This window comes from Talpa europaea (genome assembly GCF_964194135.1).
Source record: "Talpa europaea genome assembly, chromosome: 16".
In the NCBI taxonomy this organism is placed as follows: domain Eukaryota; kingdom Metazoa; phylum Chordata; class Mammalia; order Eulipotyphla; family Talpidae; genus Talpa; species Talpa europaea.
This window is the reverse complement of record NC_140084.1, coordinates 44,863,025-44,930,288: the sequence shown is the minus strand read 5'-3', so window position 1 is coordinate 44,930,288 and position 67,264 is coordinate 44,863,025. Positions and strand designations below refer to the sequence as shown.

Here is a 67,264-nt window from a genome sequence, read left to right as displayed (position 1 = left end):
TAAAAAATCTTTAAAAAAAAATCTTTAAAAAATAATTTTTGAAGGAGGAGACTTCTAGAGGGCACAATTTCTTTAGAACATATATGAATTAGACTCTTGGTAACAAATTTCTTCCTGAGGCACATCTAGTTATTTGCTGCTATCAGTCATAGATATGATTTGATAATAAAGCTTAACCTGAGGCCTGTTATTTATTTTGTGCTTATGATATGGTCTTTTTGCTATCTAACTTACAGGAGTATTCTGAATGTTATTATCTTTTAGGTGATATTTTATTTTTTTTTAAGATTTATTTTTATTTATTTATACAAGCACTGGGTACAGTCAGAGGTGTGGGAGGGTGAGAGAATTCACCAGAGCCAGAGCAGGGAACAGAACAGGCAGACTGATGAAGTACACTGCTGAGGGGAGCAGCGGGTGCGGCAGGAGAGGTCTGCGCGCCATGTGGGACCCTTGCCGGGGGCCGGGGATCGAACCGGTGCTGCAGAGGCTGCGAGCAGCTTCTCAGCCCAGTGCTCAACCGCTGTGCCACCAGGGAGGCCCTAGGTGATATTTTAAATACTGCTCTTTCTTCCTGGTTTATTCTAGGACACAATGAGTCAATTCCAATGGCAATTAAAAACTTTTGGTTCCTTAGTTCATTTGTTCAATAATTATTTGTGGAAGTTCTACCATATAGAAAGCAAGACACTTTAGAAAAAAATTATTTATGTACACAAAAGCTGGGGTGTATGCAAGAGGTGCCAGGGCGGGGGTGTGTGTGTGTTGGAGTGAGAGACAGAATGGGTTGCAGAACAGGCGGATCCACTGAAATACACTGCTGAGGGGAGCAGTGGGCAAGACAGGAGAGGTCTGCTGCGCCATGTGGATCAGCCCTCTGGCCAGGGATGAAACTCATTCTGCAGTGGCTGCTGATAGCTTCATAATATTGAGACTTAACACCTTGTGCCACTAGGGAGGCCCTGGAGTACAAGCAAGTAACTTTTTTACGAAGTTTACATTTTGGGCTCTCAGATGCTCCTTTGACAGAAAAAAGTCCCCTGCCCTCCTGTTCTCCATCCCCAATTAAAATGGTGCCCCACACTCTCCTCCTTCAGGTTGTGACTGTTAGTTCAGTGGCTCTCAAATTTTTTTTGGTGTAAGGACACCTTATACTCTTAAAAATTATGGAGAGGGCCTCCCCGGTGGCGCAGCGGTTGAGCGCTGGGTTACGAAGCTTCCCGCAGCCTCTGCAGCGCCGGTTCGATCCCCGGTTGCTCCCCGCCCACTGGAGGAGGGTCCCACATGGCACACAGACCTCTCCTGCCGCCCGCTGCTCCCCTCAGCAGTGTACTTCGGTCCTTCTGCCTGCTCTACTCCCCGCTCTGGCTCTGGTGAATTCTCTCACCCTCCTGTGCTTCTGACTGTACCCACTGCTTGTATAAATAAATAGATGAATAAATGAATAAATAAAAATAAGTCTTTAAAAAAAAAACTGGAAAAAAATTATGGAGAAAAACAATTAAAAAATAAAACATATTGAGGTCCCCAGAGTTGCTGTTGATGTGTATTGTATCTATCAGTATTCAAAATTAAACCAGGAAATTTAAGAAATATTTTTGCTGCATTTAAAATAGTAACAGAGGGCCTCCCCTGGTGGCGCAGCGGTTGAGCACTGGGCTGCGAAGCTGCCTGCAGCCTCTGCAACACCGGTTCGATCCCTGGCTGCCAGCTAGGGTCCCACATGGCGTGCAGACCTCTCCTGCCGCCCGCTGCTCCCCTCAGCAGTGTACTTCGGTCCTTCTGCCTGCTCTGCTCCCTGCTCTGGCTCTGGTGAATTCTCTCACCCTCCCGCGCTTCTGACTGTACCCAGTGCTTGTATAAATAAATAAATAAATCTTTAAAAATAAATAAATAAATAAATAAAATAGCAACAGGGCTTTGCTGGTGGCCTAGGGGTTAAGTCTCAGTGCTATCACCATATGACATGAGTTCGATCCCGGGCCAGGGAGCTGACCCACATAGCACAGCAGACTTCTCCTGTAATTCAGTAGATCCGCCTGTTCTGCTCCCCACTCTGTCTCTGGTGAATCCTCTCACCCCCCACCTCTGGCCTACACCCCAGTTCTTCTACACTAAAAAAAAAAAAAAAAAAAAAAGCCAATTTCGTGGTCACAGAAGTCATGTGTTTTTTTTTAAATATTTATTTATTTATGCATACAAGAGCTGGGGTACAGGCCAGAGAATGGGGGGTGAGAGGATTCGCCAGAGACAGAGTGGGGAGCAGAACAGGCAGGCTGACTGAAATACACTGCTGAGGGGAGCAGCGGGTGAGTCAGGAGAGGTCTGCTGCACCATGTGGGTAGCTCCCTGGCCGATCGGGGATCGAAAACTCTTGCTGCAGAGGCTTCGGATTGCTTCATATTGTGGTGCTTAACCTCTTGCGCCACCAGGGAGGCCCCGCAGTCATGAATTTTTAATAAGAAGGAATCATATTTTCCAAAACAAAGAAAATGTGGTGAGAAGAGGAGCGAATCCCGTTGATAGCTGGCTCAACAGTGGGTAACTCGATTCTCACACCTGTTTCTGTGTTGGGTGTGCTGAGTGTGCAAGCTGTCAGGAGAGAGTGAGAACGAAAAATGCAGGTGCGTGTCTGCGTGTTACTATGAGAATTGTGACCTCACTGATTGCTTGCAAGAGTCCTGGGAACGCCTTGGAGTCCTGCACTCTGTGAATCCCTCGCTCCCTTTGGGTGCTCTGGGACCTGAATGCCTTTGGGGTCAGGTGACCTAGTTACAGAGCCAGAGCAGGCCACTAGTTGTGATCCTTCTCAGGCTTGCTTTCTTCATTTCTGACTGATGACTGAAATAAAAGCACCTTCCTCTCCGGGTTCCTTTGGGCCACGGCGTCATTGCATTTAATCACCAATGTATCAATATATCGAGCAGGAAATTCCTCCTGAGGCCTGACTTGTGCTGGCCGGACATGCTGATGACTGCGCGGGCCCTGGCTCTGCCCACCCGGGGCTCCCAGGGAGTCCAGTGAGTCAGAGTGTACATGTGAGCAGTTGTGCTTAGCACCGAGCAAGTCTCCTGCAAGTGGGAGTTCTGCAGCCGGAGGAGGCAGAAAAAGGCACTCAGGGGGGTGGGAACTGCCTGGAGCAGTCAAGAGGCCCGGAGAGAGGCGCATGCAGTGTCCGGGTTATGGGGTCCATCCCGGGGCCCTAAAAACGCCCCAGCCCTGTAGCTGGAGCCCGAGGCGCCCGGCCCGGCCCGGCCCCCTCCTTCCCGAGGCCTCGCGCACGAAGTTCGTGTCTCCGGGCTGGCGGCGGGGAAGTCCCGCGGGGATCCGGCCGCCGTCTCTCCTGCTGCAGCCCCTTCTCTGTGCTCCGCCTCCGCCCGCGGGGCCGCCGCGCCCCTGGGCCGTCCAGCGACGGGGTGTCCGGAGGGCGCGGGCCGGGCGCGGGGCCTGCTCGGCCCCATCCGGGGGCCGCGCTCGGGGCCGGGTGAGTCAGCCCCCGGCGGCTCCCGCGTCATCCCGGCCGCTCGCTCCGCGCTATTTCGGGCGCGGGGCGCTATAAATAGAGGCTCGGCGAGCGGAGCCGCCGCCCCTGCGCCCCGGCCCCCCTGCGTCCCCAGCCCGCAGCCCTCGCCGGCCGCGCGTCACCGCAGCTAAGTTTAGAGGCGGGTGGGGACGCCGGCCGGGTCACCGCGGCCCCGGCCCGCCGCGCCCCGCCGCCCCCCGGCGGGACTGGGATGCGCCCCCGGGTCCACCCGCCCGGCCCCGAGCGGGGTCAGGCCGAGGGCGGCAGCGCGGGGCGGGGCCGGGGCCCCGGGGAGTCGCGGCCGGGGCTTGCGAGCTGGACGCGGGCCGGAGTGCGGAGCCCCGGGGATTCGAACTCGCCACTCTGGGAGTCGAAGTTTGAATCCGGAGCCTCCAAGTGCCAGTTTGGAACCGAGTTAGACATTCAACTTGGGAAGTGGCGACGCGAGGGCACCTCCTCGCCCCGCGTCCCAGCCTCAGCGCTACCCTCCCCGCGGGCGGCGGGGCCTTTGCAGAGCCGGGTTGGGGTGCGCGAAGGGGGCGGGGGCCGCCCCGGCGTGTGGCGCCGGGAACTTCAGACTGAGCAGCCCTGGGCGCCCCAGACCCTCTCGTGGTGCGCCGCCGCCCCCTGGCGGAACGGGCCTGTGTCGCAGGCTTGATGGCAATCTGGTTCCCTGTGGAGAAACTGAGTCCGCCTAGGTTGGCCGCCTCGAAATGCTCCTCCCTTGCGTTCAGAGACGCTTTTCCATTTGCGTCTTTGGCTGTGATCTCTGTACCCTCATCTGCCATATGAACTCTTGGGACCCAAGGGGAGGGTTATTGTGAGATCTTAGCTCCTAGTAAGTCCCCAGTCTAGGGCCTCCCTGGTGGCGCAGCGGTTGAGCGCTGGCTTGCGAAGCTGCCCGTGGCCTCTGCGGCGCTGGTTCAATCCCCGGCTGCTCCCCGGCCACCAGAGGAGGGTCCCACATGGCGCGCAGACCTCTCCTGCCGCCCGCTGCTCCCCTCAGCAGTGTCCTTCGGTCCTTCTGCCTGCTCTGCTCCCCGCTCTGGCTCTGGTGAATTCTCTCACCCTCCCGAGCTTCTGACTGTATCCAGTGCTTGTATGTATGTATGTATGTATAAATAAATAAATAAATAAATAAAATCCCCAGTCTATTTTGATAGTTCTCCAGTTAATGGTAATATTTATTATTATTAAAAAATTTATTTTATTTATGTATGCATACAAGAGCTGGGGTGCAGGCCAGTGGTGTGTGGGGGGTGAGAGGATCCACCAGAGACAGAGCGGGGAACAGAACAGGCAGACTGACAAAATACACTGCTGAGGGGAGCAGCGGGTGAAGCAGGAGAGGTCTGCTGCGCCGTGTGGGTAGCTCCCTGGCCAGGCATCGAACTCATGCTGCAGTGGCTGGTGATAGCTTGATAGCGCTGAGACTTAACCCATGTGCCACCAGGATGGCCCTAGATTTTTTTTTTTAATTGTTCTGACTTGCTTGACTGGACACCATTCTCTCAAACTCCATTTTGTGGAAAATGCCGGCATCTCTCTTTCCTTATGAATAGCACCCCATGGTGTGGACCCAATCATCTGCTGATAGGCATTGAGGCTACCCTCCCCCCCATTATAAACAAGGCTACTGGGAATATGGTGCAGTTCTTTTTGGCATTGATGGTTTCACACCCATCTAGTCAAAGATAATGTCCAAGAGTGGGATTGCGAGGGGCACAATCTTTCCATTTTGAGCAAAGGCAAATCCAGATGACTTTCCACGATGGTTGAGCTAGTTTACATTCCCACCAACATGTGATGGGTTCTTGTTTCCTCGCCTTCTCCAGCACTTGTTAGAGTTCTTTTTAATACGTGCCGTTCTCCTCAGGGGTGTGTGATGGTATCTGCTTGTGGTTTTAACTTGCCACCTCTCTTATTAAAATAAATGATGCGGGGCCTCTCTGGTGGCCTAAGGGTTAAGTCTCAGTGCTGTCATCGCTATGGCCTGAGTTCGATCCCCTGGCCAGGGAGTTGACCCATTTGGCGCAGCAGACCTCTCCTGTCTTGCTGCTGCTCCCCTCGGCAGTGTATTTCAGTGGATCCGCCTGTTCTGTTCCCCGCTCTGTCTCTGGTGAATCCTCTCACCTCCTGCACTTCTGGCCTGTACCCCAGTTCTTGTATGCATAAGTAAATAAAATAAACCTTTAAATAGAATAAATAATGAACATTTGCAATATGTCTACTGGTCTCTGGATCTCCAGTCTGAATTGTCTGTTCAGATCTGCTGCCCATTTATTGTGTTTTTTGTTTTTTCAATGGTTGAATTGTGTGAGTTTTTATATATCTTGACAACCAACTCCTGCTAGTACTATGTGAATATTTCCTACCATTCACTAGGACATCTTTTTAATCTTGTAATTTCTTTCTCTGTGTAGCCTTTTAACTTGTGGGCATCCCAGGTCACCCCTTGCTCTAGGGGTCAAGTCATATGTTTCTTCCTTATGGTCTGTCTCCCCAAAACTCCTTCAGATCCCCAGCGGTCTGGTCTGATTTGCTCACAGTGCCTGGCACGGTCTGTAAGGAATGAAGGAATGAATGAGTGAACCCCCACCCTCATAAGGCAGATCTTTCTGTTCCGATTGAATCCTCACAACTTTGGCACTTACAGATGGGGAAGCTGAGGCTCCCAGTGTAGGGCTGGGTGTCTGTGTCTTTGTTCCTTCACAGACCACACCGTCCTTCAGTCCCTTCTGGTGGCTAGGTCCTGTGACACAGCTGTGGCCACCACAGGTCGAGTCTTCCAGACTCAGTTCAGGACTCCATCAAGGGCTGTTTTGCTTATATATAGCACCTACCATGGGCCATATACAATTTAGGCACTTTATATGGTCATTTCTTCCCCTAAAGATTATACAGTTATTAAACCCATTTGAGACAAGTGAACTGATGGACACAGGGAAGCTGAGTTGCTGGCAAGGCCCACTGCCCAGCTTAGAAGTGAGCTGGGAAAAATTAGGCCCAGTTATGAGAATGCTTGGAGGTGGGTGGGGTGGCGGTAGACTTCTTATTAGCCACCAGAAGTCAGGGAGACCAGACCGATCTCGTCGAACTTTGCAAGAAAGATATCTAAGATCCCAGAATTTGAGATTCCAATTAAAAGGGTGACATAAAGCTCTTTTCAAATGAGCAAGACTCACAAAATTTCAATCTTCAGTGGTCTTGGACAGAATTAGAAGACAGTACACACTAGTGAGACGTAAAATGAACTCAGAAGGAGGGTTATAAAAAGAAGCAGAAATTATTATGGCTTGAATCTTGTTCCCCCCAAAAAGATAGGCTGATGTCATGAGCCCCAGTACTTCAGAAGGTGATGGGGAATAAAGTCTTTACAGAGATTGCCAGGTTAATGTGAGGTCTTTAGTGCCGGCCCTTATCCAGAACACAGACGTCCTTGTGAAATGGGGAATTGGACACAGAGGAAGCACTGTACTAGCCAAGAGTGCCTGAGCGTGCCAGCGGCTGGGAGCGGGTCCTGGAACAACGCCTTCCCTGCTGTCCTCACAGGAATGCGGCCCTGCCAGCACCTTGATTGAATTGTCAGCTTCCAGAACAGCGAGACAATACATTTCTGTTGTTTAAGCCTCTCAGCGTCTGTTCCTTTGTTATAGCATCTCTAGGAGAATAATACAGAAATGTATTCATGAATCAATCGTATAAATAAAGATTAATTCCAAAAAAATCTTCCACAGTGTTCCCTAAAGAAAGCCAGAATCCATGGAGAGAGACAACATGGGTATGAAAAAGATGTCAATATTTTTGTAATGAATTCATCAGCTCCACGCAATTCCAGTCTCAGTCCCACTAGGATTTTTCATGGAACTGGAAAACAGTTGCTAAAATCCATCTAGAAGAGAAAATGTACAAGAATGTTTTGAAACAAACAAACAAACAAACAAACAAACAAACAAAAGAATGTTTTGAAACAGAACAGGGGAGATTTGTCTGATAACAAAATATATCAGAATAAGCAGTATGGTGGGGAGGCAAGAAACAGTCGTGTAGAGACCCAGGAAACAATAGAAATGTCAGAAATTGACCTGTGTACATATGGGAATTTGGAACACGAAGGTGGGTTGTTACACGTAGAGAGAGCGTAAACAAAGCTAATACAAATACAAGCTAGGAGGAAATATTTGGAATATATATAGCCAAGAATTAGAATCGGAATTCATAAAGGACTTCCACAAATTAATAGTAATCAAAAAGGCATACAGCCCTATTTAAAAATAAATGAGCAAAGGATATGAGCAAGCAATTCACAGAAGACAAAATATATAAGACCAATAAACTCACAAAAATATGTTCTCTCTCTTTAGTAATCGGAGTTCCAAGTTAGAACAGTGTGATACTATCCTTTCAGGAAATGACTAATACTAACTCATCACCCGGGTCTCGGCGATGTCCATTCCTCCAGGAAGCCCTTCCCAGCCCTCGGGCTGTGAGGTCGCCCTGTCCCTATCCTGCCCCACCCCGCCCCCTGCCCTCGGTGCTCGGATAGAAACCCCGGAGGGCATCGCCCGTTCTGGGCCGTCACTGCGTGAGAAGGGGTCCCTCTGGCCCTTTGGGCTGTGAGGTCCGGGAGGGCAGCGCGGGGCTGTCGCTGGTTCCCGCTGACCGGCCCCGGCCCGGGAACAAGGGGGCACTTGGGGTCTATACAGGGCATGGATGAGTCATTGGGGAAACCGAGGCGAAGTCTGGCCCAACTGGGATTCAGACCCCAAACAAAAGAGACCTAGTTTGAGCCTCTCTTCTCCACGGAGCCCTGCCCGGAGTCAGGGCAGGCAAACCGTGCTCATTAATGGCCTTGGCACTGGCCCGGGTAGCAGGTAGAGAAGCAGGTGGCTAGACCCGCCGCTGTCTCCAACGCAAACCTCGGCGGTCCTCCAGGACCATAGAGCGCCGCGCGGAGACCGCCCCTCTCTATGCTCTACCCTGCTGGGAAACGGTGAGGGCGGGAGAGCTAGAGAGGCCGGAAGTGCGGCAGGTCTGGGGCCGCGCTGGCCGCGCTGGCGGTGGGCGCCTCGATTCCCCGACCGGTCGTCCCGGCGCCTGAGGGCCCAGGAGGCCGCTACCTGGCCGCGGCGCGGAGACCGCAGGGCTGGGGCGAGAGGGGCAGTTGACCGTGTGGCGATTGGCAGGCGCGGAAGCCAATCACGTTGCAGCGTCTCGAGCTGGAGCGAGAGGGGGGGCTTCCAGGTGCGCGCCCTGGGGGCTGAGTGGACGGAGGTTCGGGGACTGGGGACCCCGCTGGGCCGGCAAACCGAAGTTGGGGGGATGGAACCTGAGGACCGGTAAAGGGCGGGGCGAGCCGTAGGTGCAGGTGCGACTGGGGCGGGGCTTTATGGAACCAAGTGTGCTGGGTGTTTGCGAGGGACGCTGTGGAAGCACGGCATTTTGGGGGGCGGGGGGGGGGAGTGGATGTAAGAAAGGGGTTTCCTTTGAGAGGAATGGGGATGCAGACACCGAACTCATTCCCTGCCGCCACATTTTATTTTCAGGTCCCAGAAGAACCTCGGCATGGACAGAGATGGAGTTCCCCAGCCCGCAGGGCCACCCACAAGGAAGAAATTCATCATCCCCCTGGACGAGGATGAGGCCCCTCCTCCCGGGGTAGGGCTGGGAGATGGGGAGCCCACAATGTGGGTTAGGAAATGTTAGGCCAGGGTCACCTTGGGGTAACAGTGGCCGAGTTCCTTGTCTATAAAATGTCAGGGTGGTTCTCAGAAGGCTAAGGCTGCAAAGTGGCAGCCAGTGAGTGGCTGGGATGTAGTTGATGTGGCAGAACCTTGGTCTTTGCAAGAAAAGAATTTGTTGCTGACATTTAAGAATTAGAAGATTTTGCAATTAAAAAGAAGTCTGCACTTTTGCCATTTTCCCGTAAATTGGAGAGGCTCGGGCAGCACCGAGGTCTCGTCCCACAGGAATACAGTTGGCGGCTGCTGAGTAGTCACGCTTCCCTTGCCACCTTGCAGTCACCCGCAGACCGTATTATGTGGCAGAGTCCCAACAGGCTGACCCATGTAGCCTAGCTGTGTGGCAGGCTGTGCTATCTACATTTGCATAACTGCACTCAGTGACGTTGGCACAATGATGAAATCACCCAGAGATGCAGTTCTCAGACTTGTTCTTGTCATTAAGCATCACACGTCTATACCAGCTGCCACCAACTGGGTGTGGTGGGGAGAAGCCTTACCTTTGCTCGTGGGGTCAAGGGAGGACCTCTCTGAGGAGGTGAAATCTTGGCACAAATAGAGGGATAGGTGTAGGATGTGTAGGATGAGGTGTAGGATGATCTGGTGACATCTGGGAGGAGAGGGCAAAGGCCCTGAGGTCTGAGAGTGCCTGCATGCTTGAGCAAGACCAGTGGGAATGGAGAAAGCAGGGGTGGAGTAGAGGGTGAGTGGGAGGTGAGGTCCCTGAGGCAAGGGGCCAGAGACAGATTTTTCAAGAGTCTCCTGCTAAGGTGACTGCTCTGCTTACTCTGAGGCAGGAGCCAACTCAGGGCACTTGGGGTGAAGGACAGACTGGGAAGGTGATGGCTGTGGCCAGAGAGAGAGGGAGGGAGGGGCTGGCTGTACCAGGATAGGGATCCAAGAGGTGGGGAGAAGGGGCTCGATTCACATTTTGAATGTTTCCCTCCCTCTTATCTCTCCCCACAGGCCAAGCCCTTATTCAAATCCACACGCAGCCTTCCCACCACGGACAGCTTGCCGCAGCCAGCCCCTCAGAGCTATGCTGAGTACGCCATCTCGGGGCCTCCTGGAGGGGCTGTAGCCACCCGACCCACGGGGCCAGAACCCCTGGCAGAAGAGACCCCCAAACAGGCCCCCAAAGTGGGGGCAAAATCCACCAGCATCATTGTGAGCCCTCGGCAGGTGAGGTGGGGGTACAGGTAGAGAATGGGGACTTTGAGCCTTGTGATGGGAAAGAGTGTTTAGGGATGACTTGGCGGTGGGCAGGGGGTTCTGGCTGTCATGCTCTTGGCAGCACGTTTACTCCTCCGTTCATCCAGTCGCACATTCAGCTACTATGCGGGGGTTGCACAGGCCTGTGTCTCAGTCCTGTTGAGCTGCTGTAACAAACATCCCGTGGACTAGGTGTCTTACACACCAGAAATTTCTTTCTTAGTTACTTTTACTTTTTTTTTATTAGAAAGAAAAAGCAAAGAAGGGAAAATACAAAACATCAAAAACAAATCAAAACACCCACCACCATCCATTACACCCTTACTCCTACTCCCTAACCCCTTCGGCTCTGATAACCTCAGTTTCATTATCAATGTCCACACATTTGTTTGTGTTTCGTTTGCTTCATTTATGTTTTACTTCCTCATATTGCACATATACGTGAGATAATCTGTTATCTGACTTTCTTTTTCTTTTTTTTTTTTTTGAAGATTTATATATGCATACAACTGGGATATAGGCCAGAGGTACAGGGCAGGGGTGTGTGTGTGAGAGAATTCACCAGACACAGAGCAGGGAACAGAACAGGCAGACTGACTGAGATACACTGCTGAGGGGAGCAGCAGGGAGACAGGAGAGGTCTGCTGAGCCATGTGGGTCAGCTCCCTGGCCGGGGATCGAACTCATGCTACAGTGGCTGGGGTTAGCTTCATAGTGCTGTGTCTTAACCCCTTGTGCCACCAGGGAGGCCCCAATAAATAAATCTTTAAAAAAAAAAAAAAGAATGGGGAAGCAGCAGGCAAGACAGGAGCGGTCTGCTGTGCCATGTGGGTCAGCTCCCTGGCTGGCTGGGGATCGAACTTCTGCTGCAGAGGCTGCAGACAGCTTCACAGTGCTGAGACTTAACCCCTTGCACCACCGGGGGGGCCCCATCTTTCTAATTGCCCTTCCTATATTCCCCTCAATTTTTTTTTAAAGGTTTATTTTTATTTATACAAGAACTGGGATACAGGCCAGAGGTGTGTGTGGGGGGTGAGAGGATTCACCAGAAACAGAGTGGGGAGCAGAACAGGTAGACGAACCGAAGACACTGCTGAGGGGAGCAGCAGACAAGGCAGACGAGGTCTGCCGTGCCATGTGGGTATCTCCCTGGCCGACCAGAAATCAAACCCATGCTGCAGAGGTTGCAGACAGCTTCACAGCACTGTGCTCAACCCACTGCGCCACAGAGGAGGCCCTATATTCCCCTCAAGTTTTACTGTAAATGGCAACATTAATCTTTCCTTGTAGCTGGATTTCATCCCATGGTGTGGATGGGCCACATCTTCTTGACCCACTCAGTTCTCAGTGGGCACATAGGTTGCTTCCGTTTCTCTGTTGGCGTAAGTAATGCCGCAGCAAACATCTAGAGCTTCCGATTCTTCCAGGTAATGGTTTAGATTCTTAGGAGGGAGGCCCAGGAGTGGGAGTCCTGGTTGCATGGTGGTTCTTACTTTTCAGTATGTTAAGGAAGGTCCAGGCCACTTTTCAGAATGTCTGCATCGATTTACATTCCTTCCAGGGGCATTTCCGGGCTCCTCTTTCCCCATATCCTTGCTGAAGAAGTTTATTTCTCACAGTTCCTGAGGCTGGAAAATCCAAGACCAAGGCACCTGCACATTTGCAAATTTAGATCTAGTGAGAACTCACTTCCTGGCTCAGGGGCCTGTCTTCCGTGTGCGCCCACCTGGTGGAAGGGGGGCGCCTCGGGGCCTCTTGCACAAAGATACTCATCCCACCCACACGGGCCCTGCCCTCACAATGAATCCCCTCCCTGCCCCTCCCAGGGCCACCACATCTGGGTTAGGATTTCAACACACAAATTTTTAGGACACGTTCAATCCATCACACCCCAACTCTTCAGGCTGGGGATGAGACCACTAGTAAGGGGCTATTTCTTTTCTTTTCTTTTTTTTTTTTTTTTGAAGATTATCTATGCATACAAGAACTGGGGTACAGGCCAGAGGTGTGGGGGTGAGAGGATTCACCAGAGACAGAGTAGGGAGCAGAACAGGCGGATCCACTGAAATACACTGCTGAGGGGAGCAGCGGGGAGACAGGAGAGGTCTGCTGTGCCATGTGGGTAGCTCCCTGCCTGGGGACTGAACTCTTGTTGCAGTGGCTGGCAATTGCTTGATAGCGCTGTGTCTCCAACCCCTGCACCACCAGGGAGGCCCAAGGGGCTATTTCTTGTCCCCAGGTTCATTTGTTCATTGCAAAGCTGTTGAACTCAGGCCTGGGGTTGACCTCTGCCGAGCAGCGGAGTTGCCATGAGCTCTCAGGCGAGTGAACCCATCTGTGTCTTTGTAAAGGGAAGAAAGCCCAGTTTTTTTCCTTTGTCTGTGTAGGGAAAACCCAGCTCCTCCCACTGTGTGTGTGTGTCCCGTGTCATTTCCACTTCTGTCACCAGACATGTGGAGGGTTTTCTCCACACCAGGCAATTCTCTGTGACACCAGCCGGTGTCCTGCAGTTGTACTTGAACTGGGGTACAGGCCAGAGGTGTGGGGGTGAGAGGATTCACCAGAGACAGAGTGGGGAGCAGAACAGGCAGACAGACTGAAATCCACTGCTGAGGGGAGTAGCGGGGAGACAGGAGAGGTCTGCTGCGCCATGTGGGTAGCTCCCTGGATGGGGTTCGAACTCATGCTGCAGTGGCTGCGGATTGCTTCATAGTGCTGATGCTTAACTCCTTGCGCCACCAGGGAGGCCCTACTGTTGGGATTTTGTGGAGGCTGCCTCACGTAGGCATGGTCACGTCCTAACTCCATCCCCCATTCTTCCCTGGAGGATGGTGGGCAGGGCTGGAAAATTCCAAGCTCCTAATCATGAATTGGTCTTTCTGGTGACCAGCCCCCACCCAGGAGCCTGCCCAGCGTTGTCAGTGAACAGACGTTGCTCCTAGTGTGCTTATCAGGGGCTTACAAGGGAGCCCGGCGTCAGGATGGGGGGGTCAGACAGATGTCAGAACCAGGGGTGCTGCCGGTGCTCTCACCACATGGGAGGAGACGAGCGTCTCGGGCGCTCTGTGCCAGGAACCAGGAGGGTCTGTCTTCCATCCAGGCCTGGAGCGGGGAGGGCCTAGGTCACAGTCCTCCATGGGGAGGACATTCCAGCCTTCCCAGGCGCAGAGTGAAGCTCGAGAAGACCCAGGCGCAAGGCAGGAGGAGGGCGAAGGGGGTGAGAAGGGGTGGAGGCGACCCTGGGGTGGCGGTGGCTCCACAGTCAGCATTGTTCCCCTTTTTCCCTCCCCAGAGGGGCAACCCTGTGCTGAAGTTCGTGCGCAGCGTGCCCTGGGAGTTTGGGGACGTGCTTCCTGACTACGTGCTGGGCCAGAGCACCTGTGCCCTCTTCCTCAGGTAAGCTCAGGGGCCGCCCACGCACCAGCCAGGGCATCCCAAGAGACCCAGGAGTGGCATGCACCATGCTGTGGGCCTTTCTATGGGAGGAGGCCTGCTGGGGCCTGGTCCTGCTGGCTCAGGGCTGGGTCTGACCCTGTGTGGGAGGGGGTGGGCCTGGCTGGGGGAGTGCAGAGCAGAAGGGCTAGGCCTGGGTCTGAGGGAGGAGGGGCTTGGTCTCTCATATCCCAGGCATCTGGCACTAGAGTTGACATGAACCATGGAAACGTCACACTCCACCCACTTGAGTGAGCGCCCCCGCCACACTTGGGGGCCTGGCCCTCTCTAGACAGTCGAAGAGGGAACTTAGGAAACACCTAAGTTCTGTCCTTCCTGGGCATGAGAGCTGGCCGCTGCTAGAGAGGTGTTCCCAGGTGGAGATGCCGCCTCACCCCTCTCTAGCCAGCACCCTGTGAGGCCACAGCAGAGGCAAGGGAAGGGCCTTGCTTCCCGAGACCAAATTGCATAGCATTGCCTGCTCCACGCTCTCTAGGGTTCTCATTCTCGAAGCCCAAATCTCTTCTCTTCCTCAGCAAAGAAGCCAGGTCCACCCACCAGGGAGCCGGAGCCAGGCAGCCCTTGCGCTGGTGCCTGATGCGCCCCCTCCTTGACGGGTGACCTTGGGCAAGTCACTTAACCTCTCCGAGCCTCAGACCCTGGCTGGCCTGCGCACCTGTGCTGTCCACACTCTCTCTCTTCCAGAGAGTGATAAAGGGCTCGTGGGGCCTTGGGGAGACTGAGACCCCCTCCATCCCGGCTCTCCCCTGCGCCCCCACCCCCACAGCCTCCGCTACCACCACCTCCACCCAGACTACATCCATGAGCGGCTGCAGAGCCTGGGGAAGAACTTCAGCCTGCGGGTCCTGCTTGTGCAGGTGGACGTGGTAAGCAGGGAGGGGTCACTGCCCCTGTGCTCCTTGGCCCCGTCTGTGAAATGGCCTGGAGGGAGCCAAATGGGCTGGGGATTCCCTTCCCAGGAGAAACGCAGGTTGAAACAACAGTGGGGAACCATTTGTCACACAGGAGGCTAATACCCTGTGTTTGCAAAATTTCCCAACACTTCCTTCTCCACCCCCTCAGCTATTCCCGCCTTCTGCCACCTACATGTTTCTTGAATTGCCTTGCGTGTTTCATCCTCTCTCCTCCCTCTTCTGGGTCTCTGCCCCAGCCTCTTCCCTTGTCTCTTGGCCTCCGGCCTCTACCTTTCCCATCCCTGCAGCAGCCAGAGGGGCCTTCTAAGGCCCAGATCTGATGTCAAAACCCCTCCACAGCTCCCCAGTGCCCTCCACGGTCCATGAGGCCCTGTGCGACCATGGTCCGACCCCACCCAGCTTTCCAGACTCACCTCTTGGCTTCCATGTGACCATGCTTTCATTTCCCATCCTCCAGAGAATTGCAATTCCTCCAGCCCTCTTTTTCCTCCCATCCTTTGTTCATGCTGTTTCCTCTGTCTGGAATTTTCTGCTCTCTTTTGCTACCTTCACTTCTCATCCTCCTTCAGGTCCCAGCTCAATGTCTCCTCCTCCAGGAAGCTCTCCCTCCCCACTCCAAGAAGGGTAGACCCTCCTCTGGCTCCCTCACTTCAACCCTGCCACTCCGGGTCATCATTGTCTGGGGGTGGGTCTGTCTCTCTCATCAGACTGAGCCCTGGGAAGGCACCTGACAATCTAGGTCTCCATTCTGTGTAGGCTGGGCACCCACAGGGGTTTAGGGAGTATTGTTTAAGTGAAGAGCTCTTGGAGTTCTATACTAATATATTTTTAAGGCTATAATTCCTTGTTTTCGCCCCGATCTCTTATTCTGATTTTCTTCTCTACCCAGAAAGATCCTCAGCAGGCCCTCAAGGAACTGGCTAAGATGTGCATCCTGGCCGAGTGCACCCTTATCCTTGCCTGGAGGTGAGAGGGAGGTGTCTCCCATCCTAGCCCTTCCCTTCTCCCACAGACTCCCTAAGTGAGCCTGCTCCGGGCACAGCCTCTCTCTGCCTCAGTGTCTTCAGCTGTAAAGTAGGGTCGTAATATCTTATAGGGTAATGTAGCTCGAATTCCCTGGACCACGGTAGGCACTAAGGAGTTAGACATCCAATCTGGCTGACTAATTCATTCCCCATGGTTAGGTTTCTAGAGACCATTTAGATTGGCTTCCCAGCTGGGAAAAAAAAAGACATCCCTTCCTCACACCACAAACCACACATAAATCCTGATGAATTCTAGAGATGAGAAGAAAAACTGCAATGAAAGAGTTAAGAAGTCTAATGGGGAAAGATTTTTATTGTCCTGGGGTAGGAATAGACTTCCGCAGTAAGATGATCACACGATGAAGCTGCCTGACCTGCATTTTTCTTTTCTTTTTTTAAGATTGATTTACTTATGTATACAAGAGCTGGGGTGCAGGTCAGAGATATGGTGGGTGAAAGGACTCACCAGAGACAGAGTGGGGAGCAGGATAGGCGCATCTACTGAAATATACTGCTGAGGGGAGCAGCGGGGAGACAGGAGAGGTCTGCTGCGCCAGATGGGTCAGCTCCCTGGGTGGGGATCGAACTTGTGCTGCAGTGGCTGCAAATAGCTTCATAGTGGTGCGACTTAACCCCCTGCGCCACCAGGGAGGTCCACACATTTTTCCGTTGTTAAATGATGCCTGACTATAATGGTCAGATTTTCTTTTGCTGAAGAACAGGTGATGTGTTCATAAGGCGTTCACAAGTCAAAAGCAAAATAAAGATGCTATCCACACACAGCGTGTGTGTGTGTGTGTGTGTGTGTGTGTGTATACAATCACATGTCACTTAGGGAGACGTGAATGTCATAGAGTATAATTGCACAAATCTAGATAGTACCACCCACCACACACCTTGGCTAGGCGGGGTTACCCGTGGAGACCACTATACAGTATGCGGCCTTTTCAGATTGGCTTCTTTCACTTAGCGGTGTGCTTTAAGGTGGCTCCATGTCTTTTTGTGACTTGGTCATTCATTGTTTTAATAGTCCATTTTCTGGATCCACCATCCACTCTGGATGGACCAGGTCAGGACCCCCTAGTGGGTGATCACTTGGGAGTTTTCAGTCTTTTTCTTTTACCAGCAACATGTCTGCCTCTGCCCTGGACCCCAGGAATGGAGTTTTAGGCCCAAGGAAAAATGTATTTGTAATCTCTGTCCTCCTTAAGGGTGTGTATCTCTATACTCTTTGACAACTTGGAAACATATTTATTCATTACTTGTATGGTGAAGCAAAAGCAGGTGTAAAGATCACTTGTATTTTATGGGAAGCAGCACAGTGGATAGAGCCCTGGGGGTCAGATCCACATAGGCTGCTGTTTCCTTACCCTTCCAACCCTCTGGCTTTGTGATCTTGAGCACGTGCCTCAACTCCTCTGGTCTTCTGTATAATAGCTGCCTTATGGGATCTCTTGGGCAGTTTGGAGTCTTCTGCACATGGATTTAGGACAATGGCTAACGCAGAGCCAGGCCCGTACCCGGGGAATTCTGTGTCTTCCTACAAACTGGCACAGTTTGCAATCATTAAGTAAAGGAGGTCAGGGAGTGTCAGCTGATGTGGAAAGATATCCTGGTTATAGCGTAGAGGGCAAAAATCAAAGCAGATCATGGAGCTGGCCGTGGGGTGCTAACTTGGGGTGTCCAGAACACGACAGCCTCCATCCCTGCATGTCAGCTGCAGCGGGCAACAGTACCGAGGTCTGTCTCATGGGAAAAAGTAAACTTAGGAAGATGAGTCTATCTTTCAAGACTAGAAATTGTCATTTCATCAGCCAGCATGACTTACTAGCTGGATCTCAAAGGCTCAAAAAATGCCTCAATACAAATACTTTATTTATTTTGACTTCACTCATTATTCTCAAATTCCGAAGAGAAAAAAGGTCCACAGTTTCCAATGCCAATGAACTTGAGTTCCTTTGCCCTGCACCCCTTTTAATAAGTTAGTTGTTTCAGCTGCCTTTGAGACAGCTAATGACATGTCCAAAAAAATAGTGCCCGATGTGAAAATTACCAGCCATTAGTAAATCCTGTCATGTCTGTTAGATTCAATAATCAGTGCCCTTTGCTTTTCTTTTGAAGTTGAGCTGTATTTTTTGTGTTGAACTGGGGTATAGGCCAGAGATTTGGGGGGGTGAGAGGTTTCCCCAGAGACAGAGTGAGAAATAGAACAGGCAGATCTACTGAAATTCACTGCTGCGGGGAGCAGCGGGCGAGGTAGGAGAGGTCTGCTGCGCCATGTGGGTTGCTCTCTGGCCAGCAGGGCTGGAACTCATGCTGCAGTGGCTGCCGTCGATAGTTTGATAGCGCTGTCTTTACCTCCTGCGCCACCAGGGAGGCCCGAGTGTCAGCAATTATTGTTGCCGTAATGAAGTGAATGGAAATCGTGACCCCCTCACCCCGCTGACCGAATGCCCTCTCACCCCAGCCCCGAGGAGGCCGGGCACTACCTGGAGACCTACAAGGCCTATGAGCAGAAGCCAGCAGACCTCCTGATGGAGAAGCTGGAACAGGACTTCGTCTCCCGGGTGAGCCACCTCGTCTCGCTGTCCGTGCTGCTCCCCACTTCCTTCCTGGGGGGCTTGAGTCAGTTCTGATCTCAGGTCATACCCCAGCCCACCCTCAGCTTCCTGTCTCCCCTCTTCCACCCACAGGGCAGCAGGGGGTCTTCCTAAGCAAAGCTGCTCCTGCTCTCCAGCTCCAAGTCTTCCCAGGGCTCCTAGCGTCCTCAGGGGGAGCCCTGTCCTCTCACCACATGCTGCCCAATTGCATCCCACCCTGCCCTTGCACTGTTGCTCCTTGCAGGCCCAGCCCCCTCCTGCTGTGTGTTCTGCTCCCTCTCCTGAAACCCCATCTTTCACATCTCAGCTCTGATGCTCTCAACCTGGGAGTTCTTTTTGACCCCCAAGCTGGGTCAAGTGCCCCTACTGGGCTCCCCCACTCCAGGAGACTTGTCTCTCCCGCTGGACTGGGTGCCCCCGGAGGCAGGGCTGGGGCAGCCTCTGTCTCTGCTGGTCCCCAGCCCCACCCATCACTCAGTGGGTGCTCAGGGAGCAGCTGCTGACTGAATGGTGTACTCTGGGGTCCCAGGAGAGCAATGGCCCCTGCCTTTGATGCATTTCCTGGGGCTTCTAAGGTCAGGTCACATAGCTGGGCCTGCTGGACAGTCAAGGCCTTGTGTCAGCAGCTCCCAAGTGTGAAACTAACTCCCTGCTGGGTACATCAGCTCAACAACCTAGTTCACATTATCCCCTGCTCCCCCAATTCTGATAACTCCCATGAGATGGGGAAGGAAGGGCTTACCCACCGCCCTTCAACTGGGATCTAGCAGCACTGGGATCTGAACGGAGCCGGCCAATCCCCAGGCCACTTGGTGTCATTCAGAGATTTACGGTCACCCACTGTGCTGGCAGTGCCCACAGCCACCCTGAGGTGGATACAGTAGTCCCCCCTAACGGGCTCACCTTCTGTGCCTCCAGTTACCCAAGGTCCAAAAATGCTACAAGAAAAGAGATGGTTTGAGCGAATGAGCACATTCGCAGGCTGTGCCTACTTTATGAATTTATAAACCTTCATCACAGTTGACACACAGGAAGAGTATCCATGGGGTGATCTGCTGAGGGAGGGTCTTAGAACATATTCCCCAAGTGCCTGAAGCAGAGGTCCTGGGTAGTGAGGCCACTGACCAGAGATGCACCGGGAGCAAGCAGTGTATCTGAGCCAGGGCCTAGTCTTCCTCTGGGCAGAACCTGCTCAAGATGGAAAGTATTTGTCTTCTCACCACGTGACCCACACCACCTGGCTAGTTGGGGGTCACTCTGAGGTGACCTTCTAGTCAAAAAAACAAAGGTCCTGGGCCTCCCCGGTGGCGCAGCGGTTGAGCGCTGGGTTGCAAAGCTGCCCGCGGCCTCTGCGGCGCCAGTTCGATCCCCGGCTGCTCCCCGGCCACCAGAGGAGGGTCCCACATGGTGCGCAGACCTCTCCTGCCGCCCGCTGCTCCCCTCAGCAGTGTACTTCGATCCTTCTGCCTGCTCTGCTCTCCGCTCTGGCTCTGGTGAATTCTCTCACCCTCCCGCGCTTCTGACTGTACCCAGTGCATGTATAAACAAAAACAAAGAAAGAGAGAAAGAAAGAGAGAAAGAAAGAGAGAGAGAGAGAGAGAGAGAGAGAGAGAGAGAGAGAGAAAGGAAAGAAAGGAAAGAAAGGAAAGAAAGGAAAGAAAGGAAAGAAAGGAAAGAAAGAAAGAAAGAAAGAGAAAGAAAACATGCCTCTATATAAAAAAAAAAAACAAAGGTCCTCATCGAACACCTCTGCCTCCTCCCCACTCCAGGTGAGTGAGTGTCTCACCACGGTGAAGTCGGTCAACAAGACGGACAGTCAGACCCTCCTGACCACTTTTGGGGTAAGGAACACCCCCCCTCCCTATTCCTGATCAAGCATTTCTGCCCCCTTGCCTTTTCTAGGAAGCCCTCCACCCATTTCCTTCCACCTCCATGCCTCCTCCCACCCTTCCTGCTTCTCCTGGCCCCCCACCTGGCCTCACCTCTGATGGCACAGACCCCTGATCAGCTGGGTGGGCTGTTTCCTGCTCACCTGTGCTGACCCTCCCTCCCTTTCTCAGTCTCTGGAACAGCTCATCGCGGCATCGAGGGAAGATCTGGCCTTGTGTCCTGGCCTGGGGCCCCAGAAGGTAAGAGCTCTGGGAATGGACTTGAGGCATGAGTCCATCAATGGAACCACAGGTCCCAAAGCTCTACAGCTCTAGAAAGTCTGCATGTCTTCCTTACCAATGGGGAAAACCGAGGCCCAGAGAGGGCGGGGACCAGCTCGACCTCAAGCCAGTGTGGGGCGGGGTCCAGATTAGGCTACTTCTCAGTTCCTGGTGTCCCTCCAAACCCGGAGAAGGAAACGTGCACTCCAGACCTGGCACACAAGTGGTCATTTAATGTCAGGTTTCTCCCCTCCCCCAGGCCCGGCGGCTGTTCGATGTCCTACACGAGCCCTTCCTGAAAGCTCCCAGATGACCCCGCTGCCAGGACACCCTCATGAAATAAAGCGCTTTCCAGGCCCAGGCTCTGGCTGCTGTGCTGGCACAGTCACCCGAGGGGGTGCTCGCCTTCTGATGGCTGGGTGTGTGCGCGCACCTGCAGCTTTTCTTAGTTGCATCATGGGGTCTCCAGAGGCAGCGACACAGGATTCGGCTGCAGCTTCTTTTTCCGCTTTTTCTCCCGTCCTGTGGGAACCATTTCCCCAGGCTCCAGATCCAGCAGTGGCTCTGGTGTGTCCCCCTGGGGTACTGCCTCTGACACCCCGCTTTCCTGGCCCCGCTGCTTCTTCCTCTTGGTGGATGCCGGATGTACGCTGGCTTTAGCTTCACCCTTACCTGGCAGCTCAAGCGCCACCATCTCCCCTGGGGAGTTAGTCATCTCAGTCCCTGGCTCTGTCACTTTGTGTCCTCTGTCTTTCTTCTTCTTTTTGGGGGATGCTAGCGCCATGTGAGGCTCCAGGCCATCTGGCGCCCCCACTGCTTGTGATGCTACCTCCTCTGCCCCGGACTGTGTCGTTGCATTTTGCCATTTTTCTTCCTTCTTCCTCTTCTTCGCCGATGCTGGCGTTGCCCCAGCCTGAGGCTCAACCCCAAGCGGCAGGTCAGGCGCCATCATCTCCCCATGGAGCTCCAGAGGCTGAATCTCAGGCTCCGGAGTCTCAGTCCTGGGCTCCATCATCACGTTGTGCCCCTTTTCTTTCTTCTTCTTCTTGGAGGATGGCACTGGAAGGGTTTCCTCCTCTGGCTTCACCTCCACCTGCAGCTGAGCCTCAATGCCCGCCCCCTCCTCTGGCTTTGCCCCTTCTGTCCTCTTCTGCTTCTTCTTCTTCTTGCGGGGGGAGAGGAGAGTCTCTTCCAGAGGCTCTGTTTTAACCACAAGTTCCAGCTCTGCCTTTTCTTCTCGCTCCAGCATCCCCATTTCTGGCTGGACCATTTCTGCCTCTTTGGGTTTCTTTTTCCTCTTCTTGGTGGTGGATGGGCACAGGACCCCCACCGGCTTCAGCATCTCAGATGCAGGCTCTGTTGCCACTGGCTCCACCACTTCCAGTTCATTCAGCTGTTGCTTTTTCTTCTTCTTTCCCACATTTCTCTCCAAGGACCCCAAAGCCATATCTACCTCTGGGTCCCCATGTCCATTCACTGTCTCCTGAGGAACTGAGGCCTCTGGCGTGTGCCTCTTCTTTTTCTTCTTCCTCGAGGACAGCGACTTCAGGGCCAAGGCTGATCCAGGCCCTGTGACTGGTGGGCTACCTCCAAAGGCACAGAATCGGGGCCTCAGGCCAGGGGGAATCTGTGGTGCAGGGCTGGCTGGGATGGGCTGCAGGGCAGTCCCCGATCGGGAGTCTTGGGGACCCTCAAAGATCCTTAGGTTGCCCTGGGCGGCTGGGGCACAGGTGAGTCCCCCTTCTGCCTCTGCTGAGGGGGCCAGCAGCGTTGCTTCTCCATCCCGGGGGCCACTGCTGCTGAGGACCCTATAGCGGTGCCGCTTGCCTTCCAACTTGCCCTTCACGATCTGGGAGCCAGAAAGAGGCACCAGTCGGCCATTGAGGCTGAAGGGAGAAAGGGGGAGGGCAGAAACTTGATCAGATTCTTTAGGCATGAAGGGACTGGAGTTGAGAAGCAGCATTTCTGGATACCTAGGAATGTCCCCCCAGATTTCCCCCGGTTCAGCCACTGGGATGGGCAGTATTCTCGGAAGGGGGCCTGGGGCCACTCACCAGTCTGGGGCGAAGTCTACGGGGGCCTGGATAAGCCAGAGCTCCGTATCCGGGCCCGTCAACACTTCCAAGGAGAAACGAGTGGACTCTGAGGCTGGAGGCATCTCTGTAAAGTTGGGGGGGCAAGAGAAGCGAGCAGCACCTGCGGGAAGAGAGCGGGTCCGTTGACGTTCTCCTGCCAACCTAGCCCCCCAGGACGCCTTTCGTCCCGAGCTTTCACCTGGTTTCCCCTCTCTGCCCGCCCGTCCCCCCGAGGCGTCCCTGCGTCCACTGGCTCAGCCCCCTGGGGGCGCGCTCCTCTGCCCCGCAGCCTCCCGGAGCACCCTCTCCCGCGCTTCCGCACCATCCCCCTGGGGGTGCTCTCTCCGCCGTTCCTGTGTCTGGGGGGCTCCTTTTCCGTCCAAATATTCTTGGACGCCCCTTCTCTCGCCAGCCACCCCCCTGGCCCCGTCGGCCCGTCCCGAAGCAACTCACCGGCCGACGGGGTCCCCGCCATCCCGGGGCCCATGCCTGCGCAGACCCGGCGGCCAGAGCCGCTCCAGCCCCGCCGCCGACCACGTGGACCGAGGGGGCGGGGCTTCGCCCGGGAGCGCCCATGTGACGCGGGGCCGCGGGGGGTGTCGCTCGGATCCGCGCGCTCTCTGAGTAGAGCTGGGAAACATTTCCACTCGCGCCGAGCAGACGACCGAGGAGGAAGTCTTTTCCAGAAAATCTGCTCCCGAAAGCAACTGATTGGCGGCTTGGCGGGAACTAGAACCGCGCCGGGTCCCGCGAGCGCCCCCCGCACCTCTCGGACATCCTTTGCTCCGACGTCGCCTTAAAGGGGCAGCCCCACCGAGCGGCCCTAACTCTTAAAGGGACAGGAGGATCGAGGGGCCTGAAGTTCTTAAAGAGACAGGTAAGTGTCTTGCCGGCAGCCCTGTACTTTCGGGGTTAGAATTCTACCTAGGGAGGCCCAGATACCTCGGAAAATCAGAATTTGAGTGGGCAAAGTGGTTAAAAGAAGGACTGGGGTAATTCTCCCCGAGGGCGTGACGAGCCAGCCAGAGGAGGCGCCTCCGGACACCGCGGGAAACGCGGGGGGAGGAGCCTAGAGATCAGGGGCGGGGCATCCAGAGGGCGACGCGGGGCGTGGCGGGCAGGGGGCGTGGCGTGGCGGGCAGGGGGCGGGGCTGCGCATCCATTCGGGCGTGTTGACGTCCCCGAGGCTTCAGTCTTTGGCGTCGGGGACCTCCCTGATGGCTTTGAGTAAGACCGAGGACGTGACCGGCGCCCCTAACCTGCCGCGGGGAGCGCGTAAACAGCGGCACGTGGCCGCAGTTTTGGGGGCCGCGCCCAGGCGGCTCCCCACAAGGACCGCACCGAGTGGGGCGGCGGGCGGAGCCGCGGGACCGCGGCTAGACAGGGTGACCCGACTGCATTCCTAGTCGGTGTGTCAGCGTGCCTTCCCTCCCCCTCTCTGGAGATTTCGGATCCCGCTCCAGATTGGGGGCGCCCCCCCATCCCAGAGCGGGGAGAGGGTCGGGGAAGGGGACGAACGTTCTCTCCGCCGGGGATCTCCAGACAGTTCCGCGCGGGGGCGAGACAGCCGGGCGCAGCCCCTGTGGGCGCTCGAACTACAATTCCCAGAAGACCCGAGGCGGGGAGGTGCCTGGTGTCTGTCGCGGAACCTGCTGGGGGTTGTAGTTCCAGCCTCCGATGTTGCGCGCTGTTGCTGGGGAAGTCCTGTAAAGAGCCAAACCGCCCTTTTCCCAGACGGCGTGGTTGGGGCGTGGAGACCCGCCAGACTCTGGATGTAGCAAAGCCCTCTGTGGGGGAACACGAGCGTCTCCCCCCCAGACTCCGACCTTCTACTCCAAAACATCCTTCCATGGGGACTGTTGACCTGCAGGCGTGGGTCAGGGCGGCGGGCGCCCGGACTCTGGTCTCTGTGACTGTGTCGCGGTCAGTTTCCGGACTCGGCCCTTCTCTCGGGGACGCAGGCTGAGGGAATCCGGATGGGAAGGGCTCAGCCTGCGCCCTGCTCCTCCCGGACTACAAGTCCCAATGTGCTCGAGGCGACCCCAGCTCCCCCTCCCGCGCGGGACCCGCCTCCCTCCAGCCCGAGTCACGTCGTCTAACCTGTTCTCGGCGCCTGCCCCGCCCCGTCCTCGGCTCCCCGAAGCCGGAGCCGGAGCCGGAGTAAGCCCCCCGGTGCCAGGATCTGCCCCGGATCCGTGAGTTCCACCCCCCTCGGGGCCAGCGGCTTTGGAGGAACCCGACACCCGCGTCCCTGGGAGGGCTGGGAGGGGACCCGGACATCGGGTCCCAAGGCGGAGATGGGGGTGCGCAGAAGCCAGGGTTCTTGGAAGGAGAGGACTTGGGTACTTGGCTTATGGGCAGAAGGAAAGGGGCTCTTGAGTTCGTGGAATGGAGGGTTCGGACGCCTTGGTCCCGGGGAGATTTGGAGCTGGGACTCCTGAATCTCTGGATTTGGGAGCTCCCAGAAGCCCGAGTCCTTGAGAATTAAGGTGTTGGATCCCTGGGTCAGGCAGGGGCTCTGAACTTCTGAGGCTCTGGAGTGGGAGGCCATCCTGCTGCCGCCTGCTGCCTTCTCCACCAGCGCAGGTCAGAGTTAGGGGTGGCGAGGCGGGTAGGGGAACCTGGGTTCCTGAAATGGAGTGGGACAAGCACCCGGGGTCCTTCCAGAGGCTGAGACCCAGCCTTTCCCCCACTTTTCGCCTTTGGGGTGGGGGCGAAGGAGGGGGAACCCGGGCAATTCTCCAACCTTCTCTGTGCCGCTGTGCGATGCCCAACATGTCATTAACCCGGGCGTCAGACCTGCCTAACCAGGAGAGGGAAGTCTGTCCCAGGGCGCCCCCTGGCGGGGGCGGGGCACCCCCCCTATTGCCCCATTGGAGGTGGGAAATACCCGGGGTTTGTAGGAGTTCTAGAACCCAGGGCCGAATTTCGGGAGACGGGGCTGGATTCTAGGAGGTTTGTGTGGCGTGGCTACTACACAGTCCTTACACAGAGAGGAGAGGGGTAAACTGAGGCTTAGAGGTCACACAGACAGCAGAGCTAGGGATCGGGACTTGGCCTCCCCCTTCCTCTGCAGTATTCTGGGGGACCAGATTCCATCCGCTGCTGCCAGATTTTCTGACTAACCTCCTTCCTAGGGCTCCTCGCCCTGACCCTGAGGTGAGAAATGTCACCTCCACCCCCATCTGTCTGACCTGAGGTAGTGTGGGAGATAAGGCAGGAATAGAGGCTAATTCTGGAGGTGTGTGTCTGTCCTTGAAGCTGGGGGAGGGCAGGGTCTGGCCCCTCCCTCTGTCTCCCCCTGCTCTCCACCCCCCTGCATCGCAAGAGGGGATTAAAGGAGGGGGTGGGGAAGACGGGGTTCTGACAAGAGAGAAGAATTTCCTAATGTTTGTGCTTGAAGGGCATTTGGTGATAGCCTGAGACGAAAGTCAAAATAGTAACTGTCTGCCAAGAGCTCAGAGCATGCCAGGCTCAGGGCTGGCAGGTAGACGGGAGGGTTCGCCTTGGCCACACAAGTCTCAGGCAACTACCCAAAGGTCTCCTCCCATGAAGTTTGCTGACCCCAGGGAATGACGTCTCCTTCCTCCAGTGGGGAAACTGAGGCTGGTGAGCAGGCACAGCACACACCCTGGACTTTTTGCCACCTCCTGTGAAATCCAGGGTTCCCATGCCCCTGTCCCCGAGTTACTGGGGCTCACCAGAACTCAGGATCGCTGGGGGACAAAACGAAGGGCTTTTACCTGCTCGGAGTTGAAAGGGCCCTTAGGGGGGAATTACTTTGGGTTTTGAGCCCTCAGCTCTTGTGCTATCTTAATGAACAACCGAGGGAGACTGGTAATTAGGGATCCCGGACGTGTGAGCTTTATTTCGTGCCCGTACTATTCTCTGGCACTGTGTATGAATTGTCATTCAAACCTCACGCCGCTTCCAGGTGAAGGTAGTCATTCTTCCCTTGCACAGGAAGAAACGGAGGCACAGAGAAGGGGAATAAGTAGCCCAAGGTTGAGGCTCAGAGGATGGGGTTCTCCCGCGGTCAGTGGAAGGGGGGCTTGGGGGGCTGGAGGACCCTAAACTGGGTCTCACAGCCCCTTCTGGCCCTCTGACCTGGTTTCTATTGAGGACCGATCCCTCCAGGGAGCCCTGTGGGATCCTCTCGGCAGAAGAACTGGCTAGGGCGCAGGGGAGGGCCGGCAAGGAGAGCTAGGGCTGGAGGGAAAAGGGGGAGCAGGGGTTGGAGGGCAGCCTGGGGGTGGGAGAGACACCGCGGGAGTGGAAGGGAGACCGTGGGGGCGGGAGCTGGGGTTGGAAGGGAGAGGACCTGGGGGCGGAGGGCCAGAGTCTGGGAGCAAAGGCGCGGTCCGCGCCGCCCTCGCGCCCCGCCCGGCCTCCTCGCGCCCCGCCCGGCCTCCTCGCGCCCCGCCCGGCCCCCACTCCCCTGCCGCGAGGTTCAGCACCTGTCCGGGCCCGCCGCGCATTCCCCGGGCCTGAGCTCAGGCGCTGTCCGCCCGCTGGGCCGGGGTCGGACCCTGACCCGCAGCGCCCCCTGGCGGCCCCGAGACCCCCCTCAGCCCGCACCAGCCCCGGGATGGCCCCACGCCCAGGCTTGGCATTTCCTGAGAGCCAGAGGATGTCAGAGAGTCGCAGAATATTGGGAATCGTGAAATCCCCCAAAGAAGCGATCGCTGCTAGAATGCTGGCCCTGGAGGCTCTATAGTATTGTTCATTTTTTATATTTTAACAGGCGGAATGTTCCCGGTGTATCTCTGAGCTTCCAAAAGTCTCAAGTTTGGGTCCCTAGCTCCTTACTTTCTGAGACCTCCGTTCTCAGAGTGTTCATTTCTTCATTCCTCTTGCACTTCTGGCCCGTTGCATCTTTACAACAGTCCTCTGAGAGAGGCTGTTCTTTACCCTTATTTTACAGATTGGGACACTGAGGCTCTCTTGTGAAGGTCAGACGGTGGTGCCTGAATCTGTGGCTCAAACCCTGAAGTCTGGCCTTTTGCTCGTGTTCTTTCATGCCCTCTACTACACATTCACCTAGACTTTCAGGACAGTGGACTCCTGGGACAAATAGAACAACATCTGTGTTCCGTTCCAGGATGACTGGGAAATCTAGACTGGCCAGATTGGAGGATTCTAGAATGTTCCAAGGGTGAAATCTTGAGCGTCAACTCCCCAGCTGAGGACTTTAGACTTTCTAGAACCTCAACTCCAATCTTAAGGTTCTTACTCTTTCAGAGAGATTGAAGCGACCTCTTGAAGGGCTGATTTGCCTCCTCCTTTCACTGTTGGGGAAACTGCAGGCCAAGGAGTGGCGGGTACTCGTTGCCCAAGGTCACACACTCCCAACACACCCAAAGGAGCCACCAGCTCCAACAGGTTCTGTTCTGAGTCTTTCCAGACAGAGGTCGGGATCAGCATGTCCCAGCCCGCCCTGCTGCCCACGCCTGTACCACCAAGTCAAAGCTAAGCAGTCGAGGCAAAACTGAACTGCTGGGCGTGGCGGCTGCCATGGGGATGGGGATGGTGCTGGCCTGACCGGTTCCCGGTGGCCTGGCTCCCTCCCACTGGGCCAGTGACCACAGCCTCCCAGCTACAACTGGCCACCTCCCTGTTCTTCCTCTTAATACTGGGGCCTTGTGAGCCACATCTCCTCTGGTGGGGACTCTGGGAAGAGGAAACTGAGTTGCCCTGCCCTCTGGGAACACTCCAGTCCCAGAGACAGCCTAGCATGCCAGCTTCTTGCAGGGTGTGTTGAACATGTGTTTCTGAGCCCCACTTTCTTGCCTGGAATGGGGGTTTTGACCCCGGAATGAGGTACTAGGTGCAAAGCTCTTGGTACAAGTCTAGGGGCCAGTGGCCCCTCAGTAAATGCTGGTTGTTTTATTTCATGATGCCCTCAAGCAACTGGCGATTGCCCAGGTCCTGCAACACAATTGTTATTTTAAAAAATATCCGAAGCATCTAGCAGGGTCCCTAGCTAGCCACGCAGGAACTGATCATTCTCACTAATGCATGTTGTAGTCACACCCAGGCCTGGCTCACAGTAGGTGATCAGTGGGTAATTTTGGAAGGAAAGATTCAAATCTTACTAGGGCTGAGTTAGACCTAGACAAAACGTCCCACGAAGGGTTTGAGCTTTCAGGAGGGCTTTGAAGGAGCTGGCATTAGAGTAAGTGGAAAGGCTTGGGGGGGTCTTCCAGTAGAGGGAACGAGGAGAGGAGAGGAGAGTCTCCATCCTGCTGCCCCTTACCGGCGCTGGTTCTAGGGATGGGGTCCCAGAACGCCCTCTCACTTCTCCAACCCCCCAACAGGCACCCCGCTCCGGCCGGCACCATGGACAGCGAGGCTTTCCAGAGTGACCTGCTGGACCTGAACTTCCAGTGTGAGCTGGGGTAGGGGGCGGGCCTTGCCGGGGGTGGGGCGTCGGGGGCTGAAGCGGGGCCTGCTAGCCGGCCCCCCAGTCCTTACTGCCGTTCCCGCACGCCCAGCTCTGGCCATGAAGCACATGGACCTCAAGCAGATGGAGCTGGACACGGCGGCGGCCAAGGTGGACGAACTGACCAAGCAGCTGGAGTCGCTGTGGTCAGACTCGCCAGCGCCTCCGGGGTCGCAGCACACGGTCACCACTCGGGTGAGCCAGGGCCCTCAGAAGGACAGTGGCCTTTCTCTAAGGGGCGCCCGGCCGGCCGAGTGGGCTAGCCTCAGCACTGTCTGCTGCCGCTCTGCCTGCACCCCCTCCTCTGGGCTCCCCGTATCAGAACCTCCAGCCCCGACCCAGCGCCCCTGGCTTCATTTACCATGACCCCATTTAACCCCTTCACCGACCCTCTACTAATGTCTCCTTTGACCCCTTAACGTCCCGTCCCGGCTCCCCACAGTTCACCCGCTACAGCTCCAGCACGGTCCCCGAACTCTTCCCAAGCCGCGGGTCCCCCAGGAAAGCGGCCGCCGACGGCGCAGACGCTGCATTTGGCCGCTCCGAGAGCGCCCCGGCTCTGCACCCCTACAGCCCGCTGTCTCCCAAGGGCCGGCCGTCCTCACCGCGCACCGCGCTCTACCTGCAGCCGGACGCCTACGGCAGCCTGGACCGCGCGCCCTCGCCCCGGCCCCGCGCCTACGACGGCGCGGGCAGCGCCCTGGGCCGCGCGCCCTCCCCGCGGCCCGGAGCCGGCCCGCTCCGCCAGCAGGGCCCCCCCACGCCCTTCGACTTCCTGGCGCGCGCGGGCTCCCCCCGCGGCAGCCCCCTGGCCGAGGGCCCCCAGGCCTTCTTCCCCGAGCGCGGGCCCTCCCCGCGCCCGCCCGCGGCCTACGACGCGCCCGCGGCCTTCGGGGTCCCCCTGCTGGGCGCGGGCGGCAGCGCCTTCGCCCCGCCGCTGCGCGCTCAAGGTGAGGCTCCCCGCGGGGCCGGCGGAGGGAGGGGGGCTCGGCCGCGCCCAGCCTCCTCGCGCTCACCGGCCGCCTCCCTCCAGACGACCTCACGCTGCGCCGGCGGCCCCCCAAAGCCTGGAACGAGTCTGATCTGGACGTGGCTTACGAGAAGAAGTCGTCGCAGGCGGCGAGCTATGAACGTGAGCCTTGGGGTCCAGGGCTGTGGGGGAGCGGGAAGAAAGGCACCCTCAGACCCTAATGGTTCCGCCTCTCAGGCCTGGATACCTTCACGCGGCCGGTCTCCCCGGGCTTGCAGCTGTTACCCTGGAGAGAGAGCAGCCTGGACGCAATGGGGGCCAGCGGCAAGGTGAGGGGCAGGTGAGGGGGAGAAGCTGGATGAGACTGCTGGGGAGAGGCTGGAGGGTGAGGGCGTGGAGCTGCGAGGACCGGTCTCCCTCTCCTGGCTGTACCCCCAGTTCTCTCACCCCTCCCCAAGTTCTTCATCGGGGATTTCCGCCCCCCCCCCACTTGTTCTGGCTCCTCTCACCTCCCTCTCGCTTCTCACCTTTCCTTCCCTGACGCCCTCTTCCTCCCACCTGAGCCCCTTCTTCCTCCCCCTGCCCCTCTTTTTCTCCCCAGGACAACCTCACCAGCGCCACTCTGCCCCGAAATTACAAGGTCTCCCCTCTGGCCAATGACAGGCGTTCAGATGTGGGCAGCTACCGCCGATCTCTGGGCGCTCCGGGGCCATCAGGCACTTTGCCCCGCAGCTGGCAGCCTGTCAGCCGCATCCCCATGCCTCCTTCCAGCCCCCAGCCCCGAGGTGCCCCCCGCCAGCGCCCCATCCCCCTCAGCATGATTTTCAAGCTACAGAATGCCTTCTGGGAGCATGGCGGCAGCAGGGCTATGTTCCCTGGAGCCCCTGGCTTCCCCCGAGCTCCCCCGCCCAAGCTGCCCCCCCAGCCCCAAGCAACTCCCCAGCCCCAGTTGCCCCCCCAGCCCCAGCTACAGCCCCAGCCCCAGCCACCCCCACAGCCCCAGCCCCAGCAGCAACCACAACCCCAGCCTCCAGCCCAGCCTCCACCCCCGGCCCTAATCCCCCAGACCCCCCAAATGACATGGCCCGCTGTGAGCGAAGGTGAGTCCACAATGGGGGTTCTGAGGTGGGTGGAGGGAGGACACGTGGTTGGGGACCTGCTGGGGAGGTTCTTGTTTCCAGACACTGCCACCTCAGGGAGCCAGGCCACAGGCGCTTGGGAGTTTGCTCAAGCACCAGTGGGAGCTTGCGGGGTGGGGGTGGTGGTGGCCTGGAGTCAGACTGGCCAACTCCACGCTGCTGGTCCCAGGCTCGTCGCTTCCTCTCCCTAGAACACACCTTCCTGTCTTGTGTGAGGTAAATAATGATGAAACCTCTAGATGGGGTATGGTTTGCATTATTTCAGCCACATGAAGTCCTTAAATTAGGGTTTGAATCCGAGTAAGCCCTCAAGAGCTAGGCTTCCCCTCTCACCTTTGTTTTTTGTTAATTTTCTTAAAGATTATTTATTATGCACACAAGAGTTGGGGTACAGGCTAGAGGTGGGGGGTGAGAGGATTCACCAAAGACAGAGTGGGGAGCAGAACAGGCGGACAGACCGAAGGCACTGCTGAGGGCAGCAGCAGACAAGGTAGGAGAGGTCTGCCATGTCATGTGGGAATCTCCCTGGCCGTCTGGGAATCGAACCTGCGCTGCAGGGGCTGCGGACAGCTTCACAGCGCTGCGCTCAACCTGCTGTGCCACCGGGGAGGCCCAATCATTACTGATTCTACCTGCGTTAACGGCCCTCTGCTAGGACTAAAGAGAGAGAGGGCTGCTTGAGCATCAGGATTCTGGTTCCAGAAGGAGCTGGAAGAAATCTTTAGAATCTCAGATGTCAAGTCTAACCTGATGGCAGGAGCACAGATTTTGGTGTTAGAGCTGAGTTCAAATACCAACTTGGTGGCCTTGGGCAACTGACTCGCCCCCTCCGAGACTCAGTTTCCCTTTCTGTAATTAGGAGATGATAGCCATGTGTACTTCACAAGGTAGTGATGAGAGCTCTATAAGACGGGCAGATAACGTGCCAGGTACATGCTACGTGTTTGATAAATGGAAGATGGCATAAGTGTATATTATTCATGGGCCAGAGACTGTAGCTCAGAGAGGGCAAAGAACTACCTTGAGATCACACAGCAAATCAGGTGCTGGTTGCAGGTCCTAGAAGTTATAGGGAGGGAATTTGGGGGATCTCCCAAGGTACCCTCAACTGACGAGGCTCTTGTTCTTTCTAGGCGCCCCCAAGCCCATCACTGAACTAGAGCCAGAGCCAGAGCTGGAGAGTCTGCTGACGCCGGTGCTGGAGGCTGGGGATGCCGATGAAGGTGCTGTGACTCGGCCTCTCAGCCCCACCCGGCTGCAGCCAGCACTGCCTCCCGAGGCCCAGTCGGTGCCCGAGCTGGAGGAAGTGGCACGGGTGCTGGCGGAGATCCCACGGCCCCTCAAACGCAGGGGCTCCATGGAGCAGAGCCCGGCCGTAGCCCTGCCCCCCACCCACAAGAAGCAGTACCAGCAGATCATCAGCCGCCTCTTCCATCGTCATGGAGGGCCCGGGGGGCCTGAGCCTGAGCTGTCCGCCATCACTGAGGGGTCCGAGGCCAGGGCAGGGCCCCCTGCTCCTGCCCCGCCAGCTCCCATACCGCCCCCGGCCCCACCCCAGAGCAGCCCGCCAGAGCAGCCACAGAGCATGGTGAGTAGCACAGGAGGAACCTGGGGTGAATGCGTTAGGATATGGATGTGTCCTTTCCTTTTGAGGTCACAGCCTGGAAATTATACCTGTCACTTCTGCTGCTTCTGGCTCACCTGGAACCCAGCTGCAAAGCAGGCTGGGAAGTGGAGTCTTTAGTGTAGGTGTGCCTGCTTCCAGAGACAGGGGTGACGAGTCGAGAGGAACCTTGGCCACGCAGAGCCTTTCTCTGCACTTCTACATCCTGCTCCTGGGCAGCCCTTCAGGAACTCGTCTCAACCTGGAAATGACCGGGTCTCCACCCCACAGCGTATCTATTCGGGCACCTGAAAAGCCTGAATCAAGGCAGTCACCATTTCTGTCCCTGGAGCCGCACCATTGCTGTTCACGGGAGCGCCTCTCTGGGGGTCTGCTCGCTCCTCTTCCACCTCAGCGAGCCTCTGACTCTGCCATGGCTTCAGGTGACCCAGTCAAATGCCCTTCCAGTGTAAGCCCAGGGTGTCCTCAGACGCTACTCAGAGCTTCTTTCCTTCCCACTTTGAGGAGCAAATCCCTGGTTTCTGAGGCTGGGGTGTCACTGTGGGGTGCATCAGCTATAGAGCAAGGCTGCTGGGTTCGAATCCCGACTCCACCACTCTTAGCTGTGTAACCTAGGGCGCTTAGCCTGTCTGGGCCTCAGTTTTCTCACCTGTGAGACGGGGTGAGAATAATAGTATGCACATATAGGTTACTGTGAGGTTAACATCTTAGTAATGAGGAATGTGCGTGCCTGGCGCTCAGCTCTTAGCCACTGCTATTATCATTTGACCAGGAGTGGCGTCCTGCTGTTCTTGGTTCAATCCCTGCGTCTTGGTAGACGCTGTGTGTGTTTACATGGAACAGTCCTGATCATTCCATGAGAGTAGGCAGAAAAAGTGGGAGCCAGGAGGGTGCCCCAACATGCCCACTCCCAGGCCCTCCTGAAGATGGAGCCAAGAAATGTTGAGGCTCAAGATCTTGAAATTAGGAGCGGAAGAATGACTGTGTTTGAGGTGGTAGTTGCCTCGATGTGGAACCTCAGAGTCCTGGTTGTGGAGGAACTTGCGGAAGGACTCCCCAGACTCCCGGAGCATGGAGGGTCTGAAGAACAGGATCGTGAGTTAAAAGGCTCGTCTCACAGACCCCGGCTACTCCTGAATCTTGAAGTCACCCCCGCTGAAAATGAAACCAGTAAATCACAGCTTAGGGCACTCACGTTGTAATACTGAATTATGTTTTAAATTGTAATTTATCATGATAATACATTTAGGTTAAATTATATTTAATATTAATATGTTCAGTTAGAAAGGAATACAGAACCCCACAGGCAGCTCGGAGGAAATGGAGACGAGTAGAATAAAGTAGAATAAAACCACAGCCCCCAGAGAGAACCCCAGTGAACACGGGGGGCCATCCCTTCCAACCGCATGGAATGAAGCCCTACCTGTAAAATAGCAAAGCCCAAAATCATAGAATCTTGGGACTGCCCCATCCTGGGTCCTCAGCAATTTGAAATGGCACAACTTAGCATTTCTGGACTCACTCTGTATTGGAACCTTGAAATAACCAAGTATCAGAGAGTTTGGGAAATCAGTGGCTCCTGGGACCTCAGAATTCCAGAATCTTGAAATCACTGACAGCAAAGCCCAGCATCACCAACGCGCCATGCTCAAAATAAAATGAATCTTGGAGGAAAACAAAATCAGAAAAAAAAGAAAGGCCAGGGAAGAATATGATCAATATTTTGCTTTCAAACATCTGGAACTAACATTTGATGACGTTTGGGGGGGGGGGGGCATGGCTTTTTTTTTTTTTTTCCCTAAAGAAACATGATGAATTGACCATCTGGCTTCCACAATCATCAGCTCCGCCGTCTCCCAGCTTCCTGTCAGGTGTCAGGGCCCAAGATCGCAGCATCCCCAGATGCTCTGCCTGTTAGAGGAGCAAGGACTGTGGAACTGAACCGCTGCCCCCCAGGGCGCCGGGGTTCCAGTCCCGGGGGACGCCCTAGGTGGCCACCGCCTGTCCCCTGGACCTCCGCTTCCCCCTCTAAGTAGTGGGTAGATGAACAGTCCCCCAAACCACTGACGCCCCCACCCGTCCTGCCCCCCAGGAGATGCGCTCGGTGCTGCGGAAGGCGGGCTCCCCGCGCAAAGCCCGCCGCGCGCGCCTCAACCCGCTGGTGCTGCTGCTGGACGCGGCGCTGACCGGGGAGCTGGACGTGGTGCAGCAGGCGGTGAAGGAGGTGAGGGCGCCCCAGCGGGGGGGGGGGGAGGGCGGGAATGGGGGGGGCGGGAATGGGGGGGCGGCGAGGCCGCGCGGGGCTGACCCCGTCCCTCCCCCCGCCCCCCAGATGAACGACCCGAGCCAGCCCAACGAGGAGGGCATCACCGCCCTGCACAACGCCATCTGCGGCGCCAACTACCCCATCGTGGACTTCCTCATCGCGGCCGGCGCCAACGTCAACTCCCCCGACAGCCACGGCTGGTGAGCCCCGCGCGGCCGGGCGGGCGGGCATCGCGCTGCGGGCCGGGCGCCCCGGGGGGCGGCCGCTCACCTCGCCCCCCGCCCGCAGGACCCCGCTGCACTGCGCGGCGTCGTGCAACGACACGGCCATCTGCACCGCCCTGGTGCAGCACGGCGCGGCCATCTTCGCCACCACCATCAGCGACGGCGCCACGGCCATCGAGAAGTGCGACCCCTACCGCGAGGGGTACAACGACTGCGCCACCTACCTGGCAGGTGCGGGCGGGGCTGGGGCGCCCCGGGGGGGTCGCGGGGACTGGAGGCCCCAGTTGGGAGCGGGGCGGCGGCCGGCTGCCACCCTCCGCGGGCAGGAGGCCAGGGCTGTAGCAGCCGCGGGGCAGGATCGCAGAGAAGGGGTGCGGGGCGGGTGCACCGCCGGCGCCAGCACCTGGGTCTCCCACCTGGCAGGTGCCAGCAGGGTGCGGGGGAGCATCCCGCGCCCCGTGGAGGGAGGGGCCACCTGGGCACTGTGCCTGCCAGCTGGACACCGTGGGGGAGAGTGGCCCCAGCTGCGTGGCTCGGGTGCTTTCTCACCTGCGGGTGTGGGGAGTGGGGCGTCCCAACCGGCCCCTCTACCCGGCGTGCTGCCGGGCAGGTGGGTGTGCTCGCGGGGAGACAGCGGCCCGCACCTGCCAGGTGGGCGGAAGGGGCTGCTGCGGGGGGGGGGGGGGGGAAGCAGTCCTGCTCCTGGAGGCTGTGCCCGCGTCTGCAGGCGGCGGCGGGGCCTCGGCAGGGAGAGGAGCTGGTGCTGGCCCGGGCGGCGCTGTGCAGGGTCCGCGCCGCTGGGGAGCTAAGTGCGCCGAGCAGGAGCGAGGCGGGCCTTGGGGCCTGGGAGGTCGGGAGATGGGGGGGGGGCAGTGTGCTTGGGAGGGGCGCTAGGGGGGCGAGCCAGCCCGCGGTGCCACCCAGGTGCTAGGTGAGCGCTCCCGGACCTGTCCCCCAGGTGAGCGGGACTCGGGTGCCCTGGGGGAGGCCGTCAGCCTCGGGGCGGGGGCTGAGCCGGGGTCGCCTCCTCGCTGGAGCTGCGTCTGCGGCCTCCGCGCGGTGTGTGAGGGTGAGTTCAGAGGGGAAGGCGCAGCTCGCGGGCAGAGAAGCGTCTAGAACACGGTGGACGGAGCCGAGGCAGAGGGTGGGGGGAGCCGGGTGTGCTATACCCTTTGGACAAGGGGCTAAATCCTCGACGGAAACGGTAGCGTGGCGGCGGGGAGGCTGGGGAGCCCCGCGCTCTGGAGACGCCGCCCTCTGCGGAAACAGCCTCGCCTGGGCACGGGATGCGCCCTGGGGGGGCGCGGGGCGGCGGGCTGTGCCCTCAAGGGAGGGGCTGAGTCCTCCGGAAACGGCCCTCTCAGCCGCGGGGGCAGCCGGCTGCACCTCCGGGGTGACGCCGAGATGTCACCGTGTGAACGGGGCGGTGACGTAGTCGAGTCAGCTCCATGGGCCCCGGGGGCCCCAGTGTTGGAGACGCCCCTCCCGCCCGGCCCCCCGGGGCGCTCCAGGCGGGGTCGCGCCCAATCCCGGGCTCCCTGCCCCGGGCCCGGGGTCACGGGGTCACGGCGCGGCCTTGCAGACGTGGAGCAGAGCATGGGGCTGATGCACGGCGGCGTGGTGTACGCGCTGTGGGACTACAGCGCCGAGTTCGGGGACGAGCTGTCCTTCCGCGAGGGCGAGGCGGTGACCGTGCTGCGGCGGGACGGGCCGGAGGAGACCGACTGGTGGTGGGCCGCGCTGCACGGCCAGGAGGGCTACGTGCCCCGCAACTACTTCGGGGTGAGCCAGAGGGTGCACGCGGCCTCCTGAGCCCCCGGGGGTGGGGGGTGGGGGTGGGGGAAGGAAGAGGCCATTGTATTGGGGGAGGGGAGTTGGAAGGAGGGAGCCCCGCGTTGATGGCGGGAAGGTGAGGAAACACCCGCTGCGGTAAGAGGGGGAGCAGGGAAGGGAGAGTCCCTTGCTGGTGGTGCTTTATGGGGTGCTCACCACTGCTGCATAACTGGCCATGTGATTGGCTCATGCCCCCAGGTTACAGGGGTGGCAGGCAGTAGGGAGGGCCGGGTTCAGGCTAGAGGGGCCAGGAAGGGTCCCATTTCAGTGATGGGGGGTTTCGGAATCAGGGAGCAGGCCCGATGCCCAGCCAGCTGTACCGGTGGGCAGCGGGGGACGGATTCTTTAATAAGATGATGGTAGAGTTGAGGGAGGTTCCCCTGGGGTTAGGGCAGGAGACCAGGAGGACTCACCGCTATTCCCAGGAGAGGATTCTTTTAGTTTGGGGACAGTCGAGGTGGTAGGGAGGGGAGGCGTGGCCTTTATGATGGCCCCGGAATATTCCATTTCATCCATCCAGTCCCGTCTGGTGCTCAGAGGCGATGAGGATTTGGGGGGGTTCCGGTTTTTTGGGGAGAGGCTGAGAGAGTCCATTAGGCAGGGATGGGAGAGCGGACACAGTCCATGTGTCTGGGGAGGGATTATGTGGCCCCATGAGATTGGGGGGTGGAATGAAAGGATGCGAGCCCCCAGTATCTGAAGCTCCTGCCTTCCCTCAGCTCTTCCCCAGGGTGAAGCCTCAGAGGAATAAGGTGTAGCTGGAGAGAGGCCCGTCTCCAAGGGAGACAGGAGGAAGCAGCCCTGCCTTTGCTCCAGATGTTCCAGCTACAGCTGCATCCCCTGCACCCCAAGCCCTGCAGGGGCGCGGTCCTAGCCACCAGTTCTCTGGTCCCCTGGAAGCCAGGGTAGAAAGAGGACCCCAGCCTTAAGTTTAGAAATCTGCCTTAGCTGTGGGGAGGTGTTGGTGGGGCTCGGTGTCAGGAGACACCCCCATTTGCCAAATCAGATCCTGTCCAAAGTGCCTCGCACCTACTGGGAACCCTCTCCGGACCCCACCCCCACAAAGCAAGTCACCAGCATCCCAGCTGGGCCTCAGATGGGTCACCTCCCCTGGATTTCCCTGGAAGTCCCCTCTGCCCCCATCTCTCCAGCAGCCTGGGGGCCAGGGGAGAGCCTTGGTCTCTCTAGGGTCCCTGACCCCCTCTCCAATCAAGTGCCTTCACACGGGGCTGGTTTTATAACGAAGTGATTTTTCTTTATAAATAAAGGTAGTTTGCACAGGATTTGACGTCCTTCTGCTTGGATTGCGTTCCTGCTTAGTAAGGCGTCGCGTGGTTACTCTTTTTGGCAAAGCACTCATCAGGGCACCTCCCTGTGCACGTCCCAATTTCCTCTTTCAAAGAGGCCTCCTTGATGGTGGGGGGGGGGTGGTTTTTAAGCATCCTGATCTTTTGGTCATGATTTGGAGTCTTCATTTATGTCTTTAAGCATCTTAACATGTACCTCCGATAATCCTGTCATCTGAGGTGGGGGCGCAGGGCCTGCTGGTTGTCTCGAGTGTGGCTCCCACAGGTGGGTGGCAGGGAGGGCCCTCGGCCTCACATGACCCTGAAGCGTGATTTCCCTTTGCTTCTGCCCACTTCTTTGTCGTAAACTGCTCCTGGAAGATTTTGGACAAAGTACAGTTGTGCCTCTCTTTCTGGTATCGTTTGACACATCATCAGGCAGCAGCGTCCTCTCGACTGGGGTGTCGGATACAGTAGCCGCCAACATCTCACATCTCGTGACTATTGACTTTTACATTTTAATTCAATAAATAATCAAGAATTAGGGCCTCCCCGGTGGCGCAGCGGTTGAGCGTTGGGTTGCGAAGCTGCCCGCGGCCTCTGCGGTGCCGGTTCGATCCCCGGCTGCTCCCCGGCCACCAGAGGAGGGTCCCACATGGCGCGCAGACCTCTCCTGCCGCCCGCTGCTCCCCTCAGCAGTGTACTTCGGTCCTTCTGCCTGCTCTGCTTCCCGCTCTGGCTCTGGTGAATTCTCTCACCCTCCCGCGCTTCTGACTGTACCCAGTGCATGTATAAACAAAACAAACAAACAAACAAACAAATAAATAAAACATGCCTCTATTAAAAAAAAAAATCAAGAATTAGTTTCTTGGTCACACTAGCTCCTTCTCAAGGACTCAGTAGCGACAGGTGGAAGTGGCTATCATATTGGATGGTGCAAATAGAGACCATGTCCGTCATTCCAGAAAGTTCTATGGGATGGACTGATACCCATTTCCATCTTCCAGGAGCTCCACTGTGCCTCTTCCCATCCACACACAAGTGCCCTCCTGCCCCAATAAAGGGTAACTACAGCTCTGACCTCTACCACTTTTGATCACTTTTCATGAATATACTTGATTATATTTTGTCTGTAATTTTTTATTTTTGTGTGATTTCACGAATATACTTTAAAAACCATAACGGTACTAACATCTTTATCACAGGAAAAAATAAAGCCATCTTTGTGCCTTCTCTCCCCACTGCCCTTTGCTTTCAGAGATCACCTCTTCTGGTATTTTCTTCCGTGTTTTCTTTGTAAATTGATTTTTAGCTGAGGGAATACCATGTTTCTAAATAACATGTTGACGTTGCTACTCCTCGACCAGTCCGGTGTAGGCACGCTCTATGATTTCCTGGTACGATGGGTGCTGAGCCCAGTCCCCTATCCCCAGTGAAGTCATATCATAATTTTTGCAGTCAGCAATCATTTTCACAGTGTGATTATGTGAATATTTTTGCAATGTAATGTACCGACATTTTCTCACATACACAGACTAACATTTTTGAGAATGAATAATTACCTTTGTCACTTGACATGCACTTGCATTTTATATTTTTCAAATGTTCCATTGATGTTCCATTCACCTGACATTACGCCCCAGTGTTTTGTGTTTTGTGTGTATGTGGAAGAACTGGGGTGTAGGCCAGAGGTGCAGGGGTGAGGAATCACCAGAGACAGAGTGGGGAGCAGAATGGGTGGACCAACTGAAATACACTGCTGAGGGGAGGAGCGGGGAGACAGGAGAGGTCTGCTGCACCATGTGGGAAGCTCCCTGGCCGGGGATCGAACTCACACCGTAGAGGTGATAGTTCTGAGATTTAACTCCTAGGCCAACAGGGAGTCCCCTCCACCGCCCCAGTGTTTTTTCTTCTACTTGAATCTGCATTTGCTGCTCTCCAGGCTGATGCTTGGGGCTTCCCCAAGCTGGATATTATTTCCTGGCCCTTATGTCTTTGTTTTCTTTCTTGGATTCTTCATCTTGCAGACTATCCCCTCCTGTTGTCCCCTTTAAAGGGTGAAGAGGAGGTAAATATTTTTGAGTTCTTGCACAACTAAATATCTCCATTCACTTCCCCCATACTTTATTATAATTTGACTGTGCTGAAAATGTAAGTATCATTTGGGATTCAAGCCTCTGCTTCCTGAGTTGGGATGCAAGTTGGCTAAGAAGAGGCCTCCCTGGTGGCACAAGGGATTAAGACACAATGGGCTTCCCCAGTGGCTCAGCGGGTTGAGCGCAGTGCTGTGAAGCTGTCCAGAGCCTCTACAGCGCTGGTTTGATTCCCGGCTGGCTGGGGAGAAACCCACATGGCTTGGCAGACCTCTCCTGCCTCGCTCGCTGCTCCCCTTAGCAGTGTCTTGGGTCCATCTGGCTGTTCTGTTTCCTGCTCTGTCTCTGGTGAATCCTCTCACCCTCCCACACATCTGGCCTGTACCCCAGTTCTTGTATAAAAAAAAAAAAAAGACACACGCTATGAAGCACGCGGCAGCCACTGCAGCACGAGTTCGATCCCCGGCCAGTGAGCTACCCACATGGCGCAGCAGACCTCTTCTACCTTGCCCACTGCTCCCCTCAGCACCGTATTTCAGTAAATCTGCCTGTTCTGCTCCCCACTCTGTCTCTGGTGAATGCTCTCACCCCCCCAATACGTCTGGCCTGTACCCCAGTTCTTGTATAAACAAATCTTTAAAAAAAAGCAAAAAATCTGTTCTAGCAGATGGTGACTGCGAAGATGGGGAGAATGAAAGCAGGGGCGTGGATCCTGGGGCCAGGCTGGTAAGTTAATGATTCTCCACGGCTATTGTAACACCTGGCACAGACTCAGTGGCTTAAAAGGACACATTTACAGTCAGTCACACCTGGTTTAACGGCACAGATACCTGCTGAGAAATGCATCCTTCAGCAACTTCACCGTTGTGTGAATTGTGAAGTGTAATGACAAACAGGTGGCCGAGCCACATCTACAGGGCCTGTTGCCACCGCCATCCTATTTGTGTTCTGTCATTGAAGCGTCTTTACACGCTGTGTCGCAGTATCTTCTTACAGTTCGGGAGGCCTGAAGGCCAAAGTCAATGTCCCTGAACGAAGTCATTGTGTCAGTCGTCGGCCTGGGCTGTGTTCCCTCTGGAGGCTCTAGGGGAAAGTCTGTTTCTTTGCCTCTCCCAGCTCTGGAACCACATTCCTTGTGCTCCTGGCTCAAGCCCCCTCCCTCCATATTCAAGGCCTTCCGCCTGCATGATGCTTCCTGGTCTCATTTGCCTGGGTTTCTGTGTCCCTGTTGGGCTTCCTTCTGCACCTGCCTTTCTCAAGATTTTAACTTCACCACACCTGCCAAATCCCTGTTGCCATAGAAGGGCAGTGGCACAGCTGGCAGTGGCATGGCCTGGAGATCTCTGGGGGTCGCTATTCAGCCTGCCCAGAGAGTGCTGCAATTTACATAAGGTGGTGAGGGAAGGCCTCACAGAGGAAAGGACCTTGGAGGAGGCAAGGTACGTAAGGGAGGAAGCCACACAGAGATCTGGGAGAAGAACCTTCCAGACAGAGCAGAGACTACAAAGGAGGCTGGGGCTGGTCATGTAAGTGACCCCCAATCATTTCTGCCTCCTGGTGTCCACCCTGGCACAACCCCTCGCCTGAGGACAGGCTGGATAAGGGGTGCATTCTCCAACATGGAAGACAGCAAAGAAGGGACTGTCCCTGCTGACGCCAGGTTATACAGGACAGTGGCTGCCATTGTTTGAATCTTTTTCTGGTTCTTCTTGCTTTCTGGCTTTGATGAAGCCAGTTAACCCCCAGAGATGCCCACCTGGCAGGGACTGAGGGTGGCTCCCCTGCCTGCAGTCAGACAGGAAATGAATCCCGCCAGGCACCACCTGGTGAGCTTAGCTGTGGGTCGTTTGCCAGATGAGCTGGCAGATGAAGCCGAAATGACTTCAGCTGCACTGGAGATAATCCGTGTTGTTGTTCTTTGGCTTCCAGGTCATTTGTTATGCAGGTTACCTGACTAGTGCAGGCCAGTACCTGGCAGAAGAACCGGGAGGCCAGGTGTGGCTGGGGGACAGGAGTGGGGGGGCTCCAGGCAGTGTGCGGAGCAATGCCTGGCAGAGGTGGTTCAGGTACTCAGTGCCATGATAATGGTTTGAAGGGGTCCTCCCACCCTCCCCCCTACTTTAATAGAGTAACCAAGACTGGGATGGATGAGCCCAGGGAGGTTATCTGAGGAGTCAGGGAGGCCTTCCTGGAGGAGGAACACGTCTGCCGTCGGCAGGTAAGGAGCAGGAGCGAGGCAGGACAAGGTGGGGAGATGACGCTGCAGGCAAAGGCAGTGCCGCTGGAGGCAAGTAGAAAGCAGAGTGTAAGCAGCAAGACGGGTTGCAACGTGGCCTGGAGAGCATGAGTGTCTCCAAAACAAGGCATCCTGGGATTGACTCTTGACCATCTGTGTCACGTGTTTGCTCCTCTGGTCGGTTCTCCTAGGGGGTGCTGCAGAGAGCAGCTGTGCATGTGGAGCTTTCCCCACCAGGCTTCTTGGTTAAGGCTCAGGGCTGGAGCAGCAAACTTCTTGGCTGGCGCAGCCCCCACCTAGCGGCCATGATCAGTTCGGCTAGTTCCCTGGGACCTGTTTTCAGAAATGTGGGGCCAATTTTCGGGACCTGCTTGCCTAACTCTGAAAGGACATTCTCGTTTGTGTGACGGCAGGACTGGCATTTATTTATTGCTGGAAGGGTGGTGGGGCCCTGGGATGCGCACGAGTGACATGCTGGTTATTTTTTTTAAAGATTTATTTATGCCTACAAGAACTGGGGTGCAGGCCAGAGGTGCGGGGTGAGAGGGTTCCCCAGAGACAGAGTGGGGAGCAGAACAGGTGGGTCTACTGAAACACACTGCTGAGGGGAGCAGCGGAGAGACAGGTGAGGTCTGCTGCGCCATGTGGGTGAGCTCTGGAGTGGCAGGAGGGGACGGAGTAGGATCTCTATGATCCAAGAGGACGGGCTAAAGGAGGAGTCCTGGAGCCCTCAGTGGCTTTTCAGGCTTTTATTGGGATTTTACTGGGTACACAGCAGGCAGGGGTGCTGGGGGGCCGGGAGGCTGGCAGGCCTTCACTCTATCTGGGCTCTCTGGCCTTCTCTGGTGGTCTCTGCTTCTCTTTCGCTCTCGTTCTGTCTTTTGTTGTCTGCCCCTCTCTTGGTTCCACTCTCTGCTGGCATCCCCGTGAGCCGCCCTCATAAGCCCAGTCTCTCAGCACAGGTGTATCCACCCACGCATGCCCACAGCCTCCTCCAGGTGCCGCCATCAGGCATGCATTCAGGACCGCAGGGATCCATCATCAATCCTAATGGCGGGAGGGCAGAAAAGCCTGATATCATTTACTTACCCTACAGTTACCTGGCTGGGGATCGAACTCGTGCTGCAGTGGCTGGTGATCGCTTGACAGCGCTGAGATGTTAACCCCCGTGCCACCAGGGAGACCCAAGAACAGAGTTTTGAGGAGAAAGAAAGTGGCCTCATTTATTTGCTGGCTGGCAAAAAAGGAAGGTAGGCTGCCCTCCTGCCTGCCTGGGAGTGCAGGTGCCTCTCCTTTCCTATAAACCTGCCCATTTAAAGTGTAAAAAAATGGGGGCCTCCCTGGTGGCGCAGCGGGTTGAGCGCCACGCTGTGAAACTGTCCTCAGCCTCTGCAGTGCCGGTTCCATCACCGTTGGCTGCTGAGAATCCCACATGGCACAGCAGACCTCTCCTGTCCTGCCCGCTGCTCCTCTCAGCAGTGTGTTTCTGTTGTCTGCCTGTTCTGCTCCCTGCTCTGTCTCTGGTGAATCGTCTCACCCTCCTGCACCTCTGGCCTGTACCCCAGCTCTTGTATAAAAATAAATAAATCTTTAAAAGAAAATAAAGTGTAAAATTTATATATAATATATATAATATATAAAATTAAAAAAAAAGAAAAGAAAGTGTAAAAAATGAAAGAGGAGGGCCTCCCCAGTGGCACAGCGAGTTGAGCACAGTGCTGAGAAGTGGTCCGCAGCCTTTGTGGTGCCGGTTCGAATCCCGGCCTGCCAGGGAGATATGCACATGGCATGGCAGACCTCTCCTGTCTTCCCCACTGCTCCCCTCAGCAGTGTTTTCTGTCCATCTGCCTGTTCTGCTCCCCACTCTGTCTCTGGTGAATTCTCTCACCCTCCCGCACCTCAGGTCTGTACCCCAGCTCTTGTATAAATAAAATAAATCTTTAGGGCCTCCCTGGTGGCGCAGGTGGTTGAGCGCAGTGCTGTGAAACTGTCTGCAGCCTCTGCAGTGCTGGTTGGGTTCCCGCTGGCTGCGGAGCAACCCACATGGCGCGGCAAACCTCTCCTGTCTTGCCTGCTGCTTCCCTCAGCAGTGTTTTCGGTCAGTCTACCTATTCTGCTCCCCGCTCTGTCTCTGGTGAATCCTCTCACCCTCCCGTGCCTCTGGCCTATACCCCCGTTCTTGTATAAATAAATCAATCTTTAAAAAAATAAATAAAATAGGGCCTCCCCCGGTGGCGCAGCAGTTAAGTGCTAGGCTGCAAAGCTGCCCACAGCCTCTGCAGCACCGGTTTGATCCCCGGCTGCTGGGTGAGGGTCCCACATGGCGCACAGACCTCTCCTGCGGGCTGCTGCTCCCCTCAGCAGTGTATTTTGTCGGTTTGCCTGTTCTGTACCCCTCTCTGTCTCTCACCCTCCTGCGCTTCTGACTGTACCCAGTGCTTGTATAAATAAATAAATCTTTTTTAAATAAATAAATACCAATTTTTTTTAGATTTATTTATTTGTTTATTTATGCAAGCACTGGGTACAGTCAGAAGCGCGGGAGGGTGAGAGAATTCACCAGAGCCAGAGCGGGGAGCAGAGCAGGCAGAAGGACCGAAGTACACTGCTGAAGGGAGCAGCGGGCGGCAGGAGAGGTCTGCACACCTTGTGGGACCCTCCTCCGGTGGCCGGGGAGCAGCCGGGGAACAAACCAGCACTGCAGAGGCTGCGGGCAGCTTCGCAACCCAGCGCTCAACCGCTGCGCCACCGGGGAGGCCCACCAATATTCTTAAAAACAAAAAAAGAACTGCTGCTTGTTGGTGTAGCCCAACAACTCACAAAGTGCAGTTCACCCTTGGTATCTCTGACGCTGCCTCCTGGTAACTGGCACTACTGGCCAGTCCTGTCCAGCACTCTGTGTCCAGGTCACCTGAGAGCTATTCACTGCTTCTGGCCATGCGGCACTGCCTCCCAGTGTGCACGCGTTCCAGACTCTCATCAACAGGACAGTGCCATCTTGAACTAGTGGCATTTGGTTTTGGACTTCTGGACTGAACCCTAGCTGGGGTGAGAAAGCTGGCCATTGTGGCCTTAAAGACTCTCTGTTTCCCATTTTTGATTCCCGGCACCTGAGAGATCTTGCAATTTTGTGTGGGTGAGAGAGAGAACCTACAGACAGCGGCTTGTCCTCTAAAGGTCACTCTCTTTGTCACAGAGTAGTCCCAATATGGCCTTGTTTAGCACTGTTTCACCTTGTCCTTGGTGTGCAAGAAGGAAAAAGCAAAACGTTAAACATGTTAAGCAAGGCTTGCTCACCTTAGAGGGGAAGGCCTTGTATCTCCAAGGCAGGGAGGGCTATGGATTTAATTGCTGCATCAATAGTCCTAAAAGGGCAGCGAAAGGTCTGGCGGGGACCAGAGTGACTGGGACGAAAAGACATCTGGTGGGAAGCCCACCTAAGGGCGAGAATGAGGACCTGCTGATACCATCAGAAAACAACTGGTCCTCCTGACCTGCAAGCCCGGTTTCCCTCTTCCCATCCTATGAAAACCTCACTTGCCCTGACAGTAGGCGCGGCTTCCCCGACCCCCAGCTTGTGTCCGTGAAGTTCGCCGGGGATCGCAATAAAGCCTCCTTTTAAACTTATTCTGTCGTCCTCGTCTTGCCCTCCTCGTCTTTCCCTGCCGAACCTTTCCGGCAGAAAAAGATGAGCTGCCTCCCCAACAGTACCGGGATCCCCACTCGAGAACTGAGGAAACTGGGGCTTAGGGAAAAACTGGCCCCAAACCACTAGGTGTTGCTCCCCTTCAAGTGCGCGTTGTCCCGAAGAAGTCTAGCACACAGTAGGCATTTTCTAAATAATGCCTATGTGCTGCGACGCCATTCCTAATTCGTGGGGCCCCGCCCCCCTCCAGCTCCCCTGTCATTTATTCTCCCCCTCCCCCGCCCCCGTTCCCCTGTCATTTATTTCCCCCGAAACTCTCCGCGCTACTCAGAAAACCCGGAGCAGGAAGACCGAATCCTGTGAATGGCTCGACCCTCTCCCGTCTCTTCCGTGATTAGTTCCTCGTTCTCGGCGATCCTCAGTGACACCTCCCGCGGGCGCCGCCCCCGCATTGCGGTGCGCACGCGCATTACTCTTACTGGCGTCGCCCAGTGGACTGACAGGCAGGATCAGCCAATGGCGTCGCGACGGAGGCGGGACCCCCAACTTCGAAGCCGCCGGCCGGCGCCTCCCGCAGAGTGTTCATGTAGGAGGCGGCGGACTCCGCGCGGCGCGGCGGGCGCCATGAAGTGAGCGGGGGCCCGGGGGAGCGGCCGGGGGGCCTGGGAGACGGGCGGGCCGAGGGGCGTGCCTGGGGCCCGCGCCGCGCGGGGGGCGGCTGGAGGCGTGGGCGAGGTGGGGATGGCGCCGGGAGCCGCGGGGCGGTCGGGGGAGGGTCGGCCGGGGGATGCCGAGGGGGCCGGAGGCTCCTGGGGGGCGGGGGGAGCCGCGGGGCGGGCGGGTGCGGTGGCCGCTCGGCCGGATCGCGGCGAGGGGGGTGGGGGCGGGGCCTGACCTCCGCCCTGGTCAGCAGGGGCTGGCCAGGGGCTGGCCAGGGGCTGGCCAGGGCCTGACCGCCTTCCCCGCCGCCAGGCTCAACGTGGACGGGCTGCTGGTGCACTTCCCCTACGACTACATCTACCCCGAGCAGTTCTCCTACATGCTGGAGCTCAAGCGCACGCTGGACGCCAAGGTGGGTGGCGGGCCCGCCGCTGTCCAGCTGTCCGGGGGCGGCCCCGGCGCGTCTCCTATGGCACATTGGGAAACGCTCGCCCCCGAGGCAGCCAGCGTGTTCTCCGGAGCGCAGTGGCCCGTCGTTAGGGGTGAACTTCGGAGCCGGCCACTTGGGTGGGCGTCCTGGACCCACAACAGCACTGTGGGTGCATCCCTTCCTCGCCCTGTTCCCGTGTTCACCCGGCCAAAGGCGCTCGCCCAGCGGTTAACGGGAGGGTTCCAGGCGATAGTTCACTGGGGAAGACGCGGCCTTTCGCCACCCCGGACCACTCGGATCCCCGCCCCACCTCCTCCAGGTCTGGAGACTTCCCTGGTGGTCCAGCTCCAGTGGATGGCGGGCCTGGCCGGCTGCTGCTGAACAGGACAGCCCGAGCCCCAGTGTCAGCCCACCCCCCACGATGTGGTCCCTAGAGCGAGGTTCAGAAACTCTTCTGAGAGACTCTTGAAAGTAGTACCAGCCGCAGAGCTGGTGCTTTGGACGGCCTTTGGCTAAGAAAAGCAGCGCTCACTGCATGTCAGATAGGAGGCTGAGTGTGGAATCCCCAGTGTGCGCATAGTCAGGCCCTGAGGAGGAGTTTGTGAGGCTTGGGTCTTGTTGGTTTTAGGATAGGTGCATTAGGGAAAGCACAGATGCAAGCAAGGATTTGCAGAAAGAGCCGCCACCGCTGCTTTGCAAAGGGAAAAAATGATGAGAAACAGCAGCCGCCTGATAGGCCGGGTTCAGAGGAGGATGCTGAGGCCCGGGGTGAAGACCGCTCAGCAAAGGGTTGGCAGCTGTGGGGCGCCAATGTCCCTGGCGCCCACAGCTAGTTATGCTGCCCTATTCCAAGATGGGGATGTTCTGGAAAGGGGCAGGGGTCCCCAGAGTTTGTGCCCCTGAGTCTGCCTTGTGCCCCTTGCCGGCAGGGTCATGGAGTCCTGGAGATGCCCTCAGGCACCGGGAAGACGGTGTCCCTGTTGGCCCTGATCATGGCCTACCAGCGGGTAAGGGACCTGCTGGGCCCAGGGTGGGAGGCGGAAGGCTCCAGCAGGGACTGAGCCACTGTCGTTGGCAGGCACATCCCCTGGAGGTCACTAAGCTCATCTACTGCTCACGGACTGTGCCAGAGATTGAGAAGGTGAGCCGGGCCCGTCCTGGTGCTCCCCCGCGCCTCTCCAGCCTTGTTGGCCCCCCTCAGAGATTTGGGGGGTGTTTGGGAAGTTGGGGGAAGACTGGCTGGGCAGCGGCTTGTGCTTGCAATGAGGCTGAGACCCATCCTGGACTGGAACAGGTGATTGAAGAGCTCCGTAAACTGCTCAACTTCTACGAGAAGCAGGAGGGTGAGAAGCTCCCATTTTTGGGGCTGGCTCTGAGCTCCCGGAAGAACCTGTGTATCCATCCTGAGGTGAGTACCCAGGCCGTCCCTCATCCTAAGGTCTTGCATCCAGGAAGCCCAGATTCCCTAGACCAGACCTCACGGCAGTGGGCGGGTGCCTCGCACAAAATTGCAGCAAATTCTCACTTGCTGAATTCCAGTGCATTGCTCAGGGCCCAGGCTGGCACCCTCCCCCAGGAAGCCTTCCTTCTTTCCCCCAGCCTAGGGAAAGTTAAAGAGGCAGTTTCTGGAGTGCAGGCTTGGATTCTTGACTCTGAAACTTACACGTGTGCACTTTTTTTTTTCTTTTCGATTTTTATTATTGCATACCAGGGAGGCCCCAGGTATACACTCTTGAGTGGGTGATTTCTTCAATGGACCTCAGTTGACTTTCTGTAAAATGGGGATAATTACTTGCTTTATATAGGTGTTTAGGTGAGAGACGGTGTGTACAGTCCTGAGCATATACAAAGAGCTAAAAGAGGAACCTCCACACAGCTCTCCGCAGTGGTTGGCCCAGTTTGCACTCCCACCAACAGTGCAGGAGAGTTCCTTTTTCTCCACACCCTCGCCAACATTTGTTGTTGCTAGTTTTTTTAATACGTGCCATTCTCACTGGTGTAAGATGGCATCTCATGGTAGTTTTGATTTGCATTTCCCTGATGACAAGTGATGCTGAACATTTTTCATATGCCTGTTGGCCATTTGCTCGTCCTCTTGGGAGAAGTTTCTTTTTAACTCTTCTGCCCATTTTTTTTTTTAAAGATTTATTTTATTTATACAAGAACTGGGGTACACGGGAGGGTGAGAGGATTCACCAGAGACAGAGCGGGGAACAGAACAGGCAGATGACCGAAATACGCTGCAGAGGGGAGCAGCGGGCGAGACAGGAGAGGTCTGACACACCATGTGGGACCCTCGCCGGCCAGCCGGGATCGAACCAGCACTGTAGAGACTGCGGACAGCTTCACAGCGCCGCACTCAACTGCCTGCGCCACCAGGGGAGGCCCCTCTTCTGCCCATTTTTTGACTGGGTTATTTACTTTGTTTTTGTTGAGTCTCGTCAGCTCTTTGTAGATTTTTGTGATCAGTCCTTTATCGTTAGTGTTGTGTGCAAAATTTTTTCTCCTAATCCGTGGGGTGTCTCTTTGCTTTGGTTACTGTCTCTTTTGCTGTACAGAAGCTCTTTAATTTGATGTAGTCCCAGCTCTTTATCTTTGCCTTCACTATCACTGCTTCAGGTGATGTGTCTATAAAGATGTGTTTGAGGTGCATGTCATGTAGTATTTCGCCTATATTTCCTTCTATATATTTTATGGTTTCAGGTCTTATGTCTAGTTCTTTAATCCATTTATCCATTTTGAGTTAGTTTTTGTGCATGGTGTGAGGAGTAGTCAAGCTTCATTTTTTTGCACGTAGTGACCCAGTTTTCCCAGCACCATTTATTGAACAAACGTCCTTTGCTCCATTGCATAGTCTTTGCTTCTTTGTCAAAGATTAGTTGACTGTAAATCTATGGGTTTATTTCTGAATTTTCTATTCGGTTCCATTGACCTTTGTGCCTGTTCTTGTTTCAATACCATGCAGTCTTTAGTGTTATGGCTTTGTAGTATAGTTTGAAGTCCAGGAGTGTGATACCTCCATTCCCTTCTTTTTTTTTTCCGGGAGAGCTTTGGCTATTTGGGGTTTTTGGTGGCTCCATGTGAATTTCATCGATATTTACTCTATTTCTTTGAAGAATGTCACTGAAATTGTTATTGGAATAGTATTGAATCTGTTAATTGTTTTTGGTAGGAGGGTAATTTTGATAATGTTAATTCTTCTAATCCATGAGCAGGGGATGTCTTTCCATTTCTTTTTGTCTTCTTTTATTTCTTTTAACATTGTTTGATCTCACTGCTTTTGTATCTCTGCAGTTAGGTTCCCAAGTACCTTTTTTTTTTTTAAAGATTTATTTATTTATGCATACAGGAGCTGGGGTACAGGACAGAGATGCGGGGGGTGAGAGGATTCACCAGAGACAGAGTGGGGAACAGAACAGGCAGACTGACTGAAATACACTGCTGAGGGGAGCAGCGGGCGAGACAGGAGAGATCTGCTGTGCCATGTGGGTTGCTCCCTGGCCGGCCGGGCATCGAACTCATGCTGCAGAGACTGCGGACAGCTTCACAGTGCGGTGCTTAACCTCTTGCGCCACCAGGGAGGCCAAGGTTCCCAAGTATCTTAACCGTTCAGTAATGAAACTGCTTGAGATTTGAGTTTCCTGAAAATCCCAGAGTCTGGCCCCTGACAGGATGGGCTCCTGGCCACCTGGTGAGGCACAGAGCAGACCCCTGGGTTCCAGAACTGATGGGGTCCCTCAGCGCTATCACCCCTTGTCTGGCCCTCAGGTGACGCCCCTGCGCTTTGGGAAGGATGTGGACGGGAAGTGCCATAGCCTTACGGCCTCGTACGTGCGGGCGCAGTTCCAGCAGGACTCCAGTCTGCCCCACTGCCGTTTCTACGAGGTGCCTGCGGGCTGGGCTGCTGAGGGAGGGCCACTTGGGACGGCCAGCCTCCCTGACCCCCTACTCCTTCTTATCCCACCCCAGGAATTTGATGCTCATGGGCGCCAGGTGCCCCTCCCTGCGGGCATCTACAACCTGGACGACCTGAAGGCCCTGGGGCAGCGCCAGGGCTGGTGTCCGTACTTCCTTGCCCGCTACTCGGTGAGAGGCTGCAGGGTGCGGGGGACTGTGTGAGGCATGCGGACTGCCTGCTGTCTCTGCTGGTCTGTCTGTATCTCCCTCTGTCTGCCCACCCCGTCTGTCTTCACTTTGTCTATGCCTGCCTGTCTGTGCATCCATCTGCTCACATCTGTCCTTCCTCACCTCACTGCTCTGGGTCTGTGCGGGAGTGATGTGTGGGTGCGGGGGGCCTGGCTCCATGGGGAGCTGGTGACCCTGCCCTCCTTCCTCCCAGATCCTGCACGCCAACGTGGTGGTTTACAGCTACCACTATCTCCTGGACCCCAAGATTGCCGACCTCGTGTCCAAGGAACTGGCCCGCAAGGCCGTGGTGGTCTTCGATGAGGCCCACAACATCGGTGAGGAGGCTACCAGGTGGGCAGGCAGTCTCCCCGGGCTTGGGGGGTGTTGCCTGACCGCGCCCGCCTTCCTGCCTCCCCCTAGACAATGTCTGCATCGATTCCATGAGCGTCAACCTCACCCGCCGGACCCTTGACCGGTGCCAGAGCAACTTGGAGACGCTGCAGAAGACCGTGCTCAGGTGTGGCCCGGTCTCTCCCGGGCTTCGTTCCAGGGGCCTTCCAGGGGTCCCTGCTCTCCTCACACACACTCTCTCCCGCAGGATCAAGGAGACGGACGAGCAGCGTCTGCGGGAAGAGTACCGGCGCCTGGTGGAGGGCCTGCGGGAGGCCAGCGCTGCCCGAGAGACCGACGCCCACTTGGCCAACCCCGTGCTGCCCGACGAGGTGTTGCAGGGTGAGCCGCTGCCTGCTGTGCTTGTGCTTGGCCCGGCCCGGCCGTGCCCAGCTGACCCTTCTCCCACACGCAGAGGCAGTGCCCGGCTCCATTCGCACGGCGGAGCACTTCCTGGGCTTCCTGCGGCGCCTGCTGGAGTATGTCAAGTGGCGGCTGCGCGTGCAGCACGTGGTGCAGGAGAGCCCCCCCGCCTTCCTCAGCGGCCTGGCCCAGCGCGTGTGCATCCAGCGCAAGCCCCTCAGGTGCTGCCCCCACAGCCGGCTGGGGGTCCCCATGGATGGGTGTGGGCCCAGCACCTACTGATTCTTGTCTTCCCTGTGGCCTGGGGTTGACAGGTTGAGCCCAGTCTGGGATTGAGCCCAGTCTGTGCTGGGACACCATGGTGACCTAGGCAGCTCTGACCCTCCCTGCCCTCCCAGGTTCACCGACCTGTCCTGGCCGGGATGACCCAGAATGGGTAGGGCTGGGATGGGGTAGGGGGGACATGAAGGGAGCACCTTTTCAGTCTGAGGACCAGGAGGACTTCCTGGAGGAGGGGATGCATTGGGAATGAGAGGTGATCCCAACTCACCAACATTGTGACTGTTGGGAGAAGAGACAGTGAGTGATTGAGACTGAGATTATGGGGGGCTCCCTGGAGAAGGGGGCTTGCTGGGAGAGGGATTAAGTAGCCGGCTAGGAGCCCCTGGCCGCTGTCCTTCCTTTTCATGTTTCTTCATCTGTACACACACGTTAGCATGTCTTCATCGTCAGGCCCTGCGGCGGGCGATGCCAGGACCCAGCAGTGGCAGAAATGGGGTTCAGTCCAGCAGGACAGAGGGACCTGCCCCCAGGCAGGGCTGACCTGGGTGGACAGGGCTGAGATGGGGGAGGCCTGGAGGCTGGGGGCATCCAGAACTGGCACCCAGTTCAGCATGGGCATAGAGACAATGAGATTGAAGAAATGCTTTGGGGAGGAGGGTTTTAAACTTGAGTATCTGCCTGGCTGCAAAGCCGGGTGCTCTGCCCTGTGACCTGTTCCTGGGGAGTGCGCCCCAAGCCTGAGCATTATGTTGGTGTGAGGCTTTCCCTGGGAGCGCGTCACGGAGAGCGCCTGAGTCTGGCGCATGGAGTGACGGGCTGGGTGCGAGCGAGTGTGTGCTGGCTGGTGGCTCCCAGGACTCATGTCACTTCATCCCTTCGCGTGGGATTCTGGGTGTGGACGTGGGTCTCTGTGATGACGGAGAACCATCCTATGTGTGGAGTGGTGTGATGTGTGACCTCCGGCCAGGTGGGTCTTGTGGTGCCACACAGCCCAGGCCCTGTGCTGAAGGCATTTACCTCATGGGCACACGTGACCAGCACAGACGCAGGCCCTGCCCTCCCAGAGCATCCAACTACCTGGCACAGACACATGCCCAGTGCTCTGCCAGGGGTAGGAGGGGTCCTCCTGCTCCAGCTTCCTCCCTTGACTCCATTTTGCCTCCTCTCCCCAGGTTCTGTGCTGAGCGCCTGCGCTCCCTGCTGCACACGCTGGAGATCTCCGACCTGGCCGACTTCTCCCCACTCACCCTCCTGGCTAACTTTGCCACCCTTGTCAGCACCTACGCCAAGGGTATGTTTGCCTCCTCCTGCCTGGGCCGGTCCTCCAGAAGCGTCTAGAAGGCTGGACATGTGGGACCTTGTAGGGCTGGGCTCAGGAGTTTGGGCTTTATCTGTAGGGCAGTGGGGAGCAAATCTTGTGGTTGGGGTGGTCTTTTCAAAGGCGCCTTCTGGCTGCAGAGTTGAGAAGGGTGGGGTTCATCTGAAATAAGTCCAGAGATGTGGGGTCAGCCCATGTTCCTGTCCCGCCAATGTGCAGGGGTAGACTCGGTTGCTGTGCTTCAGTGGCACTAGGAAGCCACAGCAGGTTCTGCGCAAGGGAAGGCAGGGCTGTATTTGTGCTGTAGAAAGATTCTTCTGGCAGGGACTTGGAGCAGGAGAGAAGGGAGGGGGTGGAGAGGTATGGGAGCGAGATGCCTGGTGTGGGGGCCTAGGGGGTGGGGAGGAGTAGAGGATTACGCTCAGATGCGGGCTTGCTGAGGAGAGGGGCGTGGCTTGCTGAGGAGAGGGGCGTGGCTTGCTGAGGAGAGGGGCGTGGCTTGCTGAGGAGACGGGCGTGCTGGTCAGTTATCCTGTCCAGGCTTCAGCCTGGAGCTGGCTGAGGGCACAGTGTGATCCCAGGGATTACTCTACTGTTCAGGAAGGCAGGTCAGGCCTGCTTGGCGTCCTGTGGCCTGGACTGGCCTTGGCAACAGCACAGAGTCCAGCCCCCTCCCCAAGGCTCGATAGCCACCAAGTGCTGCTGGAAGCTTCCTTCTGAGTACATCCCGTCCCACCCTCTTCCCTTGGTTGGCTGTTGGAACAGTGCTTCCCGCCTCCCTGCCCCCCGGTACCACTTCCTTTGGCCTGAGCACCGTTCCCTGACTTCCTCACTGCCGGTGTTCCCCAGCTACCGTCATTTCTCTCCTCTGTAGAGAGATGCGCTCCTCCAGGAAGCTGTGTCGGCCCTAGGTGGGGTTAGGACCCCTCCTCTGGGCTCCTACCGCAGCCCTGCCCAGGCATCGTGTCGCTGTCACTGGATGGCGAGCCGTCAGGGTGAGGCTAGGGCTGTCCGGGCAGTGTCCCCAGCACAGGGCTGGGCACAGAGGACCCGACAGTGTTGTTAACCCGGTGAAACCTAGCATGTGACTCCAGTCACTCACTGCGTACATCCAGCGCAAGGGGAGGGACGGGGACCCAGAAATGCCTTGTTCCTGGTTTACCAGAACTTAGGCGCCCAGGTGGCGGGGCCTGCAAGTACAGGCCCCAGCGTGGGCTGAGAGGAGGGAGGACATGGGTTCGGTGGGGCGGGGTCCAGACCCTGCTGGACTCTGTGGTGTGACGCGGGACTGTCGGAGGAGCTTCTTGTACGGGAGGGATGGGACCTGACTTCACAGCCCCTCTGGCCATGAAGGGAGCAGGGGTGGGAGCTGGGGGCCCGCAGGAGAGGCTGGGGTGCAGGGAGGGTGCAGTTGGGTGTGGCCTGGCGGGTGTGGTTATGGGTGATGCCAGCATCTCCCCGGGGTTGCAGGTTTCACCATCATCATTGAGCCCTTTGATGACCGGACCCCCACCATAGCCAACCCCATCCTGCACTTCAGGTGAGACCAGCCCCGGCAGGGTGCGAGGGACCCAGGGGCCCAGGCCCCGCCCGGCTCACCCCCTCCCTGCTCTCTGCAGCTGCATGGACGCCTCGCTGGCCATCAAGCCCGTGTTCGAGCGCTTCCAGTCTGTCATCATAACGTCTGGGGTGAGGCCCCGGCCCCCGCCCAGCCCAGCCCGGCGGGCTCCTGGCTCTCACTCCTGCTGAGCCCGCTGCTGTCCCTCCTGCAGACGCTGTCCCCGCTGGATATCTACCCCAAGATCCTGGACTTCCACCCCGTCACCATGGCCACCTTCACCATGACGCTGGCCCGGGTCTGCCTCTGCCCCATGGTGCGCAAGGGCGGGGGTGCGGGAGAAGGAAGGGGCCTCCGCCGCTCAGGCCGGAGAGCTCTGGGGTCTGGGCTGGGTGCTGCGAGCTGGGGTGGGCGGGTGGGCGTTCGTGGCACCTGGCGTCTGCTCTGTGATGTGAGCCGTGTCCTCCCCGATCTCCTGGGGTGACGGAGGGGATTTAGTGCGATAAAGGGGCTGAAATGCTTATGTGGCCCTGGGCCCTGCCCTAGGGAGATGCTCTGGGAGTCAAAATTTTGGGCAACATGGCTTTTCCCGCGTCCCCTTTGAGCTGTGGTCTTGGTAGCTGACCCTGGCTCTCTACCTTGGCCTCCTTATCTATAAAATGGGTATCATAGCACAGGCCTTCAGTGCCCTGGCCAAAGCCCTTGGGCCAGAGGTGGTTTAGGATTGAGAATATTCCAGCAAGGCGTGTGCACCACAGTAGGGACACTCCCAGGGAGCAGCAGGCATAGCTGGTTTTGCTGCTGTTAGTGCCAGACTTAAAACCGTAGTTTTTGGGCATTGAAATTGATCATGGTGGCTTGGCGGCTGGGGTTGGGGAGGGGGGTGTCCAGTGATGACCTGATGCTGCACCCTGGTTTTGTGAGGTTGCCATCGGCCGGGGTGCAGAGTTGAGGGTGGGAAGAGGGTTTACTTTGGAACCTTGTAAGCGACAGGCTGGGGGGCGGGGGGGGGGAATTTCCGGACAAGAACATGGATGTGGGGTCCCTTCATCCCTAGCATTTATTTCGTGGGTGGCCTTGGGCTGGCTACTCTCCTCCCAGCCTCGGGTCCTCTATCTTCGTGGCCCAGGAGTGGGGAGTGGAGGGGACGTCAGTGTTGTGGGTCTGGGGAAGCGCGGTGGCGCGGGCACTTGCGTCACAGCGCTGCTGTCTTGACCGCCCCCCCACCGCAGATCATTGGCCGCGGCAACGACCAGGTGGCCATCAGCTCCAAGTTTGAGACCCGGGAGGATATTGGTATGCGGGCCCGGCGGCTTGTGTCGGTGGGGTGGGTGGGGAGCAGCTGCAGTAGTGGACACAAAATGAAGTGGGTGAAGGCAGAGTTGCGGGGGGGGGGGGGGGAATCTGGGCCATGTGTTTCCACCTGGGGAGGATGAGCGTGAGGGAGGTCAGTGGGGTTCGTGGTGAAGGAGCCTACACAGTCACGGGAGGTCCCAGGGTGGCTGAGGCAGCACAGCTGTGGGGACACGGGAGCACGTCGCCAAGGCCCGCGTCCCTGCAGCGGTGATTCGGAACTATGGCAACCTCCTGCTGGAGATGTCTGCTGTGGTCCCGGATGGCATCGTGGCCTTCTTCACCAGCTACCAGTACATGGAGAGCACCGTGGCGTCCTGGTACGAGCAGGTATGTCTGGTGTACGCGGAACGCCCCAGGGAAGTGTTTAGATGGCAGGGGGAGCAGTGCAATGAGGTGGAGGAAGGGAAGAAGAAAGCCACGCACGCACACTCTACACGCACACTCTACACGCACACTCTACACGCACACTCTACACGCACACTCTACACGCACACTCTACACGCACACTCTACACGCACACTCTACACGCACACTCTACACGCACACTCTACACGCACACTCTACACGCACACTCTACACGCACACTCTACACGCACACTCTACACGCACACTCTACACGCACACTCTACACGCACACTCTACACGCACACTCTACACGCACACTCTGGCAGCAGCGGACAAACAGAAACAGGTCCGCCGCACCCTACCTGCATGAGGTTCCCCGGCCGGGGCTCGAACTCGGGCCGTTTCGCCTATGACAGCACTGAGCCTTAAACCCCTACGCCACCGGGGAGACCTCCAGCCTGCCGTGAGTTAGCCCACCTATTAAGGAGCTTGAGACTGACGCAAGAGGCGTAAGCCCAGCAGGCCCTGTGAAACAAGCTCCTTCAGCCCACCGGTCCCTAATCAGCTACAGGACCCATCCACGCACTTCGCTAACCCTTCACTCCTGTTTCAGGATGGAAATCAACCCTGTGTGCATCACACTTTCTAAATACCCCCTGTGGGCCTTGGCCCGGCTTGGGAAAGACGGTCACTACGTCCCACAAAGTATTTTCAGTGACTCTGAGACACCACTTTAAAATGCCATAGCAAACATGCTCTTTGCATACAATGAGTAGGAGGTGTAGGGACCCAAGGGAGGGAGCCCCCATGAACCATGCTGAATCTATCACCCTAAAATATGCACTGTTGTCAGCCAAGGATACCTCAATAAAAATGTAATATTAAAAATATAATATTAAAAAAATAAACCACAACGTGCCGGTCTCCATGTTTGAGTGGGTCTCCATGTTTGAGTGTCGGTCTCACTGTGTGCCTCTGCCTGCTTCTGCCTCGCCTGAGTCTCCTCACCCTGCCGCCCTCTGCAGGGGATCCTGGAGAACATCCAGCGCAACAAGCTGCTGTTTATTGAGACCCAAGATGGCGCGGAGACCAGTGTGGCTCTGGAGAAGTACCAGGAGGTGGGTACCGGTGGGCCTAGGGCTGAGAGGCCCCGCAGGTGCGGGAGGCTCACGCGCAGGCTCTCTACAGGCCTGCGAGAACGGCCGAGGCGCCATCCTGCTTTCCGTAGCCCGAGGCAAAGTGTCAGAGGGAATCGACTTTGGTGAGTGGGAAGGGCCCCTGGGTGCCATCACCCCCGCCACGGGGCAGCTCCCGGCCACCTGTGCTCTCTGTCCCCTGGTGCCCGACCCAGCACTCCTCACGCCGAACATCTGCGCCTCCTGGGCCAGCTGAGGTTGGCCCCGCGCTCACGCCTGCTGCTCTCCGCCCACGCAGTGCACCACTACGGACGGGCCGTCATCATGTTCGGCGTCCCCTACGTCTACACCCAGAGCCGCATCCTCAAGGTGAGGGCGCAGGTGCAGGCTGCGGTGGGGCGTGCTGGAGGGCAGGTGGGTGCCCTCATCACCCCGTATCACCCCTCGCACCCACAGGCACGGCTGGAGTACCTGCGAGACCAGTTCCAGATCCGTGAGAATGACTTCCTCACCTTCGACGCCATGCGCCACGCCGCCCAGTGCGTGGGCCGGGCCATCCGGGGCAAGACCGACTACGGCCTCATGGTCTTTGCTGACAAGGTGTGTGCACTGCACTGCCCCCCCGTAGGTGGGCCCCCCACAGACCTCTTCCCGATGTGGGCGCAGGGGCCGGCTCCCCACCAGGTCCTCACCCTCTCTCTCTCCTGCTCAAAGCGCTTTGCCCGGGCTGACAAGCGGGGTAAGTTGCCCCGCTGGATCCAGGAGCACCTCACAGATGCCAACCTCAACCTCACTGTCGATGAGGGGGTGCAGGTGGCCAAGTACTTCCTGAGGCAGATGGCACAGCCGTTCCACCGGGTGAGCACAAGGCCACACAGCGCCCCCGCCCCGCCCCCCATAAGCTCTTCCTCCAGGGAGGCCCCTTGCTTCTCTCTGCAGCCCCGAAGATGGCCACAGATGCCAGATGGGGGAGCCCCAGGGAGGCAGGGACAGGGATGTGGGGGCGACGGTGCCCTGGAAAGCAGACCCTCCTTTAGCCAGGGCACCAGCAGCTCTCCGGCCGCTGCCTCCCTCCCTCGGGCCTGTGCTGTCTGCAGAGTCACCTCCTTACATCCTACAAACTGACGTCCTGCCCCCGGCCCCCTCCTGCCCGGTCTGACGCCGCCTCCTCCTCCCTCTCCCTCCAGGAGGACCAGCTGGGCCTGTCCCTGCTCAGCCTGGAGCAGCTGGAGTCGGAGGAGACGCTGCGGAGGATAGAGCAGATCGCGCAGCAGCTCTAGGCCCCCAGGTGGCCGCCGCCGGTGCGCGCGGGGTGTGGAGGGCCTCGCAGGCCCCAGGTAGACGACGCGACTGCTGTGACTCTGCCGCTTTAATCAGCCTTGCCCCGGAGGACATGCGGGCACCCGGAGCCCACAGCTGGGTGCCCGCGCCCGCCCTCCCCGCGCAGCTGCGGCCACGAGGTCCTGTGCGCTTTAGCGGGGGCCCAGGTCCTGGGTGCTGGCACTGAGGGTCCGCGACGCCTCGCTCAGGTGGCGGCTGGGGAACTGGGGACACACGGGATGGTCTCAGGGTGCACGTGGCGGGGGACACCCCACACCGCCAGGCCGCAGTCCTCCCGCCCCAGCCCGCAGCCCGGCCGCCCCTCACCTGGGTGCCGGCGGCCCTGGGCCCGTCCACGCTCAGCGTGCTGAGGGACACGGCTCTCTTCATCCTGCGGGCGCGGGGGGCCGGGAGTCAGGGCGTCGGCGCGCCCCAGGGAGGGGGGAGCTGGGGCGTTAGTGGGCAGTGGGGGCCGGAGGTCGCAGACGCAGAGGCCGTCACAGCTCGAGGCCCCACTCACCCGCCTGGCCCCGCCGCCACCTCGCCTCGGAGCCGCGACACCAGCTTCTCGCTGCCGCGCCGGATGGACTCGCGGAGCGACTCGCGGAGCTTCGAGAAGGAGCTGCTCCTCCGGAGGCCCTGCAGGGTCCCGGGACGGCGCTCAGGGCTCCCATCCCGTCCAGGGCACCCCCCGCCCCCGCGAGCCCGCCGCCCTTCCTACCTGTTCCGAATCCCCAGCTCTGCCTGCCCGGGGGGCTCCTGGGGAAGAAACGAGCGCCGTCAGGGCACGGCAGACGTGGCGCGCCCGCGGGGGCCGAGGGCCGGGACTCACCCAGAGGGGCGGGCAGGTCTTCCCTGCGGAGGATCTCTTTGTACAGCTCTTCTGCCTGCTGGTACTTGTTCTGCTTCAGGTAGGCTGAGGCCTGCGGGAGGGGGTGGCCTGGGTGACCTTGTTAAGTTGGAGGAGCCCCCCGGGACCTCCTCTGCAGGGCGAACTGGACCAGTGCGGCACCCTGCCCAAGACGGGGCTCAGCCAGCGGCGGGGCTGAGGCCCGGGCCCACTCCCTGCGCGGGGCAGGTGGCTCGGAGCCTGGCCCGGCTCGGGGTGGTGACACCACCTTTCTGGGCCTCGCTATGCTCGTGTGCAAACTGGGGTAACGCCTGCCTCCCAGGGTCCTTTGAGAAACAGGAACGAGAATACTACGGAGGGGACTCAATAAAGGGCTGCGATGTCATCTGCTCCCAGCGAGCGTCTGCCTCCTCTCACTCGGGCTGTCTACGGGACCCGGCATGGAAGCCGAGTCTTGGGGGACACCTGCTTCAGTGCCAGGCACACATGGGGTTCCTATGCTGGGGTGCAGCCAGTGGGTGCCTCCCCAGGGTGGGAAGGACCAGGTCCCAGGCCTGAGTGCCAGCCGCGCCCCGCAGCGCCTCACCAGGTTGTTCTTGGTCTTGGCCACGTTTGGGTCGTGGGGGCCCCCCAGGGCCTCGTAGATGCTCAGGGCCCGGGCGTAGTGCCGCTCCACCTCCTCGAACTTGCCCTGGTTCTGGCACAGCAGGGCCAGGTTGTTGAGCTGCTTGGCCACATCGGGGTGGTCGGCGCCCAGGACCTAGGGATTGAAGTAGGGAGATGGGGTGGGGGGTAGAAAGGCATCAGCGAGCAGGATTATTGGGGTCACGGCGGTCCCGGGGGGCGGGAGGGGTTGAAGGGCCACCGAGCTGAGTGAGGAGTGGTCGGCGGGCGCAGGCAAAGCCGCTGCGGGCGAGGGCCTGGCATGAGGCTGGGAGCAGGGCTCGCACCAAACGGGGGGGAGGGGTAAAGGTCACGGGGAAGGGGCGCCACGGGATGCGGGTCATGGAATTGGCGCTTCAGGGCCCAGTGAGCAGGGCCCAGCGAGACAGACGGGCGGGGGGTACCTTCTCCCGGATCTCCAGGGCGCGCTGGCACAGGGGCTCTGCCTCCCGGTAGCGCCCCCGCTTCCCATAGAGGACCGCCAGGTTGTTGAGGGTGGCGGCCACCTGCGGGGTGGGGCGCAGGTCAGACGTGGGAGGCTCAGCTCCCCTCGCCCCGGCCCACCCGGGCCTTCACTCACCGCGGGGTGCTCGGGGCCCAGCGTCTGCTCCCGGATCTGCAGGGCGTCGTGCAGAAGGTCTGTGGCCTCTTTGTACTTGTTCTGGTCCCTGTGGGGCGGCCCGGGGTGCAGGGGGGTCAGCCAGGCTGAGGTGCCAGGGCAGGCTCACCCCAGCATGGGCGGCTCCCTTTGGAGGGGGAGGTCTCTTCTGGGTCTCACACCACCCAAGTCTAGTATGGGGTCCCTGTACCCCCAGACCTCGGCCCCACTCTCCTAGGATCTCCGAAACCTCGCCCGAGCGGAGGAGCCTCCCCAGCTCCTTTCCCGGCCCCTCACCGGTACACCAGCGCCAGGATGTTGAGCATGGTGGCCACGTCGGGGTGGCAGTGGCCCGAGCTCCGCTCCAGGTCCTCGAGCGCCTGGCGGCACAGCGGCACGGCCACCTCGTAGCGGCCCTGCCCGGCGTACTGGATGACCAGGTTGTGCAGGGTGCGCAGGCGGGCCGGGATCTCGTAGCCGCCCTGCTGCGCTGCCGCGGCCCCCGCCGCCTCGGGGCCTGGGACGGGAGGGTGCGGTCACCCCCGGCCTCCAGCCCGCCTCGGGGGGCCGCACAGCCAGGACGGGGCTGCCTCCCGCCCCCCTCTAGCTTGGGACGCGGGGCGCGCCTGGGGGGGCCCTGCCTGTCACCGCCCCCCATCACGGGCTTCCCCCTACTGCTGCCCTGCCCGCCCTCCGCACCCCCTGCGGAGACCAGGGCCGACGCCCACCTTTCCGCTCCTCCTCCTCACTGGGGAACAGGGAGGCCAGGCTGTCGCGGCGAGGGGGGCACTCGGGCTGCTGCGGAGGGCGCGGGAGAGGCAGAGGTCAGGGAGCTGGAGCTCAGGGTCTGAGGGCGGCTGTGGGCGGGAGCCCGGCTCCTCCTCTGGGCTGAGGGGAGCCGCGGGCGGGCTCGCGGGGCTCTGCGGAGGGACAGGGACAGGGCTGGCGGCCGGCCGGGCACCTGGCTCTCCTGGCTCTCCGCGGGGGCGTCGTACTGCCGCAGCTGGCCCAGGAACTCCAGGTGGCGCTTCTCCTCCTCCAGCTGGGCCACGGCCTCCTCGCTGGCCCGCAGCCGCCGCTGCGTCTCCTCCAGCTCCTCCCGCAGCCACGCGTTCTCCTGCGCCAGGCGCCGGGCCTGCGCCCGCAGCCGCTGCTTCTCCGCTTCCAGCGCGCCCACGTGCGCCGACAGGGCCAGCAGCACCTGCGGGTGGGGGGCGGGGCTCATTCAGACCAGCGCACCCCGTCCTGCCCAGGGTCCCCCAGGTCCTTCAGAGACCCCTACAAAGTGGCTCCAGGGGTGCTCAGTGGCTCCCAGACACGTGCCCACAGCCTGCCCAGGGTTCCCGATTGCACCAGCTCAGAAATGAGGACAAGGCTGTGGCACATTCCACCCTTGGACCCACAGTTCCGCAAAGGATCCCGCCCAGTGCAGGGGGCCTTGTCACACACAAAGACCCCCCAAATGCTGCCCAGGGCACTCCCTCTCTGGCCGAGAGCCTGCCCCCTCCTAGGCCTGCCCTACGCCTCCCCACTTCCCCGCTCGCCTACCCGGCCCCCAGGTTCCCCGTCCTCCCCCCATCGCTGCCCCTCCGTACCTGGGCCTCTCCCAGGCCCAGCTCGATGGCCTCCAGGGAGTGGGTCACCACTCGTTGCTTTTCTTCCAGCAGCTCCAAGCCAATCCCTGGGCCGGGCCCTGCCAGGGCCTCTGCCAGGTGCCCGGCCAGGCCGTGGTGCTCTGCCCGCAGCGCCTCCAGCCCCTGCACCACTTGCCGCGTCTGCCGCACCAGCTCCTCGGGGCTCAGGCGCTCTGGGCCCAGCCCCGCACTTGTGGGCGCTGCCACCTGCACCGACATGGCTGCTCCTGGGGGCGGGGAGAGACCAGGGTCGGGGAAACCGCCGCGCCAGGCAGGCAGGCCCCCTCGCCTTCATGCCCATTCTGAGCAGCGGGACCCCCCCAGCCGTCTCCCCCCCACACCCGCCCATCAGCCTTCTGGGGAGGTGGGCCGCCCCCCACCCTTCACAGCCCGGCCCCGCCTGGAAGCGACACGCCCCCGCCCGTGCTTGGCAACTCCACCCCGACCGTGGGCCGCGAACCTCAAGAGGCCCGGAGCTGTCTCAGTCAGCCCACCTGGCCCGCCTCCCGGGGCCCCGGGCTCCCCGGCCCCGAGCTCCAGCTGTGACCCGGGCCAGGAGGCGCCCTCGTCTGCCGGCGCGAGGCGGGGCGTGTGGAGGCGGCGGCCTCGCCGTGAGCTCATTCTCGGCTGTTTTTGTTGGGAACCAGTCGGGCCACTGGAGGCGGGGTGGGGCGGCCGAGGGCTGAGGGGCTGCGGTGCCAGCGCGGGGTGGGCCCGGCCGGGGCCCAGGTGTCCGCCGGGGCCCGAGGAGTCGACAGACGTTGGGGGGGGAGGGACGGGGCGCCGCCCTCGCCGCGGACAGGCCCCCGCCCGGGCGTGCCGGGACACACGTGCGGCAGCGTGGGGACGGCGGGGGTCTGCGCCCCGGACGGGAATGGGTGGGGTCTCCCGCGTCACTTCGCACGCTTGTGTGTGGGCGACAGGGCCCAGGGCACGGCTGGGGGTGCCTCTGGGGAGCGCACGCCCGGACCCACGCCCCGAGAAACAGGCCCGCGGCCCGCCCTGTGGGAAACACGGCGCTTGCCCTCCTCCTGAATGCACGTGCTCACGCGCCCGCGGCCCGCAGGGCACCCCCACTCACACCCCCTCCTGGCAGTCCCGCACAACAGACTCGCTCTTCCACACGTCCTTTCACAACAGCCTTCGCACTCCCCTCCCGGAGGGGCAGCCACCACGGGTGGGTTATCTCCCCTCGCCTGGAAAATGGGACCAAGTCCCACTCTGCCCGCCCCTTCCAGTAGGACGGCCCGCCCCGTGGCCTGACCCCTCTGCCCACCGCCTCCAGCCTTCTGCCTGCCCGCCAGCCAGCGAGTCTCCCTGGCATGAGGCGCCCTGCCAGACACTTGAGTCCCAAACACACACACACACATGACCTCTGACCTCGGACTCCCCGCTGGGTGCCCGTGGCACAGACAGCTGTGCAGACACGCAGAGGGGGTGCTGCACCCCCTCTCAGGCATACCTCGCCCCTGCCCAGCGGTTTCTGCACCTGCTGCAATGCACACAGTCGGCGTCAGACACACCCCAGGGCCAGGTCGCCGCGGTCCAGCGAGTATCACCGTAAAGTGCATCAGCGAATTCTGGGCGTAGCCAGTGCATGTGAAATGATGCTCACGCTGGGCTGCAGTCTGCTCGCTGTGCCGCCGCCGGATGTCCCAACAAATGTACACACCTTACTCACAGAGGCTTTGCCCCTAAGAAATGCCATCAAGCTGTCATCTTTGTGCTGTGTAGGGGCCTGTAAAAAATGCATTATCTAGGGCCTCCCTGGGGGCGCAAGGGGTTAAGACACAACCTATGAACTACCCGCAGCCTCTGCAGCACGAGTGCCATCCCCGGCCAGGGAGCTACCCCCATGGCACAGCAGACCTCTCCTGTCTCCCCGCTGCTCCCCTCAGCAGTGTACTTCGGTCAGTCTGCCTGTTCTGCTCCCCACTCTGTCTCTGGTGAATCCTCTCACCCCCTGCATCTCTGGCCTGTACCCCAGCTCTTGTCTTGTATGCATAAGTAAATAAATCTTTTAAAAAAAAAAGGATTGGGCCTCCCCGGTGGCGCAGCGGTTGAGCGCTGGGTTGCGAAGCTGCCCGCGGCCTCTGCGGTGCCGGTTCGATCCCCGGCTGCTCCCCGGCCACCGGAGGAGGGTCCCACATGGTGCGCAGACCTCTCCTGCCGCCCGCTGCTCCCCTCAGCAGTGTACTTCGCTCCTTCTGCCTGCTCTGCTCCCCGCTCTGGCTCTGGTGAATTCTCTCACCCTCCCGCGCTTCTGACTGTACCCAGTGCATGTATAAACAAAACAAACAAACAAATAAATAAATAAAAACATGCCTCTATAAAAAAAATAAAAAAAAATAAAAAATAAAAAAAAAAAATAAAAAAAATAAAAAAAAAAGGATTATCTGCAAAGCGCAATAAACAAAATGCACTAAGATGAGGTCTGACTGCCCACTCTGACATACAGCGTGTCACCCCGTGGATTCACACGCTGGGGCTCTCTGTCGTCATCGACCTCTACATCTAACTGGGTCCATGTCTCCACCACACTATTTGTGACGTTCTGCGCCTCACACACTCACGCCCATGTGAACTCAAGAGTCAGCCGGATCACAAACATCGTTCACACGACCCCCCACGGCATCAGCGTGGTCTCAGACAGCTGAGCCCGCCGCTCCGAGGCAGCCTGGCCCGCCCCGCCTGCAGCCTGGCCCACGGCCACGAGCCACGGCCCCCCAGCCACTGCCCGGCCGCACCCGCAGAGCCGGCGGCAGCCGCGAGTCCCTCGGGCCGAGTCCTCCACACACCCCAGCTCCCCACGCGTGACAGCCCTGGCAGCGAACGCCTCCCCTGGGCTCCCCCGACGTGCACCACCACACGCGGACGCCGAGAGTCGCCCCACACGCCCCTCCACCCGTCCCCCACCCTGGGCACACCCCCGCCGCGGGCCCCCCCACCCCCCGCATCTTACAAGCCAAAAAGACCACCACGGCCGCCGCCCTCGCCGTCACCAGCCAACCCCCGGCTCGCGCCTTCCCGACGGCCGCCCAGGAGGCCGCCGCGCTCCCCGCCCGGGAAGCGGCGCGAAGTTGCTCCCGCCCCGCCCGCGCGCAGCCCCCCGCCCCGGCCCGCCCGCGCGCCCCGCCTCGCTCACCTGCCCCGCGCGCCGCCTCGCGCACACCTGAGCGCCCCATGCCGCGGCCCTCCCTCCGCCCGCCCGCTCGCGCACACCCCCTGCCGGGAGACCCCCCGCGGCCAGCCCCCCCAAACCACACGACCTGCCCCTGGCCGGCCGGCTCCGCCCGCGCACCCGGCTTCCCCGCCCGGCCGGCCGTCACAAGCGCCCCCCCTCCCCCGAGGCCCCGCCCCCGGGCTCGCGCCTGTTTACCTGCGCCCGGGGGAGGGGGCGCGGTCCCCGCCGGGCCGCCAGACCCCGGGGAGCCCCGGGGCGGGGCGGGTGGCGTCCAGGGGTCCCGGGCTTGGCCCCCGTCGCCGGGACGCCGGACCCACGCGTGCGCCAGGTCCGGCGCTCATCCCGCGCCCGCGCCCCACCGTCGCGGCCCCCGAGCCCCCGCCGCGCTCCCGGCACCCACCTGGCCGCCGACGGCTCCCGGCCCGCTCCGCCGCGCCGCGCCCGTCTCCGGCTCCCGGGGCCGCCCAGGACGCGCCGCGGGACGCTCCCGGGGGCGGGGCTTCCCGGGGCCCCGCCCCCGCAGGTGAGCCGGCCCCGCCCACCGCCGCCGCGAGGCCGCCGCCGCGCCGCCCCGCGGGCCCGCGCTCCCGGGCCGAG

General features: G+C 58.5%; 5 protein-coding genes across 8 annotated transcripts; 3 read left to right on the top strand and 2 right to left on the bottom strand.

The window, feature by feature from the left end:
* The first annotated feature begins 8,687 nt into the window (after positions 1-8,687).
* On the top strand, positions 8,688-20,977 carry ERCC1 (ERCC excision repair 1, endonuclease non-catalytic subunit). Its single transcript, XM_084257382.1, has 10 exons — positions 8,688-8,767; positions 9,070-9,181; positions 10,231-10,446; positions 13,769-13,872; positions 14,696-14,795; positions 15,733-15,809; positions 18,336-18,435; positions 20,238-20,309; positions 20,529-20,597; positions 20,878-20,977. The coding sequence occupies exons 2-10, from the start codon at positions 9,089-9,091 to the stop codon at positions 20,929-20,931; spliced, it is 885 nt and encodes a 294-aa protein (XP_084113508.1). The 5' UTR covers positions 8,688-8,767; positions 9,070-9,088; the 3' UTR covers positions 20,932-20,977.
* Positions 20,953-23,269, bottom strand: POLR1G (RNA polymerase I subunit G; the record flags this gene model as incomplete). Its single annotated transcript, XM_084257380.1, is given in 4 exon segments — positions 20,953-22,504; positions 22,673-22,814; positions 23,147-23,188; positions 23,191-23,269. Coding segments are annotated over 4 exon segments (1,695 nt in total). The 3' UTR covers positions 20,953-21,072.
* A 5,748-nt stretch (positions 23,270-29,017) lies between these two features.
* Positions 29,018-38,015, top strand: PPP1R13L (protein phosphatase 1 regulatory subunit 13 like). The gene is made up of 12 exons (XM_084257709.1): positions 29,018-29,081; positions 29,188-29,330; positions 29,578-30,085; positions 30,169-30,267; positions 30,343-30,434; positions 30,707-31,205; positions 32,378-32,832; positions 34,961-35,092; positions 35,201-35,334; positions 35,423-35,589; positions 36,941-37,140; positions 37,911-38,015. The coding sequence occupies exons 1-12, from the start codon at positions 29,033-29,035 to the stop codon at positions 37,947-37,949; spliced, it is 2,517 nt and encodes an 838-aa protein (XP_084113835.1). The 5' UTR covers positions 29,018-29,032; the 3' UTR covers positions 37,950-38,015.
* Positions 38,016-47,431: 9,416 nt separating this feature from the next.
* Positions 47,432-59,698, top strand: ERCC2 (ERCC excision repair 2, TFIIH core complex helicase subunit; the record flags this gene model as incomplete). 3 transcript variants are annotated; one of them, XM_084256752.1, is made up of 22 exons in its annotated part: positions 47,432-47,524; positions 48,472-48,549; positions 48,621-48,683; positions 48,837-48,950; positions 51,311-51,427; positions 51,512-51,628; positions 51,882-52,005; positions 52,091-52,187; positions 52,269-52,402; positions 52,476-52,644; positions 53,878-53,996; positions 55,494-55,563; positions 55,643-55,712; positions 55,796-55,897; positions 56,814-56,877; positions 57,143-57,264; positions 58,308-58,400; positions 58,471-58,543; positions 58,717-58,787; positions 58,875-59,018; positions 59,133-59,276; positions 59,606-59,698. In XM_084256752.1, the coding sequence occupies exons 1-22, from the start codon at positions 47,492-47,494 to the stop codon at positions 59,696-59,698; spliced, it is 2,211 nt and encodes a 736-aa protein (XP_084112878.1). In that variant the 5' UTR covers positions 47,432-47,491. The 3 variants fall into 3 exon arrangements, with proteins under 3 accessions (XP_084112878.1, XP_084112877.1, XP_084112879.1); XM_084256751.1 differs by having other exon boundaries at positions 59,133-59,315; XM_084256753.1 differs by lacking the exon at positions 48,621-48,683.
* A 192-nt stretch (positions 59,699-59,890) lies between these two features.
* Positions 59,891-63,702, bottom strand: KLC3 (kinesin light chain 3; the record flags this gene model as incomplete). Of its 2 annotated transcripts, none has more annotated exons than XM_084257163.1 (12): positions 59,891-59,962; positions 60,066-60,129; positions 60,259-60,377; positions 60,460-60,497; positions 60,571-60,661; positions 61,175-61,348; positions 61,656-61,757; positions 61,832-61,919; positions 62,147-62,366; positions 62,578-62,647; positions 62,811-63,050; positions 63,445-63,702. In XM_084257163.1, 12 exons carry the CDS (start codon positions 63,700-63,702, stop codon positions 59,891-59,893), a joined length of 1,536 nt encoding a protein of 511 aa, XP_084113289.1. The 2 variants fall into 2 exon arrangements, with proteins under 2 accessions (XP_084113289.1, XP_084113290.1); XM_084257164.1 differs by having other exon boundaries at positions 62,578-62,638.
* Between the last annotated feature and the right edge of the window lie 3,562 nt (positions 63,703-67,264).

Bases quoted from the DNA above. Each gene is read 5' to 3' on its own strand.
- ERCC1 (XM_084257382.1), top strand. From the start codon at position 9,089: ATGGACAGAGATGGAGTTCCCCAGCCCGCAGGGCCACCCACAAGGAAG. The intron at 15,810-18,335 runs GTGAGAGGGAGG...CTCTCACCCCAG, and splicing joins ACCCTTATCCTTGCCTGGAG to CCCCGAGGAGGCCGGGCACT. The intron at 20,310-20,528 runs GTAAGGAACACC...TCCCTTTCTCAG, and splicing joins CCCTCCTGACCACTTTTGGG to TCTCTGGAACAGCTCATCGC.
- PPP1R13L (XM_084257709.1), top strand. From the start codon at position 29,033: ATGGACAGCGAGGCTTTCCAGAGTGACCTGCTGGACCTGAACTTCCAG. The intron at 30,086-30,168 runs GTGAGGCTCCCC...GCCTCCCTCCAG, and splicing joins CCCGCCGCTGCGCGCTCAAG to ACGACCTCACGCTGCGCCGG. The intron at 31,206-32,377 runs GTGAGTCCACAA...TGTTCTTTCTAG, and splicing joins ATGGCCCGCTGTGAGCGAAG to GCGCCCCCAAGCCCATCACT.